The sequence below is a fragment of the Gorilla gorilla genome, chromosome 8 (genome assembly GCF_029281585.2).
Source record: "Gorilla gorilla gorilla isolate KB3781 chromosome 8, NHGRI_mGorGor1-v2.1_pri, whole genome shotgun sequence".
Taxonomy (NCBI): Eukaryota; Metazoa; Chordata; class Mammalia; order Primates; family Hominidae; genus Gorilla; species Gorilla gorilla.
In genome coordinates, this window is record NC_073232.2 from 68,096,079 (window position 1) to 68,167,348 (window position 71,270).

Below are 71,270 nucleotides of genomic sequence, written 5' to 3' on the forward strand. Positions count from 1 at the left end.
CAGGGTCTTCCTCCCATTGCCAGGCTGTGTGACACCCAAACACATTCCTTAACTGCTGTGTGTCTTAGTCCTCCTCATAAATGGAGATCACAATAGTCCACCCTCATGAGGATGAAGCTGTGTGGATGAAGCAAAGGGATTAACGTGGAGTGTTCAGAACAGCTCCTCCCACACCAGGCAAACCAGCACCCAACCCTGAGTCACAAGTGACAGTGCTGTCTCCCTTGCCATCGGCCTGACTTTCACCCCATCTTCATTGATGAGCACATGCTCTGTGCCGGGCAGTGCCAGGCGAGGGGATAACTGGGCTCAGTCCCTCACAGCTGTGAGAAGACCTGTAGTACAGGCCATGCTGCTGCTGTAGGTGCCTCAAGGTGCAGCCAAGGCACAATTGAGGGCACATGAGCTGGGAGTTGAAGGCTGAAGCAGCTTCTGCAAGGCTGAATTTGTCTTAAAGCTTCACCACCTCCTAGGATTTTGCCCCCCAAAAAACTGAAGCAGTGCAGTTGCAAAGGCAGGCCTCCCAAATGGTGGCATTTCAGGCTTTGGAAGACAGGCAGGGAGAGGCCCTGGGGTCAAGACTTCCTCCTGGCCCCACTTACACCACACCCTTCAGGGACTCGGACCTATATGGAGTTGACCCTGGGGCTGAGACCCTGGGACGGAGCCTCCTAGGTTCTTGCCAAAGTCTCACATCCTGCCTGTGTTTGGGAAGGGAGCTGGGCTGAGGCCCAGAACTCATCCACCCTGAATCCCTTCCCAAGTCCAGTCCCCAGGCCTAGGAGGCCCACAAGGGGATGTCAAAGGTCTCCCACTACCCACTGCCCACAGCTGCCTCTCCATGCACACGCACACACCCATGCACACACTATCCCATGCTTTTCTACCTCAGATGCACTTTCAGGGATATAACATTGAGCAGGCATCCCTGGGAATCCTGCAACTGTAGTGTCAGCCAGAGCATGCCTCAGGCAGACTAGGTGGTAAAGGAGGCTCTAGATCACCCAGCCTCCTCACTCCCTCCCCAGAAGGCAGGAATATGGTCCCCATTGAGGATGCAGCTCTCTGTGTTCTGGCCTAGTCATCACCTTCCTACTCTGAAGACTGACCTGGCCAGTGGGCTTGGTGACAGCTGCATGCCAGGTGCTGAAGCTGCATTGGCCCCAGTGCTGCCAGGCTGCCCCAGCTGGGTTCTCTGGACAGCAGAGGGTGAGACAGATTTAAGAGTGCAAATGGTGTCTTGGGAGTACCACACAGGAAGGAAAGGCAGGGAGTGGGACGGGGCAGGGAGTGGCCAGGCTGGGATGATGCAGCTGAGACAAGGTCTCTGCCAGGACCAGAGAGCTCTGCAGCAAGGATTTGCCATTAGGAGAGGCCCTGCTGGACAGGAACAGCTATGCCCTTGTACCACCACTCTGCTCAGTCAGTGCCTGGGGGCGGCCCCAGGAGGAGTGGCGTTGGCTAGGAAGCACCCAGATGTTAGCCCTCAGCTAACCACACCCTGCATCTGGGCAGCAGCAAGTACTTTCTTACAGGGATCCTAGGCAGTGAGTCTCTGTGCCTGCCATGTGGGTCTTACAGGAAAGGCAAGATGCGGTTACAATGATAGTGCCTAGTACCCAGGAGCTGGTGCATCAGGGTCCTATGGAGATGTGGGACACACCTGTCCCGGAAGGTCAGGGATAGGGCTTAACAGTGGATGAGAGGCACCCAGCAGTGGAGGAGGGTGCCCATGGCCAGGGATCTGCACAGGAAGGGTCAGGAGATGATGGCCAGTCATAGCAACACCCTGGACTGTGGCTGCAGGACTGAAGCCCAGACCCTGGCCCTTTCCAGATGCTGCCAGGAGCTTTCTTGTTCTGTAGTTTCTCTTGTCTGAAACCATAAGAGCCTGGTGCCATCCCAAGTTCACTTCCTCTCTATCCCCATCATCTCTATTTGGAATGTGGAACCAGAACACACTGGCCCCACAGAGGGGCTCTCGTTTCTTGAAACAGCCCAGGCCTTTTCTGCCCAGCCCAGGGGTGCTCATTATGGAGGCAGAGATGGTGACAGGCGAGTTACCAACTAAACCCAAACCACCCTGGTCATGTGCAGCAGGAGGAGTTGTTGTTTTTGGCCTCAGGAGCCAGCTCAAAACCAGGGGTGATTTTGGTCATATGCAGCTGTCGCAGGCCCATGTACTCCAGTTCTGCAGGCCCAGTTCAGTGAGCAAAGGGTTCGAGCTTCGGCCTGAGGGGCAGAGGGAGGCAGGGCTGGAAGGACAGGCCTCTCTGGGCCTATGCCGTACCCTGGACGGCACTACCCTTGGCTGCTTTAGGAAGGAGGAACCTGAAGGGGTGCACACAGCCCCTCAGAGAAAATCCTCATCTCCTTCTCCCAGAGTGGTGTTGGGTCCAGGCCCGGCCCCAGACTGAGGATGGGAACAGATCAGCCCTGAGATCCACCCGCGTCAGGCACAGCCAGGCTGCTTCGCTGCTACTGCTTCTCTCCCCTCTACTCTAATTCGATTCCCTTGGTAGCCCACAAAGTTGGAACAAGAGTTATTTTCAAATAAGAATCTTTTGCTTACCAAGTATAAGCTTCCATTCCATTAGAAAAAAATACAGGGCTCCTTCCATCAAATTTCCACTGGAAACCTGGCCTCTATTTTGAAGCAAAAGCATCTTAAGAAACTGAGTTCCCTGACTCTCTCTCAGCTCTGCCCCATCTCAGCAGGCTGACACTGGTCCCCAGCAGCCCCTCACATGCTGCTGTATGGGCACTACTCCTGGGGGCTTGTCAACACGTGCATTTGGTTCAGGAGCTTGGGGTGCCGAGACCCTGCAGATCTAACAAGCTCTCAGCCAGCAAGCCAAGACCAACAAGCTCTCGGTTAGATCTACCAATCTCTCAGTTAGATCAACAAGCCCTCGGGCAATGCCTACGATGCTGCTTCACAGGCTGCACAGTCACAGGGACCTCCCCAGAACTGCTGTGCAAAGGGTCAACTTCCCAGACCCCCAGAGGCCAATGTCTTCATGGTGCTCCTGGTGGAGCCACCAGCTGCTCCCAGCCCGGCTGCCACACAGAGAGTACGGCAGGTAGCACATGCTGGGAAGGGCCACCCACCTCCAGGCTTCACCAGACAATGGGAGACTCCAGGTTGGCAAAGTGAGCCAGGGAGAGGAGAGAGGAAGAGCAAGGACAGGGCCAGAGAAAACCCAACATCTAAACTACCAGCAGAGAAAAGGTGCCTGCAAAGGAAACAGAGAAGAAGCATGCTGGGAATGTAGGGAGCACCTGCAAGGGACGTGTCACTGTGGAAACCAAGGAGGAAGTGGTTCACACTCCAGTGTTGCAGAGAATCCCTGAGAGCTTAGTGCTGGAGGATGCTCCTTGGATTGAGTTCAGCCATAAGGGGCTCAATCACTGGGCTACAGTGGCTCACTGGGAGAATGGGGTAGAAGCCAGTGAGCAAAGGAAGGGGCTGGACATGATGGAATGGGGTAAATTTGGGCTTCCTCTTTCTTCAAGAAGGAAGAGCAAGGCAGGAACCAGCAACCAAAAAGGGGTAAATAAAGAGGATGACAGGAGCAAAACTGTGCCACCAAAGCCCCAGCAAGTAGTCCTTAAGGGCAAGGGCACAGGGAGCCATCTTGACGTTGACAGAAGGGTTGAAGAGAGAGTGTCTGCTGCTCCCACCATGGCTTTGGGCTGGAGGTGAGGCAATGCTGAGAGTGAAGGAGGAGCGTGAGTTCTGATGGTTCTGATTCCAGACACACACACGTGGTCTGATGTTCTTCAGCAGCACCAAACAGGCCAGGTATCAGTGCTGAGAAAGGGGTAGATGGATTAATTCATGGCTGGGGTGTTGCTGGGGCCTAAACCGAAGGAAAGTAAAGCAGGAGAGACCTGCAGGAGAGTGGCTGCAGTGGTGATCTATAGAGTCTAAGCAAGCGAGGAACAGATGAAGGCAGTGGGGATCCAAGAGGTGGGGAGAAGGCAGAGAGAGCCATGGTCTGGGAGATTCAAGCTGTGTGTCCCAAGTAACTGATTGAGACGGTTAGAAGGGAGGAAGTTCTGGAGTAAGAAAGAACTTTTTGTTCTGGTTGATGGCATAAGTGGGTAGCAGAGAAGCAAGCACAATCATTAGAAGTGATCAAGCAAGAGATCACTGAAGGGACTTAAGTCCCAGAGGGCAGAGCAATCACTCCCAAGGGTGGCCACCTAGGATAATGACTATTTAAGAACTGAGCTCAGTGGAGCTCATGACCCTGTTCCTGGGATGTGAACCCTTAAAAAAAAAAATCACATTCTCAGTTCAGCACTCTCCTGTATTGATGAATAGCCAGACATGTGGTGGTGACATCTGAGACTAGTCCTCCACTAATAGGGAGAGACCCAGGGCTGGTCCCCGCAGCCAGATGCAAGGCACTATGGCCCCTGGGAGATGCTCCAGGGTGGCAGCTTTGCCTTCCCAGGGCAGAAGCTGTCTCTGAGGGCTGGCCTTGTCTGCCCCAATGACCCAGCAACGAGGCAGATGCCACCGGCACACCCAGGGTGAATGTGGGCTGAGACGTCATGCAGGGCTTCAGAGCAAAACAGAAAATGCCACACAGATGAGTGCAGCCTCCATGAAGGGAAGGATTCCTGTACTTTTTTCTGCCAAAGATTCTAATCATTTATGTCTCCTAAATTCACCTTCGGCGGCACCATTAGGTCCTATTCAACTACATGAGTGTTACACACTCATGTGTTCAGCAACAATGCTGAACATGAAAAATGTGAACCAGCTTACATGTATCTCTATATGGACACCTTTGTTTATCTAACTAGTAAAAGACATCAGTTTATTGATTTATCCTTTCTCTAAACATGCCCATTCAAGTGGAACAACTTGATATCCACAAGCAAAGGTTCATTTGTACTCCTACCTCGTGGCATATTCAAAAATCAACTCAAAATCAGTCAACACCTAAATATAAGAGCTAAAACTATTAAACTCTTAGAAGAAAATATGAGAATATATAACAATCATAGTTTTGGCAAAGGATTCTTAGATATGACACCAAATAAATAAGCAACAAAAGAAAAATTAGATAAATTGGACTTTATCAAAACTTAAAACAGCTGTGCATCAAAGACCATTATCAAGGATATGAAAAGGCAAGCTATGGAATTGGAGCAAATACCTGCAAATAATATATCTGACAGAGGCCTAACATCCATAATTTATAAAGAATTCTTATAACTTAATAATAAAAAAATTAAAAATAGGCAAATTTCTAAATAGACATTCTCCAAGGAAGCTATATAAATGGCCAATAAGCAAATGAAAAGATGATTGACATTGTTAGTCACTGGGGAAACATAACTTAAAACTATGAGACACTGCTTCATACTCTCCTGGATGGCTTGAGTTGAAGAGACCAATAACAAGTGTTGGTGAAAAAGTGAAGAAGTTGAAACCCACTTATGCTGCTGGGGGAAATGTAAAATTGTGCAGCCATTTTGGAGAACAGTTCATCAATACCTCAAAAAGTTAAAAGTAGAGTTACCATATGATATAGCAATTCCACTCCTAGGCATATATCTAAGAGAAATGATAACATCCGTCCACACAAAATCTTGTATATAAATGTTTATAGCAGCATTATTCATGAATAACAACATAAAAATCCATCAAAGGATGAAAGCATGCACAATTTGGCTAATCCATAAGATGGAATCCTATTCAGCTATAAAAAAGGAAAAATTTTGAAAAGGTTCATGAGTGGACCAAGGAAACTAAGTGCTAAGTGCTATTATGCTAAGTGCTGTAAGATGACAGACACAAAAAGTCACATGTTGTGCCTATTTTTATATGATATATCTAGAATAAGTAGAACCACAGGGATGGGAAGCAGATTAGAGGTTACCAGTGCATGACAGGAAGTGGGATAGGGAATGATTACTTAGTTAATACAGGTGTTTTTGTAGGGTGAGGAAGAAGTTTTGAAACTAGACAGCTGGGGGTAGCACAGTGTTGAGAACGCATTAAATATTATCACTGAAATATGCACTTCAAAACAGTTGATTATAAGTTATGTGAATTTCATCTTAATTTTTTAAACAGAATTTTTAGGTTATGCTTAAAAGGGGAAGCAGGAACTTTTAATTACAGGATCACAGTTATCTCTGACACTCAGGATCCCTCAAATTGGGTGGCTACAAACTAATGCATGGTGTCTATGCCAACTGGAAAATTCCAGATCCCTCACAGGTATTTACTGAATACAATAACTAAATAAAGTGAGTGGTGGGGGGACCCACAGGGGAAAGAATGGGCAATCATAAGAGGCAAATCTCCTCTAGCTTAAGTTTAGTGATTCCTTGGAGGGCATGTAACACCGGAGAGCAAACACTCATGCCCTTTCCTATGAACTTGCGAATGGACCCAGGTGTACCTGAGCTCTCAGAGACTTTGACTGCTGGGTAGAGGGACACTGGGTACTCAGGAATTTGTTATGGCTCCAGCTCAGGGAGGGGTGGTAAGTGGCAGGTGGCCAGCGGTCTTCTGTCACCCCACCTAGGAACATACATATCTGGGCACACCCCTGCCCTCTGTGGCGTCTGGGACAGGGAAGAGGTCACCACTTATGCTTGTTCTGCATAGCTGCTGCTCAGCAGCCTTCATCCTGCTGGCTGAGGCCCATGCCCTCTCTCTCTAAGGACCTCTTGGCCCAGGTCTGCAGAGATCACTGCACAGTGGACAGGACTCTGCCATTCGGGTTCTCTCCATGCCTTCAGCATGAATGCCTCCAAGGAGGAAAGCATGATCACACAGCGGCCCAGAACAGCCAAGCAGAGGCAGTGGGCAGGGTGGAGAGGGGCTGCATGGGGATGAACAGCAGGAGAGAGGGGGAAAACGGCATCACAGCTTGCACCCCCACCTGGTCAATTACCAGCTGAGGGCAGGAGACTCTGGCTGCAAACAAAGAAGTTCAAGGCAGGCTCTGGTCATTTCTGCAGGGCAAAGAGGTGACTGAAGCCTCAAATCTGTGCCCCAGCAGGCTCTACCCAGCCCAGAGGTGACCCCATTCAGCTCTGATGGGGCCGTAGCCCCAAGGCCAGGGTTTAGAGGAGAGCGCCAAGGACAAGACAGCAAGGGGGCTCAGAGAATGGAAGGGGCTGGGACTGACATCTCATGTTCCCTTAAATTGAGTCCTTGTTGCCTCCTTGCCCGAATAAATCATTAATGTTCCTCATTAATGTTCAGTTCACTAAAGATGAAGCCCGTTAGAATATGCTATGGCTCCAGCTCAGGGAGGGGTGGCAGGTGGCACCCCAAATTCTAAAACCCTCAGCCTTTAGAACCAAAAGTCTCTGTAAGATCTCGTCTCACTCTTCATATGGGGAAAATGAGGCACAGAAGGAAGAAATGAGCTGACAACAAAAATCAGTTCAAAACTTTGTGTTTTGTCATCCAGGCCACTTCATATTTATAGACACACGTGTCATGGCCTCAAAGCCAGGAGAAACAAGGGATGCTGATTGGAAGGAGCGAGGTCTCAGGATGGTGGATGAGAGAGAAGCAATGTCAGGAGAATGCCTAAACTCCTACAAAAGGACATGATCCCTATGTCCATGCCCCCATGCCCCTCCCCACCATGTGTAATGATAGGGCTTGGGGTAGGAACTGGAGCAGTGCATGAAGAGGGACTCAGCACACCGAGTGCAGGCTCTTGGTCTGTGCATTGCCATAAGCATTGGTGCGATGAGATGCTGGACTTACGTAGGCCCTGAATCCAACTCCTCATCACCTGGGAAGAGGCGGGCCAGCAGTGTAGGGCCACAGGGAGGCATAAAAAGGGTGACATCAAAGGCTGTGCTGAGCCACTGTCGTCAACCAGCCTCACATTGCTGGTTACCCCAGAGGCTTGGAGCAGGGTTGGAGGGATGAAGCAGGCCTGGAATGCGTCCTTAGGAAGACAGAAGCCATCGTCGATATGGCCGTTCCCTTGTCCCCTCCCTCCTGCTCCTACAGCAAGCATACCAGGGCTGACTCCTCTCCACACCGCAGCATGGAGGTGTGGAACCACCCCACAGACACCCTACACCTCCCAGGTCTGGGCAGAGAGCAGCCAGCTGGCTGCCGAGGTGTTTTTCCATGTGGCTGGGGGCCCGCTGCGGCTGCTCTGGCCGGGTGGTGACTCACAGCTGGCAGGACTCTGGTCCGGCGATATTTTGAGATCCGACTCCATGATGGACTGATGTGACAGCTTTGTTCTCTAGGGCCCTTTTGATTTGTGAATCTCCCTTTGTGGTTTGCTAGGGATGCTCAGACCCTGCTGTTTCTGGGCTCCAGCGACCTCTCGCTCAGCTGGGCAGGCGGGGCCGGCTACAGCGGGGGTGGCAGACAGAGAGTGGGAGCAGCAGGGCTCAGTGAGGACTGAGCCACCACCGGCCTGGGCAGCTAGAGCTGCACTTCCAGGCTGCGTTGGACTGACTGGGTGGTCGTGGAAGAATGATAAGTGCCTGCTCAGAGCCAGCTATGCATGGCCAGATCGCAAACCACAGGGCTGCCCTGCTGGGCCTGGGCCTGGGCCCAGAGCTCTCTAGAGCATCTGGGGAGGTGTGGGGGTGGACCCGGAGGCTTCTGGAGACTTGCAAGGCAGCCAGCCCTTGGGAAAGAGCACTTGGGGCCTGGGACGGCCGGGCTAGCCGGAAGACTCAGAGCCAGTCAGACAGGGTCTGTGGGACCTCATTTGTGGCACCTGCATTGAAGGCAGGCAGGGATACAGAGGAGAAAGGGCTTCAGAGCCAAAGACAACTAACTGGGTTCAAATCCCAGCTCTGCTCTGGCTGGGGCTGGGGCTGTGGGCAGCTTATTTGACTTCTAATCCCTCACTGGGAAAATAGAATCATAATACCCATCTCTCCAAGCTTTGAAAGGTTTCATGTGAGCATTAACACACACAGATGTGCTCAGAATTCTATCTGCCCAGAAAATATAGTCCTCTACCCCCTCTAATACACACACACACACACACACACACACACACACACACCACATTCCTCCAGCTGTCTGCCTCCTTCTGTGGTCCCTGGGGTAGGAATGACTTGTTCTCAGTTTCTTTCTGGCCAGGTGTCCCTCCATACTCAGTTCCATGGATTCTTCCCAAGACTGATGTGTTCTCAGATAAAGGTGAGCCAGTTTCCAGCCACCTACCTGAGGGCAGCTGAATTCACACAGACACACACACACACAGACATACAGACACACACACACACACACACACTGCTGACTCCCAACACTAGCTCAGCAAATATTACTTAACAGGGCCTTTTTAGGTTGCTGAAAATTTCATGGTCACAGATGTTTCTTCCAGTTAAACAGTAAGCTGCTACTGGGCAAAGCTTCGTACAAAAGAGGGAAAATGCAGACCTCAAACCGAGTTTTGCTAAATGAAAGAAGGAGGAGATGGGAACTAAGGAGCTTTGCAGATCCAGCAAGATGTGACATGACCCAGGGTTTCAGGGTTTCAGCCCCAAGGCCACCACCACCTAGAGGACATAGCACTAGAGTCTGTCCTTATGATGCAAGATCTGGGTTGGAAGAGGCCTCATGTGTCACCCTTCCCTAGCATCATGTGATGCAGGACATCCCCAGCAGCAGCTAGAGACACTTGCCTCGGGACCCAACCAGGGACGCAAACGCACTCCCCTTTGGGCAGCTCTCAGTGTTAACAAGTCCTCTAACTGGTGAAAACCTGTAGCAACTGAACCTTATTCCGCTGCCTGGGCCATGCAATACAGATCTGCTTCCTGTTCCTCAAGACAAGATGAGGACCCTTTACAGATTGAATGAGTCTTCTCATTCCCAGAATAAACCACGAACCATCAGCCCACTTTTTCTGGCAGGGAACAGTCCCAAGGGTCCCACTCTCTTCTGCAGTAAAGGACAATGCATCACTTTACAACAGGATAAGACGGCTCTGGGGAGCCTCTGGGGAGCCCGTGCTGAAAACCCTCCCCTGGGCTACCCCACCTCAGCAGTTGGGGTGCTCTCTGTGGTCCTGCCAAGGGCCGGGGACTGGCCTGGTGTCTGGGAGCCTTGTCTTCACTGCCCAATCATGGCAGCTTTGATCCCATGACTCTCAGCTTTTCCATCAGAATTCAGAGGGCAATAATAATAACTGCTTGCTTGTAAAGTGCTTGGAGCTCAGAGGAGAAAAGGTGTCAGACAAGTGTAAAATGTTACTACTGGCACAGGCCAGAGGATGGAATGGAAAATCCCAGCAGAAAGTGGGAACTCAGAGGAAGCCATTTGTCAGCTCCTCTGAACAAATGGGTACAGGAAAAGAGACCTTCCTCTGGCAGCCAGGCACAGCCCAGGTCAGCCGGAGGGGCTGGAGGAGATGCAGGTGAACATGAAGTGTCCTGCCTTCTGACATCAACTACTGATTTAGCAGCCATGCCTTCCACCTCAAGACCAGCTGTCCATTGCACACTCTAGGCGGGGCTGCCAGCGGATGAGCCCAGGTACCCAGAGCTCCAAGCAGTCAGCTCAGCCCTCAGAAGCCTCCTGGAGAAGAGGACTGCAGGAACTAACCCACTGCAGCAGCCATCTGGAAGAACCAGCCCAGTTCTCAAACAGGGGTGCACCAGGCAGAAGAGCCAGTCAGCATGTGGCCGTGAAGACTGGGAAGGGGAGATGGAAGAGGCACCAAGCGCCTAGATGACACAATGAACTAAGGAAAACTTTTAAAGCACTCTAATTGCTGTTCTCAGAAATTCAGGAAACATGTACATTCATTAAAGAATCTTCTGGCAATACATCTTCTTAGATATTATAAGTGTGACCCACCAATTCCTGTCTTCAAAGTGATCATCAGTAAATGAACTGAAAGATAAAGTCAAGGAAATCTGTCAGAACGTAGGGTAAGAAGACAAGGAGAAAGAACTTCAGATTAAAGTGACTCATATATCTTGTTAGGATTAATGAAAACATAAAACCATATAACATTTTAAAACATGAAGAATAAAGAGAAAATCAGAAACATGAGACAGAAAACATCATCACCTACTAATAAGTAAGACTGGCATCTCATTAACGAAACTTACTGTGACTACATTGTTGAAATTTCAAAACCTAGAATTTGACAGTCTCACAATCACAGTGGGAGATTTTAGCACCTACTGTAACTTCATCAGACCTATGTGGTTCGACTTTTATGAAACCAAGTTGTGAGTTGTTTTCAGGTTACCATGGGCCCCCAGATTGAAGGTGATGTAATCTGAGCGTGCTCAGGCGAACCAAATGGACAGCCATAGGAGGAACCTCAGGGCTGGGACTGAGAAACTGGGACTGAACTGAGAAGCAGACACTGCCTGGCAGGAGCCAGGATCCAATCAGAGGAAGCTCTGGTATCACCCCATGGCAGGATCCAGTAAGATCATGCCTCCTGGCACCACCTCATTGCAAGATCCAATCAGATCACACCTCATTACCCTATGCTTATAAAGCCTGACCCAAACCCCTGCTGGAGGAGACAGGTTTGAGAGTTTTCTCTTGCCTTCTTGCCCATTAAGCAGCAATAAAGTTTTTCTTTTCTCAAAAGCTGGTGCCATGGCATTGGCCTCTATGTGAATTGGACACCAAGCCCATTGATCGCTTGGTAACAATACCATGTTCCTAGATGGGAGGACTTAATATTATTAGGATACCAATTCCCCGCAAATGAACACAAATATTAGATTTTTCTCCTTGACTCTTGACAGTGAAAGCTTGCGTATGAACAATTAAAGACTCCCACTGAGGATTTTGAATCTGAAACTCATACTGCAAAGAATCAGGGGATACTTTAGAATTCACTCTAGTTATGGTGATGGTGATGGTGGAGATGCCAGAGGAGGGGATGGAGGGGAAGTGGCGGGAGGTGCTGGTATTATGGGGGTGGTGGTGGAGGAGCAAGTGGTGGAGGTGATGGTGGGATGGCAGCACCCAGCACCCAGAGTCTAGTGTAGACAATAGCAGCAGAATCAGAACAGCCTCTTGGCAGCAAGCGTCCAGGGCAATGTCTCCAGTGGCACCATTTGGCTTGTTTTTGGCTCTCTGGCATCCCTCTATCCTGGCCTTTTGTCCAAGGGTTGCTTCTAAACACTACAGTCTCTTACTAAGACATCCATTATCCTTCTAATAAGTCTCTTTGCTGCCTATGTTTAATAAAGTAAGTTTCTATTGCTTACAACCAAGAACTCTGGGACAACGAGTCTTCCAATCTTGAGTAAAGGAAGTATTTTGTAAGCAAGGCAGGAAACCAGAAATATTGTTTTAAAAGCAAAAGACTGACTAATTTAACCACAAAACTTGAAACAACTCAATAGGAAAAGTGAAAGGGCCAAGTTCTTAAGGGTCACAGCACAGAAGAAAGAGGAAGGCTGGTAAACATAGAATAAGATGCTCATTCTCACAAATCTTCAGATGGAAAAAATGAAATTCCATTTTTCCCTTTAGGTTAGCACAAAAATACATAAATGATACATAATATCCAAGGTGTGACTGGGTGGGAAAATGGGGTCTCTTACAAAGCACTGGACAATGCAAAGAGGTGACATTTTCAGCTGAATTGAAGGGTATCTCCCAGCATTCGAGGTGAGAGTTTTCTCTACTCAAAAATGTTATTTCTCAGTATTTATCTTAATAGAAATACTTGCACAAAAGCATGAAAATATTAATAGCTGACTTATTTATAGCAGCCCCAAAGTGTAGGCAATCTAAATAGCATCAACAGGGGATAATATTTACTTCCAAAATAACCAAAATATGGAACAAAACAAAATATGGAAAACTGAGGAGGAAGTAAAAAGTGTTTAATGGAACTATATTTACTGATCTAAAAGGCTCCTTGGTTTGGTTTATTCTTTTTTTTTTTTTTTTTTTTTTTTGAGTTAGGATCTCACTCTATTGCCCAGGCTGGAGTGCAGTGCCATGATCTCGGCTCACTATAAACTCTGCCTCCTGGGCTCAAGTGATCCTCTCACCTCAGCCTCCCCAGTAGCTGGGACCACAGGCGTGTCCACCCACCCAAGCTAATTTTTGTAGAGATGGGGTCTTGCTATGTTACCCAGGCTGGTCTCAAACTCCTGGGCTCAAGCGATCCTCCCACCTTGGCCTCCCAAAATTCTGGGATTACAGGTATGCACCACCTCGCCCGGCTGGTTTATTCCTTAGTGAAAAGGTGATTGCAAAGCACTCTATATGGTATGATTCAATTTCTCTTTTAAATTTGTTTTAATTGCAAGAAGGTGGGTATGTTCAAGTTAGACTTTATACACCTCTGTAACAAGCAATATTGTAAAACCAGCATGTTTTGCTTTTCCAATTTCTAAGCAAAACTAAAAGTAAAAAGGAATTGGAGTCCACAGGATACACCTTTCATGGTAAATTAGTAGCAGTGTTTCTTGTTTGTCCTGAATCCTTGTGAACCTGCTGGGGGTCCTAGCTAGTCTTGGTGTAGGCTGGACCTTGGGCTGTGCCCTATGCCTTCCTGCTAGGGGAGTTGAAGGAGGACAGGAGGAGGCATGAAACATGCCTGGTTTCATCCCATGGCTTCAGGAAAATCACTCCAGAGCCTAGATCAAGTTAATAGGAGAAACACTGCAAAGAGTAATATAGCTACCTATATTACGGACAGATGAAAAGGTATTTATTTGACCCAGTAAGTACAATCTACCATGCCTGCGGCACATCCTGAAGGAATATTACTGGGGGGCTGACTGCATGACAGCTCTTTGATTTATGGAGCCAAAGTCAATGAAAGGCAGGGTCAATACAACTGCCTTTCGGCTCCACTTTCCATTCCCTTTCATAGAGAAGGTGAAAAGATATGCCTGCCTATAACAGGACTGGGTGAAACTCAGGAACCTCCAATGGAACATTTGCATGTCTGTGTCAGTGGGCATTTCTGTCGTCCAAGAGGGGACTTCCATCTGAGGTGGCTTTTGAGGCAGGAGCATAGCTCCGTCAGGAGGAGGCCTGAGCTAAATGCACATTGTCCATGCTGGGAGCTTTCAGGGCAGGGCTCAGGGGGACGGGTTGAGCTGGCTTGTCTAGGAGCTGGATTTCTGAAACATGATACATGGCTCCTGTTTCCAGTGGATCAGCCTGCCTTGCAGAACCTACAGGAGAATGTACTTTCAAGAAACAAGTGCTTTCCTGAGGGACTAACCTGCCTGCCCCCCACTTGAGTGCTGACACCAAGGCTGAAGGCAAATCCCGGCTGGAAGACTGGGATGTAGTGGGCTTGGGTGTGAGACAGCTTTGGGTTCAAACCATAACTTTGGGAAAGTCACTTCCCTGAACCTTGTTTTCTTCCTCTATAAAATGGGCACAATATTATCTTCTTCATGGAGCTGCTCTACAGATTCAGTGAAATAATGGATTTGTTTCCCAGGGTTGTTGTAAGACAGCACACAGCACCACAAACTGGGTGGCTTAGACAACAGACGTTTATTGTGGCACAATTGTGGGGGCTGGAAGTTTGAGATTAAGGTGCTGGTAAGTTTTGTTCCTCCTGAGGGCTGTGAGAGAGAATCTGTTCCAAGATTTTCTCTGAGTTTCTGGTGGTTGATTTCAATGTTTAGTATTCCTAGGCTTGTAGAAGCTTCACCTGGATCTCTGCCTTTATCTTCACGTGTTATTTTCCTTCTATGTTTGTCTGTGTCCAAATTTCCCCTTTTTATAAGGACTCCAGTCATATTGGATTATCAGCCTACCTTAATGACCTGTAATGACCCTATTTCCAAATAAGGTCCCATTCTGAGGTAGTTAGGGTTAGGACTTCAACATATGAGTGAGGGGAGGCACAGTTTAACCCAGAGCAAGTGGCACATGTAAAGTGACTGGTGTAACATAGCTCCTGAATGAATAGTAGCTCTCTTTGTCCACCAAGTCCCCGCTTGCCAGCATCTAGACGGAAAGAGGCAATGAAGGTGGAAGAGGGAAGCCACATATGTCTCAGTGGGTTCTTTAGGTTGGGAGTCACCCACCCCACACAGCTTCTGCCCAGTCTCTCCCACTCCATGAGCCTATCCATCAGTTCCTTTGGCCAGCAGGCAGCAGCATTTCCCCGGAGCCCCAGGAGCTTCTGTCTGCTGTCGTTTGCTGATAAGCCAATGCTTGCTGACGCGTGTCCTGATTTCAGAGTGTGTCTGCCTCTCTCCTCATCCAGTGGCCATGCTATGGTAGCTGAGAGCAGGGATCTGCCACTCCATCGCTGTGCACCTTTGACCCAGCTGGGGTCTCACAGAGATAGTCTCTAGTGAAGGTTTGAAGGATGTAGAAATGAAGGAACAGCAGCTTCAATAACAAGATTGTCATAAATTTGTTTAATATAATCTCTGCCTCAGCATCCATTTTTATGCCTGACATAAGCTGTTTGGAACTCAGTTGTACCCAGCCACCTTTAGACTCAGAGCTTCCTCTCCCCGTGTGGCTGTTCCTCATCCCACTGACCCAAAATCCAATACCTGACCATAATAACACCAAATGGTCATGCCAGAGTCGGGAAAATAAGTCCCCACTTCATGAGTGTTTTCTTTAAACCAGTCAGTCCACAACCCCAAAGGAAAGCCTAAGGATAATGCCCATGAGTCTTAATAAAAGCAGAGTCCCACAAGTGTTCTCTCTTCCTCACCCACTGGGTAAGCTGCCTGCCACCTCCTGACTTCCTGTAGGCCTCTAGCGTGCAACCATCTGCTGTGAGGCCTGTGAGTGAAATGTTTTCCCTGTTTCATGCATTCTGGTTTCACTTCTTCACTGTGTCTAACCTGACACACACACCTGAACCTAATTTCCCCCATCAGGGCTCCACTAGAGAGTGGCTATCTGGGCTCACGGCCACTCTCAAGAGACACCACAAGACCCAGTGGAAAGAAACTAGCAATACAAATCACAACAAAAGGGAGACCTGTTCAAATGCCTGCCTCCGCACCCAACCCCTGCTCCCGCCCCACCCCCACCCTGCCCCCCAGCCATCTCGCTCTAGAAATCCCCCCCCATGTGCAAAGAGATCCTGTCTCTCTGGGCATCAGCATAGAGGACCGCTGGCCAAGCCACCAAGCACTTGGCTCACATAATAAACAAAAACCTGTTAAAGCTCCGTGCTACTTGAAAAGGACAAAAAGACAAATGTATGTAGAACAGGGCCCAGGCTGACCTCAGTTCCCATGGGAGATAGCAACATGCCATCAGCAACTGTTCCCAAGCAAAGCAGCAGGCACTGGCCATAGGAGACAGCCTGGGCTCAGAAGGCTGTGGGGGAGGCCCTGGCTCCTGCTCTGTCTACCTTTGTGTCTTGGGTTCCAAATATATTCTGTAGAAATTCCAGATATCACTCAATCTCAGAACCTCCATGTCTGAGTCTTAAAAACTGGGTTAAAGACACCTCCTTTGATATAAGAATTGAGGAAAACATGACTGTAGATTTGTAAAGAGTAGGGTTTTCACGGAAATCTTTACTTTGCAGGGGCATACCTGCAACATGCCGGCCTCACAATACACACTAACGGAAGTTTCTACATTATCCTCAGAGGTTACCCCAGGACATTTTGCATCACTGAGCACTGTGAGAAATTTTCTTACCTTGTGTTTTATTCAGTGATGTTGTAAACTGAATGTTTGCGTCTCCCCCAAATTCCTATGTTGAAGCCCTAAATCCCTAGCCTGCAGTGGTGATTGTATTTGGAGGAGACTTGGGGAGGTAACTAGGGTTAGATGAAGTCTGAGTGAAGGCCCTCACGATGGGATTAGAGCTTTTATAAAAAGAGATACCACACCTTTCTCTCTCCACCACCTGAGGACCCAGTGAGAAGGCGGCTGTCTGCAAGCCAGGAAGAGAGCCTTCATCAAACCCAACCATGCTGGCACCTGATCTCACACTCCCACCCTCCAGAACTATGAGAAAATAAATTTCTGTTGCTTAAGCCACACAGTATGTAGGATTTTTGTTATGGCAGCCTGAGCAGAACAATTTGAGTAAAAATCTATTTTTATTCTTACTCATTAATAATTCATTGACTTTCTTATAACATTCAAATGCAATGAAAAACATTAAAAAATAATTCTCTTTAAAGAATATCTAGGAGAGAAAAACAAAGCAGCTATTTTTATATTTTATAGCTGAGCTGTCTAATATGGTAGCCAACTACCACATGTGGCTACTAAGCACTTGAAATGTGGCCAGTCCTAATTGAGATGTGCTGCACATGCAAATTACACAACGGGTTTCAGACTTACAACAAAAACAGAATATAAAAGTCATAATTTTTATATTGATTACATGTTAAAATACTAATGTTTTGGATCCATTAAGTTAAATAGCACATACGATTAAACTTAATGTTATCTGGTTTTCTCTTTTTCAATGTGGCTATGAGAAAATACGACGTGACACATTTGCTTCATATTTGTGGCTTGCCTTCTATTTCTATTGGACAGCACTGGTCTAAAGTCTGAAGCAGTAGACAAAGCATGGGCTTTTGAATCAAGAAGCTCTGCATTCCCATCCAAACTCTGTCATGACCAGCTTTGTCAACACAGGCAAATGACTTCACTTCTGTGACCCTCAGCTTTCCTGTAAATGAAATGGAGAAAAGAGAGTATTTCACAGTGTTACAGTGAAGACTACCAGTGGTGGTGGAATCAAGTATGTAGAATGCCTAGCAGGAGTTTGCTACCTAGTAAAAACTCAATCAATGTTTGCTTCCAACCCCATAGTTAGTAGGAAGAGAAAACCATGCTGTCAACGCTCTCCTAATCAGCACCAGCTGCAAGGCTAGTGGCTTTGTAAAGATGGAGCTCTGAGCAGCACAGACAGTGAGAAGAAGTCAAGGAACACCGAGAAAGTTGTCAATATTATTCTGTTTGAAAAGTTTACTTTTGGGGGAACATCTTTTCAATGTACCTGCTGGCATTTCTTTAAAGCTTCCTCTGCAACATGGTTTATGTCCTTAATCAGTAGGGAATTGTGATGGGTCAATATTGACGCAATGCTGTGTGTTTTGTAAACAAGTCCCAGCTGCACAGAGCTTGTTCCACTCCCATCCTCCCCATCTCTCACACATACCTTGGAAGCTCCATGTGGATCTTCACACCTCCCAGTTCACAAGCGTCACTATGCCTGGCAGCAACTCCAGGAACTACATTTTATGTTGTGATCATAGAGATTTGTTGGAGATGATTGGTCTCTTCAGTGCCAGTCTTCTAAGTACACTTGAGATAAAATACAATCAAGAAAACTTGAATATGGAGAGAAGACCAGTTTCTTGACGTAGTAGCCCAGATATTCATATTAAACACCTGGGGATACTCACTGAGTGCAAACTGGGTCTAAGAGCATGGTGGGCTGTGGCTGCCCACACTCCTCAAGGCTGGAGTGTGATGGAGTCTGGAGGCACAGGGTATCCAGAGCATGAGTACCAGTACTCCCCTGGGGTGCTGGGGGTTGGACTGAAGACTTGTGTAGTTTTCCACCCACATTCTATGAGCGAAAGGGACTCATCCTAGGAAGAGTGAGCAGGTAGGATCCAGGTCATGTGGAAACAAGTGAAGGAAGAGAAGTGTTTAATCCGGAAAGAAGACAGACACTTGGGACATCTAAACATTGGACTAATTGCATGCAAAGAAAGTTCTCACCTTGCTCTGCTGGCTCCTTTGGGTGGAAGAATGGACAGTGGGTGGACTCTCTGGGAGACAGATGCTTTGTTCCCATAAGAAAGAGGATAATTATTTACCTAACTCCTTCTTTATTCCTAAAAAGATTCGAAGTAAGTGAAAAGAACAAAGTGATCCACAAATGCAACAGATTGTTTTGCTAGGCTGTGGTCTGTGCCTCTAATGGTGGCCAAGTAGTTGTCACCTGTGCTCTAGCATGGAAGTCTTTGTTGAGAGTGGACCTCCAACCATGGGTATGGAAGTGCAGCCACAATTCTTGCATGACAACACTGGGACCTTCCTATGAAGCTCAGCTACACAGCCAAGTCTGTGAGGTTGCAAAGTTGGCTTGGAACCTTCCTTTCTCCTTATAAATGTGTCCTCCTCTAGTAAAGTTCACTTTCCCAGTCCTTGACCAAGCCCTGGTGACCACAGGCTCCTGGCCTCACCATCAGACATGGGGACTCCCAGACCAGCCCTCTCTCCAGTGCTCATATACAAAGGAAAATTAAAGCCAACAGTAGAATATGCAACAACTGAAGAGGAAGGACGAAGCCGGAGGCAGGTTGGAAGAAGAGTCTGATGCCCCAAGGGGGCCTCTGGGCTGGGGAGGAGGCATCCTTCCCAAAGCAGCATGTGCCCATCCCTGGTGGGGATGCTGTTGTTTTTGCCAGCTCTGCCTGGGCCCTGGACTAAGTAATCCCCCCAGGATGGGGTCTGTTTGGGCAGGGTAGGAGGTGTTTTCAGTGTTGTTCAGTTGCAGTTGCCTTTGGGGAATGGGAAAAAGTGAGTCAGACACCGTCCTTTGAACCTGGGGGCCCCTGCTGAACTTTGAAGAGACAGGAAGAAACCCTCATTAGTCACTCTGTTTCTGTGGGGCCACACTGGGGAACAAAGGCTGCTCACGTGTGTTGGCCTGACAGGCTTTCCACGGGCCAGGACCAGCATGCTCAGGGGCAATAGCTTCCAGTGGAATTGTTTAAGCCTAAGGAAGCACCCCCAGCCCAGAATGTTCTTCAGGTCCCCCACAGACCACTGCTGCCCACAGCCCTCACCAAGAAAGGAGCATAGAGGAGAAGCGGGGAGGGGAGGAGGAGGCTAGTAATATAGCTCATAGTCAGACTCAGACCAATCTGCTGGTCTTGGACAAGCAGTTTTGTGAGAGGAGAACTCATGCTGCTCTCCTTGGGCACATGGAAATTGGAATCCTAAGGTTGGCCTCTCCCTTAGGAAACCAAGAACTTAAACGTGTATGTACTCCACTCTGGGAATGACCCTAAAGAATTGATCCTGGGTTTTCAAAAAATACACAAAAATGGTGACTTCAGTATTATTCATAACAGCCGAAGCTTACAATAGACCAGTTAACCAAAAATAGAGGATTGGCCAATTAGTCTACTGTATGTCCTCAGCCACGATCTGTAGGAGAAATTTATAAGCACATGGGAATATGTTTATGCATCCAGTAAAAAATATAAAATCATGATATGAAAGAGTGCAATTCCATTCACAATAGCAAAGACATGAAATCAACCTAAATGCTCATCAACAGTGGACTAAATAGAGAAAATGTGGTACCCATGTACCATAAAATACTATGCAGCCGTAAAAAAGCATAAGATCATGTCCTTTACAGCAACATGGATGCAGCTGGAGGCCATTATCCTAAGTGAATTAACACAGGAACAGAAAACAATATACCACATGTTCTCGCTTATAAGTAGAAGCTAAACACTGAATACATGTGGACACAAAGTTGGAAACAACAGACACGGAGGCCTACTTGAGGGTGGAGGTTGGGAGAAGGGTGAGGGTCAAAAAACTGCTTATCAGGTACTATGCTCACTAGCTGGGTAATGAAATTATTTGTACAGCAAACTCCAGCAACACGTAATTTAACAAACCTGCACATATACTCCCTGAACCTGAAATAAAAGTTGAAAAAGAGAAAAAAAAGTGTGTAATTGCATCATCACAGCTGTGTAAAAGGACAAAAACATCCACAGGAAAAGTCAAGAATGGAACAGCATCAAAATGGGCGTTAACTTTGTGTGATGGGAATGAGAATTATGTTTTCCTTTCTATTTGACATTTCCCAAACTGTCGCTGATGAATGGATGTGTTTGATCACTATTTTTTTGCTTTACAAAATAACTTCAGGCTGAAACCAAGTCAACAGCCCTTCCAAGAGTATGTACTTGGCTCATGGGAGGTCACAGAAGAAGTCTCTCCCTGCAAAGTATCCCATGTTGATGGGACTCAATGGAATTTAAAGACTCATAATCCACAGAAAGTTGCCTGGGGGTGGAGGTGCTGGCTCCATGATGCAGCTGTTGGTCCAAGCTTCATCTTGCCCTGTCCACAGGAGTCCTCACAAAGCCCCAGAGAAATCTGGCCATTCTCCAGGGGACCGAGCATCCCCCATGGTGCTGCATGGGAGGTGATGTCTATCCTCAGGATGTCTCATGACAAAGCTCATGGATGGAGGACCCAGAGAGTTGACTGGCCATGTGTGTTCTCAGCCCCAGGTAGTCAGCATTGAAGGAGCATCACTGACCAGAAAAGGAGGTAGACGGTCACCTGATCAGGTCTCCCTCTGTCCTCTCACTCTCACCTCCATCTCTTCTCACATTGACCGTCACAGGATAAATGATTTCCTCACTCTTCCCAAGGGTCTGGCCCCATGACAGAGAGGCACAATTGCCACATGTGTCCCATTTACTGATCACGGAGACACTGGCAATCCTGTGTCAGGATGATGAGATGACTTGCACCTGGCAAGACTTGGCAAACATCTCTGTGTTTCTCCATCACCACTACTATTTTTCTGTTATCCCCACCAAAAGGATGTTTTTGACCGTGGGTACGCTTCCAGACCCCACAGACTTGTGCCACAACAGTGTCATGGTCCCAGAAAGAATATCTGTCTGTTAAGGGATTAAAAGCCATCAGCAAAATAATTACCTGCAGAATCTTCCACTGGGTCAACCTGAAGATGGATATATAAGCTCAGTGTTCCAAACACATCTGAAGATTTGGAAAGTACACCAGATATCACTGGAGCTGTGCACATGAGGAGTGCACTTGCTGTGTATTTGCCCTTCTTACAAATGAAAAAACTAAGCTCAGAGAGGGAGGAAGTGGCTGGCCCAAATTCCTGGCAGAACCAGGACAAGATCTAAGATGCATCACACCATTGGAACCCTTGTGACATAAGGCTCACATCTCACATGCAAGCAGCTAAGCAAAAAAATGACCCAGGGAACATGCATATTTGGAACCTCATGTATCACTTCTTCTGGATGTCAAGGTCTTTCTGGAATCTCTCAACTCTCAAGATTTCAAGGAACTCCTGTTCTCTGCCTAAAAGGTCTGTTATCAGTTGCCACCCAGTGGGCAACCCACCCCCACCCACCCCCACACCATGACACAAGAACGAAAGGGCTCCTTGCTGCCTCCCTCCTGCCCCCATGGTACTCAGACCTATGGGCTCCTGCTTGTGCATGGAAAAAAGCCCAGCTTTGCCGGAAATCTCCTGATGGCCCCCAGAGTTCAGATAGTGAGTCTGGAATCTGCTTCCACCCCTGAGCAACAGGGCAGAGGAGTGGGAGAGACTTTGCTTAGGAAAAATTCTCACTGGACTCTGCCCTGCTTCAGACACTCATTTGGATCCCATTGCCATAATTGCCACGTATAACAAATCTCTCCATGATAGTGTTGAGACTGCCGGTTTATGCATTCCCTTAGGGAAAGAAAAATAGCATAGAGCGAACACCTACTATATGCCTTGTGGAACTGGGTAGAAGCAGTATGAACACCTCCATTTTACTACTGAGGAAACTGAGGCTCACGAAGGGTGAGCAACTTGCTCAAACTCACCTAGGCAGTATGCAGTGGAGCCGGGAATCCAAACTAGGTACGTTTACCTTCTCATCTTGTCCTGTCTCCTCCACACCTGGCTGTGGTCCTGAGTTCATTTCACCATAGTGCCATTAACCCCCACATTAAGGAGGAGAAAATGGAGGCCCAGTAAAATAGCATGGTGTTGTCTTCAAGCAAACATAGCAGATAAAAGTGGCATTGTGTCCACTTATTTCCCAAAATTCCAGTAAAATGGCTAAATGGAATTAAAATCCATAAATCTATGAAGGAGAAAAGAAAAAGAGAGGTGGCAGCGGATAAGAGATGTCAAAATTTGGAGAAGTTAGAAAGGTGAAAGCTAAGCCTACAGCAAGGAAGACAGTAAGAAGCCTGCAATCTGGCTCAGTAACACCTTGTAAAGGCTCTGGAATTGGAGGTTCCAGGAACGATAAAGGTGAGAATGAGATGTGGAGCTAAAAACAGAGGTTTTGTGGAACTCTGAATAAGAAAAAATGCATCCTCCTATCCTCTCCATACCCAGCAGAGCCAGGTGAGTTTCTTCCCAGAGCCCTCGGATCACTCGCGGTATCCGTCCTGGGGAACCTGGAGAGAAGACGCTCCGGATTCAGGGACGTGAGTTACTGCTAAGGACTTGTGTAAGTGCCTTACTCCAAAAGGGATGAAGCGAACTTCCAGATGAGCCTTCGCATCCTCCGCCCTTTCCCTCCTCCACTCCCTTAAGCCTGGCAGCTACATCTGCCCCTCCCCCAAGAGGAGATGGAAGCTCCAGAGCTCTCCAAGAGAAAATGAACTGACATTTGGGGTCCCTCAATGGATGACCAGGTCCCTCCTAATCACGCTACTGGAAAGGCTCTCAATAGACCAGCCCCAGCCCTCACTCACACACATGCCTGGGACTCAGAGTGTCCAATCAGCTTTTTGTGCCTTGGTCTGAATTTTAGTTTTATATTTTGTTTTGTTTGGATTTCAAATAGATGCGTTTGAATTCATTAAACGTCTCAGCTCAGCGCACACTCTCACCATTGGCCCATGCAAGGTTCTCTATTGCTTTAGTCTGTTTCCCCTTTATCCTCAAGCCACAATCCTGTCTCCCCATAAGCAGTCATTATGATGTACTTAATATAATGTCTTAAAATATATATTGTATTGTACATGTGTGAATTTCTAATTTACATATATGGTATTGAGATATTTCATTCTGTTTCTTACCTTCTTCGCTCAATGCTACGTGCACTCTTTGTGGTGTACAGTTCTACGGACTTTGACAAAGGCATAGAGTCAAGTATCTATGACTCGAGTAGCATGCAGAACGTTCCATCCCCCTAAACACTCTCTATTGAGGCCCTCTTGTGGTCAAACTTCTCCCCTCCCCCAGCTCCTGGCAACTATTGATCCTTCCCATTCTGTAGTTTTGCTTTTTTTAGAATGTCACATCAGTGGCATCTTTTGGGTCTAACTTCTTTTACTTAGACACATGTATTTGAAATGTATCCTTATTGTTATTAAGTCAGTAGTTTATTCCTTTTTATTTCTGAGTTTTATTCCACTGTATGGCATACCACAGTTTGTTGATCCGTTTACCTGTTGAAGGATATCTTCATTATTCCCAGCTTTTGTTGATTATGAGTAACACCACGACAAGCAATTGCAAGTTTTTCTGTGGAAGGAAGTTTTCAGTTCACTTGAGTAAATACCTAGGTGTGGGAATGCTGGGTCATCAGGCAAGTGGAGTTTTATAAGAAACTACCAAAGTGTTTTCCAAAGTGTCTATACCGTTTTGCATTCCTATCGATTACTAATGAGAGTTCCTATTGCTCCACATCCTCACCAACATGTGATATTGTCAGTAATTTTTTTTTTCAATTTTAGACATTCTGATAGAGGAAGACTGCTGTCTCATTGTGATTTTAATTTGCATTTCCTTAATGACTAATTCTGTTGAGCATTTTTTTAATATGCTAATTGCCATCTCTATAACTTTATTGGTAAATCATCTGATCAGATCTTTTGCCAGTTTTTAATCAGGTTGATTTTTTTTATTGTTGACTTTTAAGAGTTTTTAATATTTTCTCAACACAAATTATGAGATACACAATTTACAAATATTGTCTCCCAATCTCTTATTTTCTGTCTCCTATTTTTCTTCTAGAAATTTTTTTCTAGAAAGTTTATACTTTTGGTTTTACTTGTAAGTCAATGATGCCTTTTAAGTTTATTTTTGTTACATGCATGACGAGAATGAGGTGTGAATCAAAGTTTTTTTGTGCATATGGATATACAATTGCTCCATCACCCTTTGCTCAAAATACTATCCTTTCTTCACTGAATTGTCTTAGTATCATTTTCAAAATCAGTTGGCTATGTATGTGTGAGTCCATTTCTGGGCTCTTTACTTTGTTCCATAGTCTATTTGTCTGTCTTGACACAAATACTACACTGATTTGATTACTGCAGTTCTATAAGTTTTGAAATTGGTAAATCTTAGTTTTCCAAACTTGTTCTTCTTTTTCAGGGTTTTGGTTATTCCAGGTCCTTTGAATTTCCATATGAATTTTAGAATTGTTTCTCAGTCTTACAAAAAATCCTTTTAGATTTTTATTAGCATAGCATTGAATCTGTAAATCAATTTGAGGAAAATTGACACCTTAATATTTAGTCTTCTGATCTGTGAATACAGTGTTTCTCACCATTTGTTTAGATCTTTAATTTCTCTCAACAATGACCTAGGATTGTCAGTATCCTAGTCTTTCTTTATCAGACGTATCCCTAGATGTTTCACATTTTTTGATCCTATTATAAATGGGGCTGTTTTCCAATTTTAATTTCTGATTTTTTGATTTGGTAGATACACAATTTTTTACATTAAGCTTGTATTGTATAACTTTGTTACACTCATTTGTCAGTTCTAGTGGATTTTAAATTTATTTTTAGTTGACAAATATTATATATATTTATGATGTACAACATGTTGCTTTGAAATATGTATACATTGTGGAATGGCTAAATGAGCTAATTAACACCCATTACTTCACATACTTATCTTTTTGTGATGAGACACTTAAAATCTACTCTGCGCAATTTTCAAGAATCAATGCATTGTTATTTACTATAATCATCATGTTGTACAGTAAGATCTCTTGACCTTATTCCTCCTATCTAACCCTACTGGCTTTTTAATAGATGCTCTTCTTTTTCAAAGTGTGTTAGTTATTCATACACTTTTATTCTTCCATATAATTTTATAACCATTTTGTTGAGTTCATTAAAAAAAAACCTTCCAGAATTCTAATTGGAATCGCATTGGATTTATAGATTAAATTTCAGAGGACTAAAATGAATACAATGCTAATTCTTTCCATGTATGAATCAGTTCTTATCTTAGACATTTTAATGAGACATTCGTGTTGTCACCAAGAAGGCTGTGATGGTTAACTTGATGTGTTAACTTGACTTGGCTAAGGGGTGTCCAGACAGCTGGTAAAGTATCATTGCTGAGTGTTTCTGTGAGGGTAATTCCAGAAAAGATCCACATTTGAATGGAGGAACTGAGTAAAGCAGATGGCCCTTCCCAGTGTGGGTGGGCATCATCCAATCCCTCGAGGTCCTGATTAGAATAAACAGGCAGAGGAAGGGAGAGCCATTCTCTCTGCTTGAGTTGGGACATCCATATTCTCCTGCCTTCAGACGTCGGTGGTCCTGGTTCTTGGCTTTTGGGCTCAATCTGGGACTTACATCATGAGCACCCTGAACTTCAAGCCTGATTTACACCAGTGTCTTTCCTGGGTGTCCAGCTTGTAGATGGCAGATCATGGGACTTTTTGGCCTCTATAAATGTGTGAGCCAATTCTCATAATAAATCTATTCTATTGTGTATATCTATATATAGCCTATTGGTTCAGTTCCTGTGGAGAACCCTGACTAATACAAAAGAATTTCTATTATTTGCTAGCATAATTCCTGGGTCCCTCATTGTGAGTGACATCTGATCTCCTACTATTTTTCTAGTTAGATATCATTTTTATAAGCTTTCTGACTTTTGGGAAATGTATCCAGCCACACTACTGAACTTTCTTGTGACTTCTTGTAGATTTTGCCTTGTTTGTTTTGTTTCATTCTTGGGTTCCTAGTGACTATCTCTTCAATTTGAATGAATGGCAAAGGATCCTCAGGCATTTGAGGAAAGTCTGCAGCATGAAAGACAGATGCCAAATAAAACAGAGGTGATGCAGGAAGCAAAAGAAGACCTCCAATAGACTTGCATTAAGATTCTCAGAGAGGCCAGAGGAAAAAAAATTGCATAAAAAAAGAACAAGAAGGTATAAGAATTAAACTGATAATAAAAAAGGATTATTAGAAATAAAAATACATAATAACTAAAATCTTTTAAACAACAAAGACATTTGGAAATAAAAGTTTAAAAAATTTGCCAGAAACTAGAACTGCAACAAAAAAAGATCGGCATTTTTTCATATATTTGCTGACTACATGTATGTCTTCTTTTGAGAAGTGTCTGTTCATATCGTTTGCCCATTTTTAAATGAGATTCTTTGTTTTTTGCTTATTGAATTGTTGAAGCTCCTTACAAATTCTGGATATTCAACCTTGTTGGATGTGTTGTTTGTGAATATTTTCTCCCCTTCTATAGGTTGTCTGCTTACTCTGTTGATCGTTTATTTTTCTGTGCAGAAGCTGTTCAGTTTAATTAGGTCCCACTTGTCAATTTTTGGTTTTGTTGCAATTTCTATTTTTTTCCTTTTTCTTTTTCTTTTTTTTTTTTTTTAGATGCAGTTTCACTCTTGTCACCCAGGCTGGAGTGCAGTGGTACCATCTCAGCTCATTGCAACCTTTGCCTCCAGGGTTCAAGTGATTCTCCTGCCTCAGCTTCCCGAGAAGCTGGGATTACAGGCACCTGCCATCACACCCAGCTAATTTTTTGTATTTTTAGTAGAGATAGGGTTTTGCCATGTTGGGCAGACTGGTCTCTAACTCCTGACCTCAGGTCATCTGCCAGCCTCGGCCTCCCAAAGTGCTGGGATTACAGGTGTGAGCCACCGTGCCCGGCCTTTTTGCAATTTCTTCTAGGGACTTAGTTATAAATTATTTGCCAAGGGCAATGTCCAGAATGGTATTTCCTAGATTTCCTTCTAGGATTCTTATCGTTTGGGATCTTACATTTACATCTTTAACCCATTTTGAGCTAATTTTTGTATACAGTGAAAGGCAGGGGTTCAGTTTTATTATTCTGCACATGGCTTAGGGAGTCCTTTCCCCATTGCTTGTTATTATCGAGTTCGTTGAAGATCAGATGGTTGTAGGTGTGCAGCTTTATTTCTTGGCTCTCTATTCTATTCCATTGGTTTATGTGTCTGCTTTTGTAGTAATACCATGCTGTTTTGATTACTATAGCCTTGTGATATAGTTTGAAGTTGGATAGTTTGATGCCTCTGTCTTTGTTCTTTTTGCTTAGGATTGCTTTGGCTATTTGGTCTCTTTTTTTGGTTCAATATGAATTTTAGAATAGTTTTTTTTCTAATTCTTTGAAACAATATTGGTACTTTGATAGGAATAATAATTAATCTGTAGATTGCTTCAGGCAGTGTAGCCATTTTAACAATATCAATTCTTCTGATCCATGAGCATGGGATATTTTTCCATTTGTTTGTATCATCTATGATTTCTTCCAGCAGTGTTTTGTAGTATGCCTTATAGAGATCTTTCACCTCCTTGGTTAAATGTATTCCTAGGATGTGTGTGTGTGTGTGTGTGTGTGTGTGTGTGTGTGTGTGTGTCTATTGTAAATAGGATTGCATTCTTCATTTGGCTCTCAACTTGAACATTATTGGTGTATAGAAATACTACTGATGTTTGTACATTGATTTTGCTTCCTGAGACTTTACCGAAGTGATTTATCAGACTAGGAGCCTTATGGCAGAGTCGTTAGGGTTTTCTAGGTATAGAATCACATCATCAGCAAAGAGAGATAATTTGATGTCTTATTTTCCTATTTGAATACCTTCTATTTCTTTCTCTTTCCTGATTGCTCTGGCTAGGACTCCCATTACTATGTTCAATAGGAGAAGTGAGAATGAGCATCCTTGTCTTGTTCTATTTTTTAAGTGCAAAGCTTCCAGCTTTTGCCCATTCAGTGTAATGTTGGCTGTGGGTCTGTCATAGGTGGCTTTTAATGTTTTGAGAAAGGTAAATAAAAACCACAATGAGATACCATCTCACCCCAGTCAGAATAGCTATTACTAAAAAGTCAATAAATAACATATATTGGATAGGTTGTAGAGAAAAGGGAATGCTTATACATTGTGGGTGGGGATTCAAACTAGTTCAGCTACTATGGAAATTAGTTTGGAGATTTCTCAAAGTACTTAAAACGGAACTACCATTTGACCCAGTAATCACATTACCAGGTGCATACCAAAAGGAAAATAAATTGTTCTACCAAAAAGCACATGCCCTTGTATGTTCATCACAGCACTATTCACAATAGCAAAGACATGGAATCAATCTATACACTGTGGAATACTATGCAATCATTAAAAATAATTTCCTCTGCAGCAACATGGATGCAGCTGGTGACCAATACCTTAAGCAAATTAACACAGGAACAGGAAATCAAATACCATACGTTCTCATTTATAAATGGGAGCTAAACATTGAGTACACGTGGACAAAAAGATTAAAACAATAGACTCTGGGAACTACAAGAAGCTGGAGAGTAAAAGGGGAGGCAGGGTGGGAAAACTACCTATCAGGTATGATGCTCACTACCTTGATAATGGGATCATTCATACCCCAAACCTCAGCAACACACAATTTACCCAAGTAACAAATCTTCACATGTACCCCTGGATGTAAAATAAATGTTGAACAACTAAATAAATATTTAAAGAGAGAGAGAGATTGGAAACGGGGGACAAGTGTAAGAAACCTAAGGGAGTAATTAGAAAATTTCTTAGATTGGAAGGACATGTGTTTCTACACAGAAAGAGTCTACACAGTGGCCAGCACAATGTAGAGCAGAAACACCCATGAGGGTGCATCAGCATGAAGATTGAGAACACAGGGAATCAAAAGAAGATCCTAAAACTTCCAGAGGGCAAAACTGGAGAAGAAAGGTTACACAGAAATAAATAGAAATAAAGGACATTGAACTTCTCAGTAGGCATTCTGGAAGCTAGGCTAGTACCAGAGTGTAACGGTGATCCATGCCTTGAGGGAAAAGCCCAAGAAGAAATGTATCAAACTGGGATGTTAAGGACGGTCAGAGAGGAGACAAGATTCCCAAAGCATAGCCAGGTGGGACAGCGACGGATGGAGTCCAGGCCTGCTTAAACGTTGCTAAGATGGAAATTACCTTTTGCAGGTGATGATTTGACTTGGGAGAATAGTACTGGATAAGATAAATGTGGACAATGGATGCACCCCAGAAGACTGGAACTTACTAAACTCCACATCTTTATTTAAGTGGGATTTCCCAGGACAAAAATCTACAGAAACATACTAGGAAAGGAAAAACAACAACAAAAGAATAGGAGAGAAGTTTTGCCGAACAGACCCAATAAACATCATTTACTTTCTTTCCTTCAGCTGTCACCAGATCTCTGCTTTAGATTTTGACAACAGTAACCTCAGTGTGGCTTTCACTAAATACAAAAAGCTGAGAGCATTGCTTTGCCTGGATTAACTGCCCTAGTAGCTGAGGATTTGCCTCTGTTTTCTAAATTCAATGGGTCCCAGAATGGTGCTATAATTAAAAGTCCAGAGTTTGGTAGAGCCTTGGGATTAGGTTGTACTGTTCCCTTCTGATTCATTTTAGAGTCTTCCATGGGGAGAAGCTAAATTGCTCGCCAGGGATGCTAGGTGCATGAATAAAGGGGCAGTGGTTGATCCTGGGGAGCAGTGGCCTCATGGCAGCAGCTGGACAGTCCTCTGGCTGCTGACTGACTCTTCCTCCAGGACGGCCTTGCCTCGGTTGACCACAGGCTAAACCATAAGGGATTCAGAGATGAAATGAACACCCAAGAGCTCTCATCCTTGCAAATGCATTGGAAAGAGCAGCTGTAGCCCCGTGTCTCTTCAGTCTCCCCAGGGAGCAGGAGGGCTCCCTGACTGGTGAATCTGGGATGGGCAGTGATGACAGAAACCAGCCTCTTCCTCTCTCTGGATGAGGTTGCCCTTGTGCCTTGTCACCTCCTCCTGCCCCACTGCCCTTCATGTGAGCAATCAGGATACAGGACCCTCATGAACAGTGGTGGCAAGTCCCCAAGCCTCAGCAGCTTCACTGTCATTGCAGGCTCACTATGTAAGTCAGACAGCCTTCCTCAAATGGGAAGTCAGGGATCCAGTAGCTTCCACTTTGTTCTTCTGCCATCTTAGAGAGCTCACGAGGTGGGAAATGTGGAGGACCTCACCCCCTACACACTGCCTTGGACAGGAAGTGATACTTGACTTTTGCTCACATTCTCATTGTCAAGAGCTAGCCACGTGGCCTCCACCAACTGCAAGGAAGGCTGGGAAATACAGAAGAAGGGTACAGACACCTGGCAGGAGAGTGTCAACCATCCCTGCCACCCTCTGACTGCACAAGATAAGCTCTGCTGTCCTCGCCTTGGGTTCTCCAGCTTTCCACGGCTTCCACCCAGAGCCCTATGCCCTACCTGGGCCCCACCCAGGATGCCCCTCCCACATCTGCTCCTCCTCGCTGAACCTGCCTCATTAGTTGTCCATATCCATCCTTCTCTACAACCCCATGATCCTGCTATAGGTCAGGTCCCTGACACTTCCTGCCTGGGACACTATGACAGCCTCCTTCCTCAACCCCTGCCTCGGCTCCTTGCTTCCCTGGTTCCCCTGCCTGAGTCCTCACCGAGTTCTCTCTAAACATAAGCCTGACTGTGTTCCTCTCAGACTTTGAACTCTCTTGTGACTCTCAACAACCCAAGGCTACAAGACTGAGTCCAAACTCCATGGAGTCTTCTCAAGCCCCACTCCTGCCTCTTTGGCAGCCCTCCCCTGACAGTCCAGGAGTTATCCCTACCGAGCTTTCAGCAATTCCCAACACATTTATGCATTTCCTAATTCCAGGACTTGGAATCCTCTTCCCTGCTGCCTCCTGGTGAACATCCTTTGCTTCCAGGAGGCAGGTCTTCCTCTGTGAGGGTGCCCATCGTGAAGCTGACCACATAATTAATCATCCAGATCAGGGCACTTCTGAGAACGACAGAGGTCACTAGGTGTGAGTGGGGATGGTCCCAGGCACTCCCTGTCCATGAGCGCCCAGGCAGAGCTGATCTCTCTAGGCTGTGTGCAGCCGACTGTGTCCCCACCTCGCCTAATGATTACCTGACTCACATGACTGTGAGCCCTGCAAGTGCCACAGTGCCAATCAAAGAGAAATGCAGATTCCTCACCAAAGACGAGAGTACCCAGGCCTGGCCCTGCCACCTCCTGCCTCTCCCTGGCTCTGGTCTGCAGCCTGCACCATGAGCACCCCAAACTCACTGCTAAGTGGTCCCCTTGCCTGCCCTTTGATGGTTGGTGACTAAGCTTCCTCATGTCTCAGCAGGCCTTTCCTCCCCAGGTGAGCCCAACCACCAGCCACTGTCACATCCTCCCAGTTGGCCCTGTATCCTGTCTTTCCTAGAGCCACCCTGCCAGAAACGATCCTGTGACTACTTTGTCTACTTATAGGTTTATTGTCACCTTGCCCACTGGAATACAAACTGCACAGAGAGAGGGGTAGTGGGGTGGCCGGTCCTGCAGCTTGTCCTCTGAGTTTCCAGGACCTGGAGCTGGCCCTGGGGGGATTGGAGGGGCACTCCCAGAGCTCCCCCAGGCCAGGAGGCCTCCCTGCCCCACTTCCTCCACCCCCTGGGCCTGGCTCAGCCTGGCCCTTTCATGAACAAATGGAAATGAGTATCTCAGGAGGGGCAAGGCTTAGCCAGTATGGCCTGGACCCCTGTTCTGTGGCTGAGCTTTGGCGCCCGGTCCCCAGGGTGACCCCGCCGGTCTCTGCTCTCAGGCAGGCCCGGCCAGGAACACAGACGCCACAGTCACATGCACGCCTTGTCAGACGCAGATCCTCCCAGCTGCACCATAAAACCCTAACTAGGCACATAAAAGCTGCCTGCCAGCCTGCCAGTTGCCTCTGTAGGCTCCAGAGAGGCGCTGACGGGCCCCCAAGGTGGCGAGGGTCCAGGACACGATGGCACCACAGCTGCACAGGGACCTGGACACCTGGCTCCTGGACATAAGAGGTGTCTCAGTGAGGCTGTGGGTGGTCCGCTTGAAAAACACCAGCCAGTTGCCCTCTCATTCTGAGAGTAGGATACCTGGCATCATGGAGGGTGATTTAAAGAATGATGTTTAAACCTCAAGATGAACTGTCAAGGCACATGTTACACAGACACTATGCTTGTGGAGTCAAAGGTCATTCAAGGTCATGCAGCCACAGCCGGCTCCTCCTCCACCCCTTGCTGTCTGGTCAGGACAGCCACTTTCCCTGCCTGCTGCCTTCCATGGACCTCCTCCAGGTCTGGAGAGAACCTCCTTCAGGTCTGTCCAAAGCCAGGTACCTCCCCCATGAGGAAAAAGGGCTGTCGTTTCCTGAATCCAGCTCCAGCTAGGGTGGCAGCTTGAGGAGGGGGATGATGACCGGACTCCAAGCTTTGTCTCATGCACCACCTTGTTCAGTGCCCAGCCTCAGCAAGGACCGATCCCTATGCCTCTGCCCATGACAGTCCCTGGGCCTCTGAGCTGCCTGCAAGACCACACTGCTCCAGCAGCCAGCAGACACTGCTGCCTCTTCCTTCTCTCCCAGGGTTCTGCTGCCATGGTCCTGCTGTCTGTGATTGTCTGAAGGCCTCCAAGTCCAGGGGTATCCTGAACTCCCACTTCACCCAGACACTTGCAGTTCCTGGGAAGTTCATGGCTGCTCCCCTCTCTTCTTCCTTCTCTTTGAGCCCTGCCTGCAAAGCCTGTCCTTCTTTGCCTATGCTGCTTCTTTCCCAGCTCAGTCACCACCTCCAGGAAGCCTTTTGGGCCTCTCCACTCAGGCCCAGCTAGGGTCCCCCAGTGAGAGCCCTGCCATCGCTGCCATCTCCCACCTGCCCCTCTGTCCTCACCTTGTGCCCTGACCTTACTCTCAGTCCCCAGAAGCTACCACTCCCCAACCAGCTTTGGACACCCCTGCTCTTATTTTCTGCATCCCCAGAACTACCTGCCCTAGTGCTGAGTTCATGGAAGTTCCTCAGGAAGCATCTTCACATGGATGTTGAAGAGAAAAAAATCTCCAGATCCCACGGGGTGCTGTGGGAGTCCAAAATCAGGACTCCAAAAGGCCTGTGAGCCTGGCTTGGGGAGGCAGGGCCAGCACCTCCCTAGCTTCACCCAAGGGGCATTCCAGCACCTGCCCCAGCCTTCTGTAATCAGCAGTTGACACAAAGCTCATCATTCCCGCCAGGCATGACCTGACAGAGTGGCTACTCAAGATGGGGGAACAGCCTGGCTGCTCAGCAGGCCTTGTGGAGTCCTGGGGTTAGGCCAGGGTTCTGGGGCGCAGAAATGACAGCAGGGCCACATGGGGGGAGGTTTCCTCTGCCACACCATGTAGGGGCCACCCGTTCACCCATTCCGTGGAGCCTCACAGCATCTCACATTTCCTAACACCCCAAACACCCCAAACAGAAGCCCTTGCAGCCATCAGAAAGAATGCATAGAAGCTGATGGGTTCAGAGAAGGAGCATAGCTGAGGAGCCCAGGTTATTCTTAATTTTCATGCCCCAGGTGAGTCAAGCCAGCCATTCGAGCCCATGTGCCTCACAGGGTGGGCCAAAAGAAATCCCACCCAGACCAAACAGGTAGCTGTAACAACATACAATAATAACAATTACATGCAGTAACATAAGCGATGCAGGAAGAAACTATAACTGAATATTTAATCTAGGAAGAGAGATGTCACAAGGCTTAGAATTATCAATGACATGAAGAAGAATTAGACTTGCTTTTGTAAAAGTGTAAAACTTGATACATAAAAAATAAGCTTAGTAATATCACTATTTTGGGGATAGCAGTTTTAAATATATACAAAAGCTCTGCAAATATTTGTATTCTTTGAGCAAATAATTTCACTTCTGCAATTCTGTTCTTTGGTACTATTTAGCAAATTATTTGCCAAAGCCAAAATAATTATAAATATGGAAAAAAAGGTATTTAGGCACAAAAATGTTCTTTTTGTTATTGTTTATAATATGGAAAAACTGGAATAAACAGCAAGGGAAGATTGGTTAACTGAACCATGGCAAAGCTAACCAATGAAATACACAGTCAATTGGCTGAACGTAGTGGCTCATGCCTGTAGTCCCAGCACTTTGGGAGGCTGAGACGGGCAGATCACTTGAGGCTAGGAGTTTGAGACCAGGTTGGCCAACATGGTGAAACTTTGTCGCTACTAAAAATAAAAAATAAAAAAAAAAGTTAGCGGGAGTGGTGGTGCATACCTCTGTAGTCCCAGCAAATTGGGAGGCTGAAGCACAAGCATTCTTTGAACCCAGAAGGTGGAGGTTTGCAGTGAACTGAGATTGCACCACTGCACTCCAGCCTGGGCAACAGAGCAAGACTCTGTCTCAAAAAAAAAAAAAGAAAAAAGAAAAAAAGAGAAAGAAACATACAGTCAGTTAAAATATGGGTTTTTTGTTTGTTTGTTTTTTGGGTTGTTTTGTTTTTTTTTTTTTTAAACGGAGTCTTGCTCTGTTGCCCAGGCTGGAGTGCAGTGGCATGATCTCGGCTCACTGCAAGCTCCGCCTCCCAGGTTCACACCATTCTCCTGCCTCAGCCTCCTGAGTAGCTGGGACCACAGGTGCCCGCCACCACGCCTGGCTAAGTTTTTGTACTTTTAGTGGAGATGGAGTTTCACCGTGTTAGCCAGGATGGTCTCAATCTCCTGACTTCGTGATCCACCCGCCTCAGCCTCCCAAAGTGCTGGGATTACAGCGTGAGCCACCGTGCCCTGCCTAAAATATGTTTTAATACAGATTTAGAAGGTACAAATCCAGTTTTGTTACATGGATAAATTGCATAGTCGGGGCTTTTACTATAACCATCACCCAAATAGTGTATACTATACCCTTTATGTAATTTCTCACCCCTCCCACTTTCCCACCCTTCCAAGTCTCTAATACCTATTATTCCACACTCTATGGTGTATGTTTTTGAAAGTTTGTTTGTGATATTAAACAAATGCTTATGTTCTAACACTTAGTGACAAAAAGAAAATCCACATCTGTTGACTACAAATGGATCAACTGTATGAAAAATAAGACATTCACAGAGAAAGGATGGAAGAGACTTGAACCACCTGGTAATGGTAAGTTTGGGTGGTACAAAAATAGAGAATTCTTTCTATCTGTGCTTTGGAGATGTTCTATATATTGTTCAATGAGTTGTATGTACATTTATAATAAGAAAGCATTTTTTCAGCCCCCTGCGAGTTGGTATTTCTGTCTGATGGCTCTGATGTGGGGCTGCAGGTGCTAATATAGCACCATGGGTGTGGCTTTTTTGGGGTCGCTGGTCACAGACGGCACCCCTGAAAGCAGGGACAGACACCAAAAGCTGTACTGTGCACCAAAATGGGCAGAAAGAAATAGCAAGCCCCGCAGAGGAATGCATATTGAGAAGCACTCTGTTTGATGAATTTTACCTAAAGTAGAAGTATGTAATAAACACTAGAGTGCTAGACTAGCTAACAACAAATGCTCACAAGGAAAAAAATCAGGGGACATCTAATAGAATTCCAACTACTTCGTACAGGGCTGAAACCATCTCACGCAATATGTTCATTTGGTTAATTTGAACCTGAAGCAAGGGCATCACTGGGCAAAGTGGCATTAGAAGAATCTACCCCGAGTCTAGCTGGCTTTGGAGGGAATTGGCTTTAACTCTGTCAGGTTGGCCCTGACAGCAGGAACAGTGCAGAAGCTCAGGGGTTCCTGTCCTGTGGAGCCAGTGGCAGCTGCAGTCTGACACGGGCACTGTGGACACAGGAGGAGAGGAGGTCTCCCCCACAAGTCCTTCACAGGAAGCAGAAGACCTAGGTGGCAGCCCCTCACTACCTCCCTCCTGGGGATCTCCCCAGCCCATCTTCCAAGCCCGTCCCAATGCAGCCCCCTTCCTGCTGACTGCCCTCCCAACAACTCCCATGTCCATAGAAGGCGCCGACCTGAAGCCTAGCCATCCAGTTTCCTTCGCAGTCTGTTTCACCCTGTGCTCAACATGTCCAGCCCACCATGCAGTTTACTCCTCCCCAAAAACAGCTAAATGTCAGAGAAGGGCATCAATGCATATTATCATGAAGAGAGGGAGTCCCAGGAGGCAGCACCTGGCATCGGAGGAGGGTGGAGGGGAGAGAGGGAGTCCCAGGAGGCAGCACCTGGCATCGGAGGAGGGTGGAGGGGTGTGGACAGAGCTTGGCCAGGCAGGGGGTTATCATATGCATGTGTACAGGGCCCAGTTGGCACAGCAGGAGGTGGAAGGGAGCAGAGGGGTGGCTGGAGGCTGGCGGTCCCACAACCCCGAGTGAGCAGCAGCATGAGCTTGGAGGAGTCGGGAGTCAGGTTTGGTGGGCAGCAGGGCACTGCCACAAACCTCCCCGCACCCCCACCACCCCCAAGAGGAGCTGGCTTCTCCTAGGATGGCCTGAGAGGGAAGGAACCAAGGCTGAGGCACACATAGGTGGAGGCCAGAGTGTGAGATTGATCTCTCAGTTCTTCACCCAGCAGGCCGAGGAGCTGTTCACATGATGGCCTTGAATCGTCTCCACGCTGGTAATGGAGGTGTGGGAGGACATCGTCCCTGAGCAGGCCATGGTGGGACTGGAAGAAACCAGCAATGCCAGCCCCAGTGGCACTTACTGTAGCTTTCCTTAGCCCAGGACTGAGGGTTTCCTGAAATGCCAGATGTTCATTGCTAAAACTGGGAGGATTCAGGGTAGATGAAGATGGTCACCCTAGCCCGGCGATGAGCCGAGAGCTGCATGTGCTTTCCGCAATCCTTTTGCTCTTCACAGCACCCCGAGGAACGTTCATCATTATCTGCATTTTTCAGCAGAGGAGAATGCCAAAGTCTTGTACCTGCAGCAAGAAGCCGGCCCCAAAGAGGCTGACCCCAGAGGTGATCTGGGCACAGCAGCCCCAGCAGCCAGGAAGGAGGCAGTCCTGAGGCAACGTGCAGGAACCCCAAGGTGTCCAAGGTGTGAGGGGCTCAGCCACCAGCCTGAATCCACAGCTCTGCTTGCTGGGTCCACCTGCACTGGGCGGGTTAGGTCCACAGGAGGGGATCAGGGCTCTACCCACAGAGGCAGAAGCACAAAGATCACAGCACTGCTTTAGCTATGATGGTATCCAGCTGGATGTGAGTCTGCCAGTGCCTCCCAGAGTCTGACCTACCGGAGGTAGGAGGTGGGGTGTGGAAAAGGGCCATGGAGACAGGGGAAATGTCAGCAAGAAACCAAGTAAGTCCCAGGAGGCCAATACTATGAGTCCTCTGGACTGAAGAATATCTGTTGGGAGATACTCTATAGCCTGGAGCGCATTCACAGAGGTGGGAAGTAGTCAGGAAATGCACCGAACTTCTGTGTAAACAATAAATGATGGGACAGAGTAAGTGAAAACAATCTACTTTTTAAGAAATCATGCCATAGTAATTAGTAAGACTGGTTTCATAACAGCTGAGCTCTGTTCAAGGGATATAAAATGTACTGGACATTCATCACTTTGCATGCCCCAAACAGCTCACCCTTCATCAAATAGCACATCCCTCCACCACCAAGAGCCACACACTTCCCTCCACAATTGATCCAGACTTGAGCACCTGCCTCATGCCAGGTCAATCAGTCCACCTCTGGCATCCCCAAGCTGGGCTGGCAGGGAGTCATGCCTTTCTTCCTTGGTCATAAACATGGTGGAGAGGGCCCAGAGATGCTGGACTCATGACCTCCATACATTCACCCCCTCCACTATTCTGTCATAGGAGAGAATGACGCTGATGCCTGAGGCCAGAAGAAAATGTTTATGGCAGTAGTTGGCAAACTATAGCCCACAGGCCAAATCCAGGCCATCATCTTTTTTTTTTGGCTGGTGGGGGGGCAGGGGGGCGGACAGAGTCTTGGTCTGTCACCAAGGCTGGAGTACAGTGGTGTGATCTTGGCTCACTGCAACCTCCACCTCCCGGGTTCAAGCAACTCTCTGCCTCAGCCTACAGAGTAGCTGGGATTACAGGCGCCCGCCACCATGCCTGGCTAATTTTTTGTATTTTTAGTAGAGACGGGGTTTCACCATCTTGGCCAGGCTGGTCTTGAACTCCTGACCTCGTGATCCACCCGCCTCGGCCTCCCAAAGTGCTGGGATTACAGGCGTGAGCCACCACACCCAGCCCATCTTTTTTGTATATAAAGTTTTATTGGCACACAGCCATGCCCATGCATTGACGTTTTGTCTGTGGTTGCATTCACAGGCAGAGTTAAAACCATATGGCCCACAGAGCCTGTAATATTGACTGTCCGGCCCCTAGAGCAAACATTCGCTGCCTGTGGGTCCACATGGCTGTCAGAATGTTGATAGGCCTACCTTACACATCACTCTCACTTTACAGTAGCCAAGCAGTAATTACATTGTCCATTAACACCAAAGCTGTTTTCATTCTGAAGAGGGAGAAAGGGGAGAAGAAAAGAAGGAAGGGAGGGAGAGAGGGAAGAGGAGGAAGGGAGGGAGGAAGAAGGAGGAGGAGGGAGGAAGAAGGAGGAGGAGGGAGGAAGGAAGGAGGAGGAGGGAAGGGGGTGGGAGGGAGAAAGGAGGAGGAGGGAAAGGGGTGGGAAGGAGGAAGGAGGAGGAGGGAAGGGTGTGGGAGGGAGGAAGGAGGAGGAGAGAAGGGGGCGGGAGGGAGGAAGGGAAGGAAGGAAGGGAAGGGAGGGAAGGGGAGGGAGGGCAGGGAGGGAGGCTGACAATGTGGAAGTCCCTACTTTGAGTTTTCCAGAAGGCTAGCTCATCCCTTCCTCTAAGCAGTTTCATTATCTCAGCCAATTAATCCTTCATTCTCGCTTGTTCAGTTTAGCTTTGGCTTCTATCGTCCATGATGTCTGAGTAAATCATGGAGGAGTAGCAAATCCTGCTAGAATCATAGGAAACTGACAACTGCTCAGAGCTGAGAGTTTCCGGCTGTGAACTTTTCTACCCTCCTGCCTCATGATCGGGGCTCAGAAGGGAGGCCAGAGGAAAGAAGGCAGTGGAGGGGCTTCATGCCATCAAGGGCATCACCCCCATGTGTCATGGTCCCCTTCCTCCCCTCCCATGGTCCTGGAGCAAATTCCCTAACTCTCCAGGCACCTTCCATGGGACAGACTCTCATCAGCCACTGTTCCCCCATGAGCCTGGGGCAGAAGACAGCCACCTGCAGGACAGCTCTGCACAGGGCTGTCTGGAGCAAGTCCCATTCCTAAGGGGAAGGAAAGGGCTGTGGAGGCAGGGGGGCTTCTGAGAGGGCTCCTGAGGGAGACAAACTTGATCCTGGGACTCCTGCAGGTGGAGAAGATCAAGGGTGGGTCAGGGGGATGACATGTCAGGCTGAGAGAACGGCTGAGGAGGCCTGTCCTTGGGAGGAAGGAGTATGTGGGCAGGAAATGAGAAGACACGCAGGTGCCTGAAAGAGAGGTGTGAAGGAGGGGCAGGGACCATGTGTTGGCGTCTGACACAGGCATCATGCCACGGAAAGGAGACAGGTGGGGTCCACAAGCAGGAGGGTGGCAGGGGCACGTCTGTCATGAGGAAGATTACCCTGTAGTCTTGAGGAAGGAGCCTGAAGGCAGTGGGCCTGGCATAGGGACCAGCAGCGAGAGAGCATCAAGACCTGGATGAGAAAGTGTCCGTGTGCAGAGCAGGCAGAGGGGGCTCCAGGAGATGAGCTTCACAGGACTGGCAGCTGGCTGGGGATGAGGGGAAAAGAGGGAGGAGCCAGCCATGAACCTTCAGCTCCATGGCACCATCACAGTAGGGGAGCAGGTGCAGAAGGAGAAGCAGAAGATCCCTGGAAGCAAGCTTGGTATCCCAGAACCACTGGGGAATGCCAGCCTGAGGTCTGAGTGGAGATGCCGGATTGGGAAGTGGATGGAGACGTTCTGAAAGAGAAGGCCCAGAATAAGCAGAGAATCCTGAGCTCAGAACTTAGCAAGAAATGGAGCTGTCAGCCCAAGAGTCCAGAACTGAACCCTGCCCATAGCCTCGAGGGCTTTGAAGCCGGTGCAAGATAAGGGAGATTTCAGCCTGCACCTTGACTGCAGCCTTGAGAAAGACCCTGAGCTCAACCACAGCTGAACCACTGACCTACAGAAGCTGTGAGATAGAACCTGTGTATTGTTTTGAGCCATAATAAGTTTGGGGATAATTTGTAACTAAAACACCTTCCCTCTTCTCTCATCTTCATCTCTCCTCCTCCTCTTCCTTCCCCTTTTTTTCTGTTTCTCCTCCTCTTCCTCTTTCTCTTCCCCTCCCTCCTCCTCCTCCTTCTCTTCTTCCTGCTTCTCCGCCTCTTTATCCTCTCCTCTGCTGCCTCAGTTCCCTTCAGTTAGACACAGGTGTCTCTGTGTTACAGGGACCTTGGCAGCACCAGCCAGGTCTGGCCACCTGACATTCCACCACAGCAAACTGAAGAGCGGGGCTCTCACCACCAAGTCTGCTTAGAAGAATCCTGTGGAACAATGACTAACCCAACTTAGGATTTCTCCTGGGATTCACTGTGGCTGGGGAAAGTGTTAGGACTGGCATACACCAACCCCCTGGCATGGCACTTAGGCAGCCTCTCAGACAGGCAGCTCCACTGAGCCTCATGAGTGGTTTGGGGGAAGCCTTCTTCCACAGAAAGGAGAGAGCTGTTTCAAAAAGAAGGCAGGAAGCCATGCAGGCAGACAAAACAGCTAGTGAAGGGTGGAGTAGCAGGGTGGAGGGTAGGGTAGAGGAGACTGGGGCGAGGGGCCAGGCCATCAGAGTGCCCAAGGCAGAGCTCCAGGATGAAGGGCTGCCTGGGGCAGAGGGGAGAGCTGCTATGTCCCAGAGCCAGAGGGTGGGTGAGAAGAGGGAGGGTACATTCCACCTGCCACTCAGACCCCATGGGGAGGCGGCAGGGTGGGGAGACCCACTGATAGCTGAAGTCACCAAAGAAAGAGGAGATTGTGATGCCTTCCAGGTCATGGAGTGGGCACTGCGCTGGCTGGCACCAAAAGCATGGCTGAGGAGGCCAGGCTCAGAGGGGTTCCCAGACGTGCTCCACTCTAAGTGACCTTGGGCAGTCCCCGGCCTGTTCATTGTCTGCACCATGTGAGGTAAGGGGCAACTCGAGGGCTGCAGCAGCTGCCAACCCTTCCCTGCACTGGCAGCCTCATCTCCCCAGGTGGAAAGTGCCTGTAAATCTCAGGAGCCAGTGGGCGGGGTGCCCTGCAGTCTTTCACACTCGCTCGGCCAATGTCTGCAGGCTGCCGTGCCAGTTTCCTAACGCTGCATAATACACGTCCACAAGTTTAGCAGCTTAAAACAGCACACATGTGTTATCTCACAACTTCCACGGGCCCGGAGTCTGGTCACAGCTTGGCTGGGCTCTCCAGTCGGGTTCCCAGATGGCTGCCATCCAGATATTCTCCAGGCTGCAGACCTTTCTGGAGCCCAAGTCCTCCCTCTCCCAAGCCCCTAGCAGCTGTAGTATGAGGGCCCCACTTTCCTCTGGGCTGTCATCAGGGATGGCTCCAGCTCCTAGAGGCCTATGACAGGACCCTCTGTCAGGACACGGCCAGCATGGGAGCCCTCTCTTCATAAAGGGCCCAGGCCACCATTCAAGGGCTGTCACCGGATTAAGGCAGGCCCACCCAGGATAATCTCCCTTTTCATTCCATCAGAATCAGCTGGTTTGGGGCCTTCAATTAGATACACACAAAATAGCATGACCTCTGCCATATAACACAAGCGAATCCCAGGAGCGACATGCGTCATATTCAAAGGCCCCACCCCAACTCAGGATGGAATTGCTATGGGCAAATGCACCAGGAGCAGAATTCTGGGGGCCACTTTAAAATCCTGCCCCCAAACCTCCCTGTGTCTCAGCCCACACTGGGTCCTGGAGCAATAACAGGGAGTAAGAAAGACATAGCGCTCAAGGCCCTTGCTGGCCTGATGCAGATGAGACGTGGAGACAGATTGTTCCACACAGTGGGACGTATCTTACAGGAAGACATGACTCTCTCTGAAACACAGGGGCCAGGACCTTTGCAAAGAATGGAGCCTTGGGGCTGGTTTTTGCAGGACGTTTATTCACCTGAGTCAGAGGGGCTCCCAGGCAGGAGAAATTGCTGGTGTAGGCATTGCCCAAGTCGCCATCCTTCAGTGAACCACCTTCACCGTGCCTGCCATCGCTATCATTTACTTAGCTGTTTTTTAAAAAACCCACTCACTCCGTTTTACTTAAATTTATTTTAAACAGAATCTTTAAATCTCAAGTATAAATGGAAAACCAGCATTCCTTGTTATAAATAGAAGTTAACCATAAAAATAAATAAAAGAAGCATGGGCTTATGAATTTCTTATGAACCTGCCAGCTGCTTTTCCTGTGAACAAGGGGAATCAGGAAGTGTGAGAGAGATGTTAGAGAAATACCAGAAGAAGAATGATATTTTTCAGAAAGGTGGAAAGGGAATAAGGAAGTAAGCAGTTGTCGTGTTGAGACACACGGCCACTCTAGGTGCCTGGGTCCTGCCATCTCATGTGCAGCACCCCAGAACCAGGCTCAGGGGTGGAAAAATGAGCGTGGCGGGTTTATGAGGCCAGAACCTAGGAACATCGCCACCCGGAAGGGGTGAGAGAGGCTGCTGGACAGAGGGGGAAGTTGACTGGAATGCGATTACAACGGGGGCTGTGGCTGTTCCCACAGGTAGCTCTGGAGTTGGGATGGCCCCTCAGTGTTGTCCCAAACTGAGACTAGGGAGCCCAGGCTTTTGTACAGCTGTGTGGTCCCAGCTGGGAGATGCAGCGGCCCTGGGGAAGAGCAGGCATGGCCACGGGCTGGGCAGCTCCTTTAGGCTACAAAGGGCAATTCCTGGGGAGGGTTTCAGCCAGGAGCCATCAGCAGGCACCACCCCTGAAAGCTGGGAAATGGGGGCCTCAACCCTGAAGGATAGAGCTGGGCAGCTCCACAGTGTCCTCTACAGGCCTCCCTCTCCACAGCTGCATCCACTTGTTTTGTATAATCCGGTCCTACCTGGGAACAGCTCCCCCAGGATGCTCCCTGGTCTCTTCCTGGGAAAGCTTACAAGAGGAAGAAGGTTAAAGGGGTGATCACAGTACCTGTGCTGCAGCTGGGCTCAGGACCATGGGTACTCACCACTTCCCTCCTCTGCCACCCATTCCAGGTTCTCTTCCACCTTGGCTAGTGCCTCTGCTTCTCTAGGGGCTCACCTGGTGGGTGGCGCAGACTCGCGCCCCAGAGAGTTGTCATGCCCTTCTCAAGCTGTGGCTCCTTCCCTTGTCCATTTGTCATCAGAATTGGGCAGGGAGGTACCAGGAAATGACCCAGTAGATCACCTGGAAGCTAAACACATCCTCCCTGCCCCAGTGTGTGACAGCACAGGTTTGATGACCTGTGCAGGATGGAGACTCCTCTCCTTCCCACCAGTCTCTAGACGTAGGAGCTGGTGGTGGTTGGCAGCACATGTCACTGAACATGAAAAGGGAATCTTGCCATGTCCCCTGGAGGAAGCATTCCTCCTCTGGGCACCAGGACCTTTAGACCCACTGTGCCGAGCATTCAGGGAGCACAGATTCCCCTGGTGGGCCACTAAGTGTGACGAGGAGCAATGCCACTCCTGTTGCTGTGCCTTGGTTCCTGGACCCGTGATTTCTACTGACTGAGACACAGCAACACATATTGACCATTGGTTTGGGGTGAGTATTGTGTTGTGGAGGATGGCCTCCCACCCTCTCAGAGCATCCTCTCCAGATGGTGCTTCAGCCGCACTTTCCAACGCTCTACCACGGAGATGCGCCGGAACTGGTAAATCCCATTGGCCTGTGTCCACTGTGGTGCCTCCTTTGCTGCGAGGTGAGTCCTTTGGTTCCATGCTCTGTCACACAGGACCCTGAAGGAGGATATCAAATGCTTTCTAAGTTTTGTGGTGCTGACTGAGGCTCTGCAGGCAAAAACAGCAAACCAAACCCAGAATATGCGTAGACTCAAGACCAGACGAATCACTGCTCTTTCCAGGGTGGAAAGAATCCAGTTAATCATCCTTCCACCAAGTAACTCGTGTGCTTAGCCAGGGGCAGGCCATATCACAGGCTTGGCATTGGTCTCCCTTGCTGGTTGGCTGCACACTGGGAAGTGGCAGAGCTAGATTGGCCCTGGTCAGTTGGCACTCATGCTGCCATGCTATCCACAGCTCCCATTCCTGCCGCAGCAGCTCCAGGCAGGCACTCATTCTGACCGATGGCAGAGGCTGCTGATGTCAACTGACAGAGCCAGTCTATATCCTTGGCTATTTAGTGCTTCTTCCACAGTGGGTGCTCTCTGGTGGACGCTGACATGCAGTATAAAGATCCTCTCACTCCCTGCCGACTCCTGTAGGCCTATTCATATGCCTTGTCCACAGGCCTCCGTAGCCCTGACATTTCAGATGTTTTCTTCCAGTCCCCAAATCAACTAATCAAGCCATTTCCCACTGCCTCAAAATCCCTCAGGTCACTTTTCTTTCCATATAAGGTGGATGACCAACTGTACCCCCAAAGCTCTGCCCATAAGGAGGATTTCCCTTCATTGCTGCTATCTTTCAGGGTCATCCCTGAGTTAGGATACAGTGCAACAAAAGTCCATTTTTACTTTATACCCATATACCAAGTCTACTTCTCCCTGCACCAAGCTCATACATTTTCCTTCTCCATCACCTTATCATAAGGGACCCCCACGTGGTCACAGGTATGAAATGAAAGAGAAGCACAGGTGCACAGTGGTAGATGGCATGGAGGTATGAGCCACCTACTAGTGCAGCCTCACTGCACCCCCTGACACTGCTCATGTGCATCCCAGATGGACCACTTCCATCTTTGATGAGTTACTGCTGGGCCCACCCAAGCTTATGGACCATGTAGACATGGTGGATCTACGAGAACACAGCTCATGACAGGCAGTTCTGGCTGCATGATCACCGATGGTGCATGATTAAGCTCTTCATCTCGAAAGAAGCCCAGTATCAGGAGGTGCTTTTCAAAGGGCATATAATTCTCTGCTGCAGATGGCTTGGACTCACTCCTATTGAACCTTGCCACAAATCCCACATGATATCTGTCTTCCACAGATACCTGTAATACCACAGGTCTGACAGCTCCTATGATCCAAGCAGCTGGGCTGCTTGCTCACAGCCTAGACAGGTTGCAGATTTCTTTCCTGCTCTGGGTCCACTCACAGCTGGCATCCTCCTGTGTCCCTCTGGGTCAGAGTAGCATTCACAACGATGGAACTTGTCATCTCCAGAGCCCAAAAAAATGCCAGGAATTGTTTATTCTTAGAGATGGGAAGTGCAAGATACAATGTGTTTTCTACTTTGGAGGGAATGTTCCAAGTTGCTCAGGCCACTCATCACCTCTATGCTTGGATGTTTTGTCTCCTCCAAATCTCATGTTGAAATGTGACCTCCAATGTTGGAGGTGGGCCTAGTGGGAGGCGTTTGGGTCATGGGAGCAAATCTCTCATGAATAGCTTGGTGCTGTCCTCGCATTAATGAGTTTGTTCTCACTCTATGGGTTCACATGAGATCTCGTTGTTTAAAAGGATCTGGCACCTCCTCCCTCTCTCTTTCATGTACCCCCCTCGCCATGTGATCCCTGCTCCCCCTTCGCCTTCCACCATGAGTGGAAGCTCCCTGAGGCCCTCACCAGGAGCAGATGCTAGGGCCATGCTTCTTGTACAGCCTGAAGAACCATGAGCCAAATAAACCTCTTTTCTTTATAAATTACGCAGTCTCAGGTATTCCTTATAGCAACACAAATGGACTAACACACCACCTCATAGTCTCAGTGATGAGGTTCATGGGGTTCATCTCCCACCCTCTGGAGCACAGGCATCTTACCAAGGTCTCTAAAGTATTCTTACTGATTACTGATTCCACTTCTTACTTATTCATTCTGGTTAACACAATGTCATTAATACAGAGGACCAATGTTATGCTCAGTGGAATATCCAAATGACCCATATCCATTTGATCCCTCATGACAGAGGTGGTACAGTTAACATGGCCCTAGGACAAGAAATACACATACTAGTAAATGCATACTGGGACCTGCCCCATGGGAATGAAAACTGCTTCTGTGTTCTTGAATGGGATGAAAAAGAATACATCCACCAGATCAGAGGTGGCATACCAGATTCCTGAGGCCATGTCAATCTGCTCTGCCAAGATCCCACATCTGGCACAGATGCTGAGGTAAGGGCTACTCACATATTGCTTGGTGAATTTGCAGTCATTCTCTAGCATACGTCTGGTTTTCTGTAGGGGACATACTGGTGAATTAAATGAGGACAGCGTGTAACCATAACAGCTGCATCCTTTAGGTTTTTAAGGATGGCACTAATCGCTACCATTTCCCTTGGGACACGACACTGATTTTGATTTATTAATCTGGCCAGGACAGGGATGAGGGAATGGTTTCAGACACTTCTCCTTGGACTTCTCTACTATGGTAACTCTTACCCCACAAGTTTCAACTTGCCTTCCCCACTCCTCTAACTCTTGCCCTGTAAGCCAAGGAACCAATGCAAAGTTCTGGCAGCTACCAAGGATGTTTGTTGCAATTCTATATTTGAGGTGGAAGGAAATTGCTGTAGATGAGTCTGCAAGCCCAGCGAGCTGGGCTGCGCCAGGATTCATTGATCATCTGGTTTCCACAAAATTCACTCTAGCAGGGGAGTTATAATGAGGCCTTGGGTCCTTCGTATCAATATCAACCTGGACCATGTGTCCATTTATTCTTGAAGTGTCTGGATGTTTCCCTTCCCTCAGGTTCAGTGGTTGCCTGAGTAAATGGTGATAGGTCCCTTTGGGGAAGGATTGGAAATCACCACCATCTATCCTTGCTGTGGTGTTGCAGGCGCCTTCCTCCTGAGGTCCCAGCCTCTCCCTCACTCAAAGTGTTCAGGTACAGAAGCTGGCTCAAGCCCATCAAAGAAGTGTGACCTTTTTTGGAGTGGTTGCCCTCAGCCTCATTTATCCATCTTTGATTTGTCTTAGTTTGTACAAATTGAATGGTGCTCTTGTGGGCTGCCCATCAGTATTACCCTCAGCGACTGCAGGTTTGATTAAATGTCTTCATAGCTCCCCATGAGTTGGGAACCCTGACTGAAATCTGACTGCAACTCTCATTTTGATAATTGCATCTACTTTGATTTGGACAACAAAATACTCCATTATTTTGGGATCCTTTCATCCTCACTTCTGCTAGGGAGCCCAGATCAGTAACAATACCCTCTACCCTCAGCCCCAGCCTACAGATAGAAGCCATCCCTCAGCTTTGCATGTTGCTGGTATCCCTCTTACCAGTGGATTCCTTATCACTTTGGTAAATGGAGAGTCCTCTGAGTCCTTCCATGGAACATATAGGCTGGTGGCTTTCCAGCCTGTGTACCATTTCTAATCCAGCATGTCTGCTCTCTGAGCCTTTAGTCCATTCTTCTATCACTTACCACAGCTATTTCAGCGTTGACACGTCACTTACTGCAGGCCATTGCTTTTTCCAAGTGTCCAACGGCCAACCCATAAGCATATCAGCCCCATACCCTAGGGCCCTTGCCATGGTGGAAAACCGGCATCATGGGACCGTGCTCCTAGACTGACAAACTCTCCCTTATCCACTTCCATATCCAGTCCCCCTTGATTCAGCACCCTTGGGACCCATCCCAATCATGCTCCCTCAGGTCCTGCTTATACACGTTGACTCTGCAGATCCTCCAGTCTACCATATTCTTCCCCTTGGTGGGCCCGGTGTGTCCAGAGTTGGTTCCCGCCAGTGGGTTTCTGGTCTGGCTGACTTAGGAATGAAGCCGTGGACCTTCACAGTGAGTGTTACAGCTCTTAAAGATGGCACGGACCCAAAGAGTGAGTAGTAGCAAGGTTTATTGTGAAGAGCAAAAGGACAAAACTTCCACAGCATGGAAGAGGACCCAAGTGCCGCTGCTGGCTGGGGCGGCCAGCTTTTATTCCCTTATTGGTCCCCTCCCATGTTCCATTTCTGTCCTATCAGAATGCCCTTTTTTCAATCCTCCCTGCAACTGCCTACTCTTAGGATCCTGCTGATTGGTGTGTTTTACAGAGCGCTGATTAGTGCCTTTTACAGAGCGCTGATTAGTGCATTTTACAAACCTCTTGTAAGACAGGAAAGTTCCTGATTGGTGCGTTTTACAATCCTTTTGTAAGACAGGAAAGTTCCCCAAGTCCCCCCTTGACCCAGGAAGTCCAGCTGGCCTCACCTCTCACCGGGACTTCCCTGGCTGGGCGAAGTGGTGACATAAGCCCAGGTTTCATCTGGCAGCCAGGGGACAGGTAAGGGTAGATTATGAGAGGGGCGCATGCTACATCTTTATCATCTTCAAGCAAGGTAGGCAGAGCCCACCTCCCCAGGTCCAAAGTGTTCAAGGAAGTGCAAGGTTTTAAGACTCTTGAGTACATCCATCAAGATGCCCCCACTCCAAGTCTCAGGGCCCCACCCCTGACTTTGGCATAACAGAAGTGCCGGGGTTAAGAATCAAACCATTTCTGGAGCTCTGCTATCTTAATACGTAAGTCCTGGGCCCAGTCCTCAGCAGGACTGGCTGTAGCAACTGAGGGTTTCTCTATATGGTGCCATGATCCTCCAATTCTCACACTCTGCCTTCAATTAGTGTTTCATCCTTCTCAATCTTTTATTGTCTATTTCTAATGCATCCATGGCACTTGACAATCCCACTGTCTTCAGAATTATTCCTTCCCCTGAACCTCTCTAACCCCTAAGAAAGTGACCCCTCCAACTCACCACCACAGCATCAGGCTATGGGGACTCCAGTTACAGCAGCCAGAGTCCTTGTTGCCACTGAATGTCAGATGATGAGGGCCTCAGATGCCACCTTAGAGCCCACTTCCTTAGATCACTCCTGGCATGAATTATCTCAGGTTGGATATCTCAGGGTAGGGACTCTGAGATCGAAATTTGAGTGCAGAAGTATATGGGAGAGTGCTAGGGGGACCACACCAATAACGGAGCTGAGGGACTAGGACAACCAGAGGGAGAAGCTAAATGACACAGTGGTATAGACAGCCTCGGAGCCAGGTGGCCCTACAGTGCTTTCCAGGCCCCTGCACCTAGTCACTGGCTTTGGCTGTCCCCGGAGTGTGAGATAACTTGAGTGAGGCCGCTCCTGTCGGCCTTCCTGAGGAAGGGCTCCACTGTGAGCCCCCAGCAGACAGAAGTCCTGGCAGCTGAGGCCATGAATGTCTGGGTGCTGGCAACAGGGGAATTAGCTACAGCCACCTTAAAGCCATGGGGAGGGGTCTGGGATGAGAACCCAAGGAATGAAGCTGCTCTAAATTCTGGGACAGGACAGGACGCATAGGAACAGAGGCTGGAGAAAGACTCCACCAGGACAGAGAGGCCAGATGGTTGGGGCTTAAATGCCAGGACAAGGACAGAAGGCTTTATCCATCCTGTGAAGGAGAATAATCAAAGGTTTTGAGCAAGATTATTTGGGGGTGATAAGGAGACTTCGAAGCCACAAAGGGGTCCTAATTTTCAAAGTGTCCCCTTGGCCGCCTCTCCCATAGACTCCTCTTAACTGGCTGGCTCCGGCCAACTCTCTCTCTCTCTCTCTCTCTCTCACACACACACACACACACATACACACACCACTGCCCTCCTCCCCCAAATCGGTTCCCTTCAAATTGTCACTCCCCACAGTGCTGCATTCATGCATCAGTTCTAAATAGCCCCACTGTTCAGCTTTAACGAGAAGTAATACCAATTCCCATGTTTGCTCAGAGAGCACCATATTTCATCAAACCAGAGCCCATGCCGGCTCAGATTACTGACCGAGACAATGTTCTGTAATCCTAGTTTATTCACATGTCACGGGTATTTTAGCAAAACAGAAATGAATGGCCCCCACCACCCTAGGAAGTAACGGGAGAGTTGGGTCCCCGCCCAGGGGAAGTCATGCTTTCGCTTGCCACGGTTCTCAGAGGAGCCGACTTTGATTTTCTGAGCTTTTCCCAACTTTAAGAAAGAGAATAGGGGCTGAGGAGGAGTCACAAAGTGGGTAGTTATTTCCCTATAAAATGTTAACTCCAGGGATGGATTTTGCCAGAGCAAAAATAAAATCTGTCATTGATTATAAAGTCCTTTGTGCTTGTTATTTCACAGATTTATTACGCTCTGGCCCCGCGGCCTGGGGAGGCCCTGGGGTTCCTGTCTCTAGCACCCCACAGCTCATGCCCCAACCGGAACAGGGACTCACTTGCATTTCTTTTGTCCTTAAGGGCCAGGAGCTTTGAAAATCTAGATGAAGAGCTGTGAATCTTCGCCCCAATCTTTGGACAAGAACCCACAGACACAGACAATAACAGCATAACAGCTCCTTGGTAGAGGTCTATGACTTCCTCATCATGGAAACATTCCCTTTCTCTTTCCTTTTTTTTTTTTTTTTAGTTGTTGGCACTGTGCACTAAGAAACGAATTTTCTCTGCAGAGTAAGGAACAGCCAGGCTTGAAACTCTCACCAAATCTGCCAGTCTGGGTCTACTTTAAATGTGCTACAACTTCTTTCAAACACACAATAAACGAAAAGACCAATCTGAATGATCAGTGCAATTTAGTTAGTATCATGTCACTTTAAAATCTGGCCAAGAATCCTCATACTATCCTGCTCTTGTCCCCATCTTAGAGTTGAAAAAACTGAGGTCCAGAGAAGGCAAGTAACTTGCTTAACATCACACAGCTAAGTAGCAGTGAAAATAGGGACATGAATCTAGTCCCAATTGACTCCACAGGGTCATGGGAGCACCCTCACTTCCAAGAACGTGTTGACATGGGGCCACAGAACCAGCGGGAGAGTACAGGAGCTACAGCAGAGCCTGGAGGCCAGACTTCTCACTTAAAGAAGAGGCTCCCAGGATTCCAGAGAGGCAATGGGGCTGCCCCAGGGTTACAGAGCTAGTTAAAATCACACACTAGCTCTGCTACAAATTAACTGGACGATATCATGAAACAATCGCTGGGGAACATTTATTTGGGGAGAAGTTCTTGATGAAACCAAATGAGCTTGCTTTTCAAAACTATCCAGGGTTTGTTTTACTTCCTTACTTGGGTGCAGAGCTTCATAACTATGGAGTCTCTTCACTCCTTGCTCATGACTTTCTGAGCTAAAGAAAACCCTGCTATCCCAGAGTGCACAGCAAGGAGGCCTAGAGGACTGAGGGCCCCCAAACTACTTCTCACCTGTCTGGAGAGAACACTGTTCACTCCAATCGGCAAGTTCAAGACCTCAGCACCTCTGGTAATTGCAGTGTACGGAACTCCCAGAACCATGATAATTTTGTAGGAAGCTGTCAGAAATCACAGATCTAAGGACTTGTCTCCACAATCTGCCATCTCAACTCTTATTCTGAGCTGCGGCCTGAGCTATTAAAAACAAAACATTCTCGTGGGCAAGCTCCACAATTAGCCTCATTTCCACACTAGAAAAACTGTTCTGCATGAGCTGAAATTGCACAGAGATTGTTTCTTGTCATAGTGATGCTGTTTCAAGGGCCGTGCTGAGAGCCAGCGAGGATGTGACCCAGTGGTAATCTGAATTGCTTCACCAAACACATTTTTATCCCATCATCTCGGCTACATGAAAGGGGGCCACAGTGCTCGTGTTCAAGGCTTTACAGTCCCGCTGTTCAGCAATAAAATGAGGCAAGAAATATTAGCCATCCCTGGCTGATGCCTTAATTCTTTCCCAACAATGTCAGAGAATCTGTACCCTACAGGTTTTAGTGCTGGCTAAAGCCTGACCCTCAAGCTGGCTTGAATGGAGCGGGAATGAGTTAAGGGGAGCCAGAAGGCTTTAATGGACACGGATTCCAAATAGCCCAGCTTGTGCGGGCCTCCTGTGGACTCACCCTCCTTTTCACAGGCCTCGATTGTGTATGGCCCCAACAGACACAAAACTACCCATGAGCAGAGGTTACCCCCAGCCGGTGCAGGTCAGAGGCATTCTGGGGGGGAAGGGGAGAGGGGGACAGAGGGGAAGTGAGGGGCACATGGAGAAGGAGGGAAGTGGGGGTGGGAGTGGGGGAAGGGACCACTGAAAGATGGTCTGGATCATTTATAAGGAGAGATTCACTAAGTCCCAGGCTGAGACCCGATCATCTCACTTCCAGGCAAACCATTTTTGAAAACTGGTTCAGAACAAATGGGAGCTATCCTAATGGGAAGTTGAACACACTGTGATCTAATTTTCAAAACAAATAAAATGCTTTTCTCTGGTTTTCCAAAAGCTACAAGTCTGAGGTTCAGAAGCTCTTAATAGGATGGCCTCTAATTTGACACTGCAAGATTTTAAAAAATTACAAATGGGTCATGTTTTACACACCAACAGAAGCCTTTTCCAGCAATTTTTCAATTATTGCATTGTGAGCCCTCCAAGAAAAGTAACTATTTTGGCTCACAGAGCCCAAAGTTACCAAGTAAAGGGAACAGCCTGTTCACAAGTTTGCAAATAGTCCTTTGAAATGTAGCATAGACTGTATCTGGGAGCTTTCTGGAAGAACATGGGCTTGACGTGGTCCTTTCCTTCCCTCTCAAGGGTCCTTAAACTTTTTAGGTGGGTCTTGGGCCCCTTTCTAAGTCTAGGGAAGCCAGTGGACCCCTTCTTAAAAGAATGTTTTTAAATGCATAAAATAAAATATGCAGAGTTACAAAGGAAGACAATTACGTTAGAATAGAGTTATCACAAATATTTAAAAACAATTCTGTAACATAGTAACTATGTTCCTTTTTGCTAACTAACTAACTAGCAGTAGGCCTAACTGAAGTGGTAATGAGCAAACATGATACTTTGATGAATCTGCAACCACTCTCATGTGATATGAAAATATCTGTGGATGGTGCCTATTGGTGACAAAGTCACTAATACCACTGTGGCTGGTTGCTTGCATTTATAACATCAGTTAATGCTAAGTTTCAGTTAGAGTTAATGAAAATAAAGATGTATTTTTTTCCCCATCAAGTTCATAAGAGCCCTTGAATTCTATCAATGGAGAAGAAATCCTGCTAGAGGCAAGACAAAGATCAGGACCTTCTGCCCCAGGGTTAAGCTGAGGGGCAGTGGGCCAGGGACTCACTACACCCTCACTTCACTGGGAATCCTTCTTAGGAAAGTCACTGCTTTCTCTCCTCCTGCTCTGATGCTTTGGAAATGTTTTTAAAGGCAAATTGAAAGCATGTCTTACTCCTGCAATCCTGAAGGCTACATGTCCAAAGATTAATAAGGACCTTTGATGTGTTTCTTCAACAACTGGAATTACTCTCGCCAAATAAAGGGCTGGTTAATCAGCTAATTCTGAGTTTTAATCACGATCTTGTTCCAGTTCCCTTGGGTGGCATGAGCTTTGGGGTGAGGGCTTTTCTTTACGGAGTCAGCCCAGAGAGGATCTCTGTTCCCCACACTCTCACATTTTGGACATACGCTGACTCCGAGGCAACTGGGCGCACACATATCCCCTCTCTGGTCCTCACAGGGGAGCTGTCATCTTGCAATCACATAGCCATCGCATGCCATTGCAGGGGCAACCCAGCAGGCAGGCCCCCCTCCAACTGCCGCCCAGCCCCCCTCGCAGCCAGGGCAGGCTGCGGCGCCGACACACAGGAGCCGGCTGCGGGGCTGGGTCTCGGGCTCTCGGCGGGGGAGCGGGGAGCGCGCTCGCCCACGCCCACGCCCCCCACACTCGCGGGCGCACACCCCGGCGCGCGCACGCTGCCACACACGGGCGCACGCACACGGCAGCCGGGCCAGGGACGACCCTGTCAGCTGCAGCCCCAGAGGTCCGGGGCGCGCAGCCGGGTCCCCTCGAGGGCGCAGCCGGCCGCCCCGCCCCGCCCCGCCCCTCGAAGCAGCCGGGCCGGGCGCGCAGTGGGCTACAAACTTTCGCGGCGCGAGTCCGCCAAGGCAGCGCGCCGACTCGGGCTCGGTTCGGCTCTGCGCTGCTCCGGACGGCTGTGACCGCTGGCCGGGGGCTCGGGCCGCCGGTACCCACGGACCGCGCGCCCGGGTGCCTGCTCCGCTAAGCCCCTTGCCCCGCGAGGACCCCGGTATCCAGCGCCCTGCTTCCCGGGCTCTCCCCGCGCGCCCTACTGCCGCGAGGTCAGTCCGCAGCCTCCGGTGCGCCAGCGCTCGCCTTCCTCCTCCTGGACTTCGGCCCTTTGCCGCCCTCACCACGCCATGGCTCATGTCCCCGCTCGGACCAGCCCGGGACCCGGGCCCCAGCTGCTGCTGCTGCTGCCGTTGTTTATGCTGTTGCTCCGGGACGTGGCCGGCAGCCACAGGGCCCCCGCCTGGTCCGCACTGCCCGCGGCCGCCGACGGCCTGCAGGGGGACAGGGATCCCCAGCGGCACCCTGGGGACGCGGCTGCCACGTTGGGCCCCAGCGCCCAGGACATGGTCGCTGTCCACATGCACAGGCTCTATGAGAAGTACAGCCGGCAGGGCGCGCGGCCGGGAGGGGGCAACACGGTCCGCAGCTTCAGGGCCAGGCTGGGTAAGTAGAGGGTGCCCCAGGACCCCTTCTCCTCATTCTCCACCTTCCTCACTTTTCTGTCTCCCCACCCGTGCACCTCTACTTTTCCTCTTCTAGCCAACGGGTGAGTGGTTCATTCATTCTTTCACTAATGATTCACTGATCTCTCCATGCCAGGCCCTGAACCTCCAGTGGGGCACCAAGAGTGGCAGCGGGTGGCACAGAGGTCCTGCCCCTGGGGTGCTCCCACATTGCTGGACGTACACAGACTACCCCATACACAAGGCTGTAAGCACAGAGAGTGGAAGAGGGGACATAGGCCAGGGGAGTATCCCTGCCATAGGGTCAATTATGTGGGCATTTTACAAATGAGAAGGGCACAGCCAGTGAACATAGGCAGCCCTGACAGAAGTTCCAGGCACTGGGCCCTGTCAGGAAGCAGGAGCCGCTAGCTGGTGTCAGCTATGGTTCCTGTGTCCAGGGAAGCAGAGTGGACTGAGAAGGGCCTTGGCTGCCCGGGATTGAGGACTTCCACGGACTGCCATGAAGCGTTCAGACCACAGGGGTTTAAGGAAAGGCCCAGGGGCTTAGGCAGTGGGAACACTCTGCCTATCTCCGGCCTCTGTCCCACCTTTCCACTTCCTCAGCCCCTTGGATGGAGCTGGGCAGAGGGCACTTGCAAAAGCCCATGCTGCCCTGTTCTGAGAGCGCTTCCAGGCTCCTGCCTCAGCAGCCTGCCCACCTTCGCAGGCCCTGGGTAGAGAGGAGGTGCAGCCAGGGCCACAGGGGTGGTGAGAAGACCCTGGTTGTCATGGTGATTACTCCTGGTTGCAGAATAATGTTCCAGAATATGTGGGTGGGGGTCTCCTGCAGCTCTGCAGAAGATGAGGCCATTCAACAGGAGAAAAATCTGCAGTCTACGGGCTCCTCTCCTGAGGGAGAGGGAAACAAGCCTAGAGCTTGTCTAGCTTGTGGAGCTAGACAGCCTGGGGTCAGATCTGTCACTGGCTGTGTGACTCAAGGTAACATCTGTGGCCTCTCATAACCATGGATTGGGGAGTGCCTGCCACAAAGAGGCCCCATGCCCTCCTCCTCCACTTAGCAGACTCACCAGGTCAGTGGCCTTGGGCTCCAGGCCAATTGGATCTAACTCCATCCTCACTCATAACTTTCTTGCACCATGTGGGGTCCCTTTCTTGAGGAACATTATTAAATTAAACCATTTAAGAATCATCTGGCATGAATATGACCTTGGGTAAATCACTAAAGCTATGTGGACTTGAGTGTATTCATCGATAAAATGGGCAAGGCTTGCCAATATCTCCCCTGTGCAGTTGAAGGGAAGATGAAATGAGGTCATATGTGCAAGCTCAGAGCCCAGCACTGGCCAGATTAAGTGCTGATGTATGGGATTCCCCTGGGAGCACAAATAATCGTGCTAAGTATTGTGTATTCCTGTGGGTTTAAACTTGACCTTTCTTCTCTATTAACTCAATCCTCAAAGCCTTGTAGTTGAGGAAGCAAGGCCTGCAGGGTCACTGCTGGGACACGGGTGAGCCTGCCCACTGAGCCCATCTACTTGCTGCAGCCAGGCATGGAGATGCCTGCTTGTGTCATTCTGTTTTCACAGAAAGGGGGTAGAACAAGTAGCAGTGGAGTTCAGGATATTAATCTCAAAAAGGACCTGAAGACAGTGTCTCAAATACAGCACTCCCACTTTAAAGATAAGGAAACTGAGACTCAGTGGTTGTTCACAGTGGCAGGGGTTGGCAACTCCCATCTGCCAGGTCATTGCTGTTCTCACTGTCACTCCCCACACCCTGTCATCTCCCTCAGAGCTATGATCAGGGTCTGGGAGGGGTAGGGTGAAACAGACAAGCCTGGGAAATCAGGATTCTGGTAGTCTGAAGTGTCTGACAAATCCCTCTTCTTTGGAAGCCTGAGGCACATTTGGGTGTGAATCCCAGCTGTACCAGCTACCAGGTGTGTGCAGTGGCACAGGTTAGTTTACCTCTCTGAGCATCAGTTTCCTTGTAGTACAGTGAAGAAGTGAGGATTAAATGGGCTAAGCAGGTTTTGTGCTTTGCATACAGTGGGGGCCCAGGCAGGTTGCTTGATCCTCTCCTCCCTTGATTCATCTAAGTGTTTCATGCCAAGCCTCTTGCCTGCCCTCAGATGTGCCTGCTTCCTGATCCAGTGACCTGTCTGAGGAGGTATGAGTTTGGGCAGGGACCCTTCTCTCATGGATGACGCCACCCATGTGGGAGGCTTCAGCTCTGGTCCGAGAACATGCCAGTCTCGGCCTGCTCCCCAGTAGTGGGTTTCTGCTGCCTCAGTGGGGCAGCACCTCTTCCTGAACAACAAATGCCTCCATCCCCACAGCCTGCGGTACGTAACTATACCTCCCCCGCCACCGGGCAGTGCAGCTCAGCTGCCAAGTGCTGGCTGTGAGCTGGCATCGTGGGGTCCAAATCCCAATTCTGCGATCTGGGCAAGGGACTGAACTTGTCCATGACTCAGTTTTTTTCACTTCTAAAATGGAGCTAATAATGCTCCCCTCCTTATAGGATTTTTTTTAATGGAAACTGAGATATGTCAAGTGCTTACACCATTCCTGACACAGGTAAGTGTCAATGGTGTATTAGCTCTTGCTGTTGATATACCAGCCACCCCTTCCTTCCCTCCCTCATTGCTCCCTGAAGTGAATTTCGTTCCTTATTAAATCTGCATTGGTGGAGAAAGCCTATCAACCTGACCCTAAGGGTTAAGGTTAGACCACCCCTAATTCCCACTGAATGACGTGTGTTTAAATGTAAGCTTTGTCACCTACCAATGTGATACTGAGTTGGTTTTCTTCATCTCTAAATTGAGAATAATAGTACGTACTCACCTGTCAAAAATGCCAAAATTCAAGTTGATTTCAGTTCCCCAAGTATTTCCTAAGCACTTGGTTTGGTAGCAGATGCTGTAAGCTCAGGGAACACACAGATGCCCAGAAAAGCTCATAAACTAGCAGGGCAGATCAAAGTAAGCAGCAGAATAGGGCAGCAGGCCTGGGGGGTGCCATATAAGAAGGAGGGCAGGGGTGCTGCGGGAGCCCAAAGGTGCACTGACCTGGCAGGGGCAGGGCCTCTGGGTGGGGCCAGGAAAGCCTTCCCAGAGCAGGCCAGGCCCCAGCCACTTTGAAGGGCAGGTGGGGCTTAGCCAGGTGCGGAAGTGAAGCTGTCCACTGTGTTCAGAGACTGCCAGGAGTTTGGTTTTAATGATAACACAAGGAGAGAAAGGCAGGAGATGGAGACGGACAAATAGGTTGCAAGCGGGCCATGGAGAGCCATGAGTATTATGAATTTGTTCCCCCATAGGCAATGGGGCAATATACAATGTGCATGCGTAAGGGACAGAAGAAAGGAAGGAGGGAGAGAGAGAAGAATAGAGGGGAGAGAGAGAAAGGAGAGAGGGAGAGAGAGGGAGGAAGAGGAGAGACTGCAGGGAAAAAGAGGGATAAAGGAGAGAGAGAGATTATACATAAATGCATGCTTATTGGGGAAAACCTGGAAATTATAGAAGATCACAGTAAAGAACATAAGTCATCCCTAATCACATAGCCAGATATAACCGGAATTGTTAGTATGATATTTTGGTAGAATCATTCCAGCCATATCTATCTATCTATCTATCTATGTCTCCACTATCTATATCTCCATTGTTTTACCCTTATATGTAAGATATATATGGATATATGGATATATTTGAGAGATATATATGTGAGATATATGTGGATACATCTTTTATGGATTATATTTTCAGCATGCAGGTAAAACTTGCAGGTATTTCCATTTGAAATTACTTTTTTTCATCACTGGTCATCTTGAACTTTTCCCCATGCCTGCTGGCTATTTGCAATTTTTCCTGTGGAAACTGCCTCCTTGTATGGGAGTCCCTCCTTTGTCCTACTGATATGCAAAGGTTCTTTACATAGTAAGGATCTTAACCTTTCACTTCTAATAGACAATTTGCTTTTGAGACATGAGTGCGATGTAAGAGGTAACAAAGTTCTGGGACCACTGTTGTGGTTGAGTCTGGAGCCCTGAGCGCAGGGTGGAAAGATGCTGTGTTCAGGACGGTTGTGTAGAAACAGGAAACAGAGCAAACAGGGCCTGGAGATTGGTTAAAAGCAGGAATGGGAGAGGCAAAAGAGTTCTCAGGCTCCTGCTGGAAGGGCTGGAGGAGAAGTAAGGCCTCCCACTGGGCAGGAGGTCAGGGAGCAAGGGTGTGGTGTCCTGAGGGTGGCAATAGTTCCTGAGGCCATAACTGTTCTGAGCCCTTGCTGGGTGCCAGGCACAGTGCTGCTAGTGTGCTCTGCAGAGCTGATCTCACAATAACTTTTGGAGGTGCAAATACTCTATCCAGTTTATGAATGAGGAAACTGAGGCACAAAGTGGTTCCATGACTTGCCTGAGGCCCCACAGCTAGTAAGGGATGCAAGCAGGAGTTGAACCTCAACCCTAGAGCCTGCATGGAAACGGGCACTAAGTACTAAATCTGTTAGTTCCCTGCTCTTCTCTGCAGCACCGTCTGGCCCACCGCCCCTTCCTCCAGCTTCTGTTGGTGCATGCATCTAAGCCCAGCGTTCTCACTGATTGCCCTAGTGGCTGTCTGAGGGGCAGTAGGTGAAGGGACAGATCTCCAAACTGTCTTGGAATCTTTTTATATAGGGCAGAGCATCTAAGGGGCTGCTCTTGGCCTGAGAGTTGACCAGCAGTGGGGCTGGACAGGCCTTTGGATGAGGAAGTCCCTTCCCCCAGTACCATCCCCACTGCCCTCAGGAAGGAGGCTGAGTGCCCAGCAAAGTGGACCTGGTCACAGTTCTGAGAATTCCCAAGAGCCACTGAGATCAGCTTGTCTAAATAAAGTCAGTCTTTCTCTTCTTAGGGAGTCAGAACTCAAAAATATCAAAATAATGACCTCTGTTTGCAAAACATGCTGCAGTTCACAGCACGTGATCTTTGTCCATTAGCTCTTAGGCAGATCATGAACATATCCAGAACACATGGAGAAGCAAAAGGCATGGGCTTGGGGTCAGACAGAGCTGGGTACAAGCCCCGACTCCACCCCTTGCCAGCTGTGTGACTTTAGGCAAATTGCACACCCTCTCTGAAGCTTCAGCTCTTTGTCCACAGAATGAATGACCGCTCCCTACTCTCCTCATGGTGAAAATGATGAATCAAGCATGCAGAACACTCAGCATAGGACCAAGCACATACACTTGGAGCTCAGAATGTCATAATTAATAAACAATTTTCTTCCAATTTAAAGATGAGAACACTGAGGCTCAAGGGGAAGTCTGGCTAAACACCTGGGTGCCCACTGCCTCCATTTGGATTTGCATCATCAGCTGCATCTTTGTAAAGAATGAGGATTTCTTGACTTCTTAAGGCTGTGGTTACTGCACTCTAGGGAAGCATGCCAGGAACCCCCAGTGTTAACTGAAGTAACAGACCACACTTCTCTTGTGCCCACTTGGGCAGGATTTGCACAGACAATCTCATTCAACATGCATCTCTGAGCTCCAACTGTCACCTAAGCCTTATGGTGAGGTCTAGCGGTGCAGTAGTGAATAAAACTGGCAGTGTCCCTGTCCCGTTAGAGTTTATGTTTTAGGAAGATAAGAGCAATAAATCAGTATACAGCAGGATGTCAGGAAGTGCTCTGAAGGCCAATGAAGCAGGGGCAGACAGAGCGATGAGGCTGTTCTCCAGCCACAGGAGCCCAGGGGACCCACTGTGGGAGGTTCCATTTGAGCAGATACCTGAAGAGGTTGAGTGGTACTGGATGGGGAACCATGAAGGTGGAAGGCAGCGTGAGGCACAGTCCTGAGAATAAAGCCACATGTTGGAAGGAGAAGAACGCCAGTGTGACGGGGGCAGAGGGGTGGGGTTGGGCTGTGGATAGGAGATAAAGTTGCAGAGGTAGGCAGGCCAGATCAAGTAAGGCCTTGGTAAGGGGTTGAGTTTTATTTGGGACAATGGAGGGCTCCGAGCTTGGGGGGTGACCTGTGATGGAATGCACCCAGCACACAGGGGGCCTCGCTTGGACAGTGCTCTTTAAAACTGTGACATGAGGAGACACTGAAGACGGGCGTCATTGCCGTTACCAGTCTGTCTCCCCTCTAGGCTGAACTCCTCCTGGGCAACTTTGTTATGACCCTGGTCAGCCCAACTTAGCCTGGAGTAGGAGTTTTGCAAATCTTTATCAGGAAAACAAAGAGAAGAAGAGGAAGAAAGAAAGGAAAAGAGGGTGGATAGAAAAGGGGAAAGAGGGGAAGAAAAGAGAGGAGGGAGGAAGGCAGAGAAGAAAGAAGAGAGAAAAGACGTGAATCACAGAGCACCAGCACGCATCAGAGGAAATCATGGCGTTCTCTTCAGTGCTTCTCTGTTATGGCCTGGGCTCGGCTAAACTGAGAGATTTCAGGTTGAGGTCCCTTCTCTGAGCCACAGCCTGGAGCCCCCTGCACTGCGTACATGCAGAAACATCCAGAGAGAGGACCAGCCTGTGGTCCCTCATGCACTGGGGCTGGGGGTGACCCATCTTGTCCCCAGCAGTCCCCAGCAGGGAGGGTCTTCCCAGAGCAGGCTGCCCAGTGAGGGCTGAGCTCCCTCTGGCAGGAGGCATTCAAGCCACATGGAGGTAGGACTTATACCCTTTTGCACAACCTCAAAGGTTCCTCCTCACTCTGAATCTGTTAGCAGAACAATGGAGGAGTTGAGACTTGAACTGGATCAAAGAAAAACAATGTGCTGTGTTGGCTGGGTTGCAGCTCAGATATTTGGATCAGTGAATGCAAGGTACCCCAGTTGATGGAGGGGAGCTTGCTCTGCCAGCCTTGGTCCTTTAGATTCAAGTGGCAGAAAGCACATTTGGGCACCTCCTTTGTACCTGGCACTTCACTAGGCTGTTTCTGTGATCTTCCAGACAATCCTCTGTGTGAGATAGAGGCTGTTGTCCCTGTGAGGCAGATGGGGAAAGCAAGGTTCAGGGCGTGGCCCCACTGAGTCCTGGGAGCTTGGTTCGTAGGGCATTTTCTAGCTTGGGGATGGGGGGTGCAACATTATTGGTGAACTTTCATCCCATCCATAGGTCAACCCCAGACGCTGCAGATACACCACCGCTACCACCGGAGTGAGCTATCAGCTGCCACTGACTTCCCAAACTTCCCTGATGGCCAGAGTCCCCTGGAGTGCTGATTAAAATGTGGAAGTCATTGTTATGCAGTCAAGGCCACATGCTTGGGGAAGCCAGGTTCAAATGTGCATTGAGACCCTGGGCTGCTGCTTATGTGTGGAGCATGTTGAGGGGCTGTGACACTGTCCTGGCAGGTTTGTTGTGAGGATTAAATAAGGTAATGGCTTCAGTGTCACCTGAGCCTTTACTGGCATTTATTTATCAGGCCTTCCATAGATGTGCTTCTCTGTTTCTTCCCGCTCATAGTCCCTTAAGAGTATGTGAACAATCCCAGTTGAATTATGCCTTCTTCCCAACAGAAACAAAGAAGAGAAAGTGGAATATTTCTGTTAAAAAAAAAAAATCCCTGCAGATGCTGTAGGTACAGGGGTCAGAGAGGTGTGGCCCTGACCTATGCGCCTAGAGAGCCCAGTGTCCCACACACACACTTCCCGGCCTTGGGAGCCCTGCTCCTCTCCAGACGTTCCCCAGCAGAAGGACACTTGGTTGTCAGGAATTGAAGCAGTGGAAAGGAGAAAGCCAGCCTGGCCTCTCTGGTGTCCTGTTAGTGTGCAGCATCCTAGGGAGGCACCAGGAAAGACTCCTCACTCCTCAGAAGCCTAGAGCGGACTTGGCCATTTGAGAACGCTCACTGATATATAATAATGTTTAGGCGATTCAAACCTGACACAATACTCATGCTGCTGCCAAGGTTGGGGCAGCTTCCTGGGACTGCTGACATGGCTATGCTGCCCTGGTGCCCTGGGGAACGCCTGCTTCCACCAGGCAAATAGGAAGGAGTGGCCAGCAGCCCCAGGGAAGCCAGAGCTGGAGCATTCTTGAACCAAGTTGCAGATGTAATGGTTGAGACGTCCCGGTCTTTACCTGGACCTTGGAGATTTAGTCAAGTTGCCTTGTGTAATCCTGATACTGCTCTTTTCTTGTTAAAACGATCTTAAAAATCCTCAGGCAGAACAAAGAGCAGATGCCTAAATGGCTGTACTTTTGATCCTGGTTTCCCTTAGGAGGTGCTCAAAAAGCATGAGCGTTTATTTATTTCATCTCTTTTGGAAGAATGTTTGGGTTTAATGTGAAGTGTATTTAATGATTGCATTTAAAAACTGATTGCATAAATAGAGGGCTGTGCAAATACAGGAGGGGCTGCTTTGATGCAGGGCTTGGACCCAACCCAAGCCATCCTGAGCACTTAATGAAGGTGTCAGTGACATTTGTTCATTTGTGCATGCAGAGGCAGTAGAGGGCAGGGGGAGCAAACAGGAGCTTTGGAGTCCAGCAGGCCTGAATGCCTCCCTGTCTGCCCCTATTTTTTTGCTGTTGCTTTTTGTTGTTGTTGTTGTTTGCTACGGGATATTGACAATCTCAACCTTAATTCCTCACCTGTGCACTGAGGATTGCAAAGGGCGCCCTCATCAGTTTAATGTGAGGATTACACGAAAGGAGGGAAGCAAAGCGGGGGAGGAGGATGGTCCTGAAAGTGTGGATCGGTGGGCGTTTGCTCCTCCAGCCCTGGGTGGGAGACCCTCAGGAGCACGAGCGAGAACTTCACAGCCTGTGGTCTCTCCTTCCCTCACAGAAGTGGTCGACCAGAAGGCCGTGTATTTCTTCAACCTGACTTCCATGCAAGACTCGGAAATGATCCTTACGGCCACTTTCCACTTCTACTCAGAGCCGCCTCGGTGGCCTCGAGCGCTCGAGGTGCTATGCAAGCCGCGAGCCAAGAACGCTTCAGGCCGCCCGCTGCCCCTGGGCCCGCCCACACGCCAGCACCTGCTCTTCCGCAGCCTCTCGCAGAACACGGCCACACAGGGGCTACTTCGCGGGGCCATGGCCCTGGCGCCCCCACCGCGCGGCCTGTGGCAGGCCAAGGACATCTCCCCCATCGTCAAGGCGGCCCGCCGGGATGGCGAGCTGCTCCTCTCCGCCCAGCTGGATTCTGAGGAGAGGGACCCGGCGGTGCCCCGGCCCAGCCCCTATGCGCCCTACATCCTAGTCTATGCCAACGATCTGGCCATCTCGGAGCCCAACAGCGTGGCGGTGACGCTGCAGAGATACGACCCCTTCCCTGCCGGAGACCCCGAGCCCCGCGCAGCCCCCAACAACTCAGCGGACCCCCGCGTGCGCCGAGCCGCGCAGGCCACTGGGCCTCTCCAGGACAACGAGCTGCCGGGGCTGGATGAGAGGCCGCCGCGCGCCCACGCACAGCACTTCCACAAGCACCAGCTGTGGCCCAGCCCCTTCCGGGCGCTGAAACCCCGGCCAGGGCGCAAAGACCGCAGGAAGAAGGGCCAGGAGGTGTTCATGGCCGCCTCGCAGGTGCTGGACTTTGACGAGAAGACGATGCAGAAAGCCCGGAGGAAGCAGTGGGATGAGCCGAGGGTGTGCTCCCGGAGGTACCTGAAGGTGGACTTCGCAGACATCGGCTGGAATGAGTGGATAATCTCACCGAAATCTTTTGATGCCTACTACTGCGCGGGAGCATGTGAGTTCCCCATGCCTAAGGTAGGGTTTCTTCCGCCTTTTGCCAAATTCTAAGGCTCAGCTCTGCCGCTACCGTCAAGTTCCTCAGCCTGCAGGACTTCTGTTTCCCCATCTGCAAAATGGGAATAACAGTACCTCCTATCTATTCCAGGCAGGACATAGGTAGACATAGGTCACCAAGTGGCAGCCCGTAGGGTAGTTGCCGCCCACATATGTGTGAGTTTGGCTGTGTTTTATGAAGTTTGGCTTGGTTGAATTGGGACTTTAAAATGAGAACATTCTTTTGAAAAGCAGGAGAATCCATGTCTTTAGAAACGCATCCCCACATAGCAACTATCTGCAGAGGTTGAGTAGATGCTGCTTCCTGTACACACGGCAGGTCCCAGAAGCTCCTTCCTGACCAAGGCTCTCATTTCTGTTCCCAGCCTGGACCCCAGAGTGTGGCAATCTATGACTAGCACAGTGCTAGCCTCAGCAGCTCTCCCACTGTAGATTCCCTCCTCCTTGCAGCTCAGGGCAGGAATCCACAGGGAATAGGCCTTCACTGTGCACAGGGTCTGCAGGACACACAGCACTGGGCTGTTCTGTCTGTTGCACCAGCCTAAGGATTTCCAGTTCTCACCTTCGCTCCAGACTGGGCTGTGGCTGAGTCCATCCCTCTCCCTGCAGCCTGCTCTGCAGGCTGCTTGGCTGCCTGTGATGTCAGCCCTCGGCACTCAGCACACAGTTTCTTCCTGCTTAGTTACTCTGCCCAGGGCAGGTCATGCCTTTCCCTCCAAGAAAAGAAAGTCAGTGCATAAATCCAATTTGAACTTAAATAATCAGCCTGCTGGGGAAGTCCAGACCCAGACATGGGGCAGCAGTAACGTGTTTGGGAATTAAATGGCTTCTCCTCAAAACTTCTCCTCAAAACCGTGCATGTGCAAGAGAGAGGGAGGTGCCTGACGGAGAGACAGGGCCTGCTAAAAGGGCCTAGCAAAGACCCAGGCAGATGCAAGCCCGGAACCCTGAAGGCTTGCAGCTGGTTGGCCATGCGGTTAGCTTATCACCCTGGCTTGCTGCCTCCCCACCTTCCGGGACACCAGCCAGAACGCTGCAAATGCAGGTGTCCCTGCCCTGCTCCCCTCCCACCACACCAACACAAGAGGGCTTCCTCCTCAACAGCATTACATACAAAAGTCTCTGTTTGGCTGGTGATGCGCTGAAGTGGATGACCCGGTTGGTTCATCTTGTCAGAGGTGGGCATAGTTTTCCAAGCCAGGTCACTTTCTAACTAGGGGTCTTGGTCAAGTTACTCAGTCATTTTAAGCCTCAGTGTCTTCCCAGTAAAGTCTAGGTAATACCCACCCCATAAAATTGCTAAGCTGACAAAAAAAAGGGGGTGATGCAGGGAGAGCAGCCCCTAGGAAATGTCAGTGTCCAGCCTGTCACACTGCCACGCACATGCCAGGCCTTCCCTTCAGTGACAAGAGCACAACCTCGTGAGAAGCATGCCTGTCCTCCTCAGACTGCCAGATCAGGGCTGTGCTGGCATCTCGCTGGGTTTTCCCTCTGGGCAGCTTCTGTCTGCTTCCTGGTGCTCCGCGGGGATGTGTGACACTCAGGCGCCCCCATGTGGCCCTGCCGTGTTGGGGACACAGCATGCCTCAGGGAAGCCAAGGGGCAGGAAGGCCTGGGGGCTCTTGGAGATCTCAGCCCAGAACTCAGCATATGTCTGATTTTAGAGGAACCGTGTGCCCCGCCTTGGGATCTCGTCCATTCCTCTAGGTGGATGCCTATTCTGTGGCCTCAGCCGGGGAGCAACAGCAGAGCAGTATGGCCTGGGACTGTGAGGACGGCATGGGTGCGTGGGTGGGTGAAGGCGGAGCTGAGGTAACCCTACACCTTTTCTGCCTTGCAGATCGTTCGTCCATCCAACCATGCCACCATCCAGAGCATTGTCAGGGCTGTGGGCATCATCCCTGGCATCCCAGAGCCCTGCTGTGTTCCCGATAAGATGAACTCCCTTGGGGTCCTCTTCCTGGATGAGAATCGGAATGTGGTTCTGAAGGTGTACCCCAACATGTCCGTGGACACCTGTGCCTGCCGGTGAGACCACTCCAGGGTGGAAAGAAGCCACGCCCAGCGGAGCCGCCTTCTCGGAGCCTTCTGCAACCAGGATTTGTGGTGCAGCTGCAGACACAGAGCACAGCTCATGGGCAACATCACTGGGGCCCAGAGAGAGCTGTCCGCCAGTGCATCATTAGGGGGTCTTTCATTGCTAGTGACTAGCCCCTTAAATGCCAGCCTGAGTACCTGAAGGAATCTGGGAATTAGCCCTGGCCTGGAAGTGGCCCATCATTCATACCCACTGTTCTGAAGGCTTGAAAACAAAACATATCCACAACATTGGCTTGATGTGATCATCATCTCATAACTGAGCAAGAAGACTATGCAAATCTTAGGGTGCTCGCTCCCTGCACACGGAAAGAACTCTGTTTAAATGCTCAGTTCAGAACACTTTGGGCCACATAGTGATTTTGGAAAACAGGATAATCGTGGTGTAAATGGGTGTTTCCTTTCAAAGTCCACTGCAGAGCTTTTATCCATATGGTATGCACATGTAACCAATATTGGTTTCTTTTTCTTAATATATATATATTTTATTTTAAAACAACAAAAAAGGAGGGCGTTGACACCATTCCCCACAGAGATAGTCATGCTGATGTGGGTTGTTTAAACATGCATATTGAAATAACACATATAGTAACATGTGGGAATACTAAAAAATAACCAAGATTTTATATTTTTGTAAATTATACTTTCTATACTGTAGATTGTGTATGTTATGTGTTTTTATGGAAAGCTAATAAATTAAAGGTACAGTGGTATCTTGAAAAACTGAATGTCACCCATTTCAAAATCTCACTGGCTCCCCATCTGTAAGTACACCATCTGGTGGTTGTTGGGGACTCAGCCTCTTTTAGGGTCGCTGGAGTCCCCTAAGCCATCTCCATACTCTCCAGTGTCTGTCCCAGGCTCCAGAAACCCAGGCTTTCCCATGCCTTCCAGGGGCCTGCCCCACTACTGGTTCCTGCAAACCCAAGCTAGGCTGATGTTGAGAATGGACATGGCTCCAGACAGGGACAGTGGCCTCTCGGGGTTTCTCCTCATCCCCTAGCCTCAGGGACATGGATTGATTGGGAGGTGCCTGGGGTGTTTAAAAAAACATCTATGGTTGCCTGGTCAGAGATCTTTTACTTCTGGTAATTCATGGAGCAAGAGATTCAACATAAGTAGGGGTCTCTCCTGAGGTCCAAGGACTCATGAGGAAGTGGATGGGCCATGTGGTCTCCTGCACCTGCTTCTCTTTTGCTTGTGTGTAGAAGGATCACCCAAGCCACCCCAAATTGTTCCCTTATGCCCTTCGTTTACATTGCCTTATGATGGAGTGCCTGAAGCTGCTTAACCAGCATTTCTGAAAGAGAATCTGGATCCAATTTGAGACAGGTGTATATATAGCAGTCCCATCAGCTGGGACCTACAGATGACGTGGCCCCAAGTCTTAGAGGAAACTGCAAAGCCATAGTGGTTTTCTAAGAGGGGATGTCCAAGGAGAGAAGCAGCTCTGGTGTCTGTCTTGGGCCTTAGGCTGGGCTCTGGAGACCAGGATTCCTGTGCAAGGGATATATGGGGAAGTGCTCTCAGGAGACATGGGCAAGGGTGGGGTGAAGCAGAAAAGCAGGCTAGGAGCAATCCTGTGGGGAGCTTTGGAGCTCAGTTACTCCTCAGGGCAGTGTGGCCTCGAGCAAGGGAGCTGGGTGTTCAGGGCCTCTTGGCTTCTGGCCGCCCTGGGAAGGGCGATGTAAAGTCCCAGTTCCCTGGCCTTCTGCCCAGGCAGCCACAGTGATTCCAGGAGCCTAGGTAGCATCCGAAGAGTGGCAACTCCTGGAGGCGAAGCCATTGAAACTGGAAAATGATTAGCCAGAACTGGTAGGTGAGGGGGATGCAAGGGTGCCAGGGTGAAACCCCGCAGCTTCTGCTCAGCATCTCCTATGAGGTGCTCCAAGTGACCCTAGGACACATGCGTGAGCAGCTGCCGTGGGGACCCCTACCTGCTGGGCACATGGCCCTGCCTGCTGTCAGAGGTCAGGGGAGCGGTGGGATGGTCCTCCACACTCACCACCTTATTCCCTTACTCCCACAGGAACTGGATATGGGGCCAAATTGTTCTCTTCAAGCTGCTATAGGTTGCTGGGCTGGCGCAAACTGGCCTGCACTTTAGTGCTTGGTTTGCCATGTGTAATTCTCTTTGGAACATGACAGGATATAAGTTAATAGCAAAATAAGTAAAAATATTGGGGCTTAATAAAACTCCAAGTCCCTTTCTTCTGAATATTCCATCCCTCATTTTCTTCTCATTCAACTGCCCCCTTTCTATTTTTGCTAAACATGGGCTGTCCGATAGTAGTTTTATCTTATTCTTTCTAGCACTTGCAGTTTCTGGGAGGCCTTCTGGATTCCCCCCAAATACCTGGAATGCCTCTGAGTCCTCATGTCTGGCTTACTGGGGTTGGGGAGGGCAGGCTGGGACACTCTCCCTGGGTCCAGCTGTGGGCATGGCCTCCAGGCCTGTGCCTGGATGGAAGGTGCTCAGTTGTTGCCATCTTTCCTGGGCATGCCCTGAAGACCTTGGAATGTGAAATGGGGCAGGTCCCAACTGGGGACATGACATGTCTCAACTCTGCAGTAGGAGGAGCTGGTATCACTAGTGATCCCTCCAATGTATAGAAGACCACGCAGTTACAGGATCTTGCTTAGCCTCACAGCAGCCTTGCAACTTACTGCCCAATTGGAGCTGCAGAAAAACTAGCTCAAGAAGGGTAAGTAATATGTCCATTGATGTCTTGCCAAGACCACAGGGAACATTAAGTTTGATGCTCAAGGCTGCCTGATTTAAGGCCTACATGACTGGCACTGACCCTGAACTTCCTGGCCAGTGATCCCCAGTCTGCTAGGGTTGTCCCAACAACACTGAGGTTGGGACACAGTAAAGTGAGGTTAAAAAGAAATATGTTTATGAAATAACTTGTTTTTCCCTTAAAACAAAAAATGTCAACATTACATTGTCATAAGAGCCCAAAAGATTCCATCATACGGTCTGGACACGGTTTGCTGATGTCACTCAACTGGGCCTGTTTCATTCTGGAGGGAGCAGGGTGGTGGCCTGCAGCTGGGCCCCATCTCTGAATTTACACATCCTCTAGAAGGGCAGGGCCTCTTATAGATTAGTTCATGTGACAAACATAAACAGTACCATTGAGAGCTAAAAACTTGATGGCTGGGAGAAAACTTCAGAAGGCTTCCAGTACAACCTTTCTACTTGAGAAATGGGAAGACTTGAGTCCTGGTACTACCAGGTGTTTTGCCTGGGGTGTCCCAATAGGTGCCTCTCTATGACTTCATAAAATGTCATCAGAGCAGAAGCTTATAACTCATGCTTCTTCTGTGGCCAGGATGGAGACAAAGCTGTGACTGAGGAACTTATGCATGTCTGAGGTGGGACGGGGAGGGTAAGAGGAGGAGACTCTGGAGGAGGAGGAATGCAGACGACTCCACAAAGAGGCTGACTTTGAGACCAAGCAGGACGAAAGAGCTGGGCTTGGCTGGTGGAATAAGGACATCACAAAGAGCGTCTGCAGCAGCGCATGCCAGGGAGGGCTGGAAGGTAGTGTCAGTGAGAAACCAGGAGGGCTGGCCAGCTGGCCAGCTCTGGCTGTGACTTGTGCACCAAAACACCAACATTAGAGTTCAAAACTATTTCCCTTTACCAAAACCTGGAAACATAAGATCCTTCACAGGTGCTTCTGGGATTTCCATTCCCCTTCTCTCTGCTCCCTGAGATAGTAATGTCCATGAATCCTCTATCTACCCTGCCTCCAGTCCGCTCACTCACGCTCAGCCCAACCCCAAGCCATGCTCCTCCAGCATCTCCCAGCAGGCTTGTTTGTATGGGTCGGGGATAGGTGGGTGGGATGGAGAAGACATATGTTTATTTATCCAATTATGTAGCATTCACTATGTGCCAAATACCATGCTAGGCAATGTATTCATATGTTTTCTCTTGGAAGGCTCTTATGAGTTCCCTCTTTTGTCAAAACCACTGTGCAAAATGCC

The 71,270-nt window shown here is 48.8% G+C and overlaps 1 protein-coding gene and 1 long non-coding RNA gene across 2 annotated transcripts; one reads left to right on the forward strand and one right to left on the reverse strand.

The window, feature by feature from the left end:
• Positions 1-17,415: 17,415 nt before the first annotated feature.
• Positions 17,416-23,877, reverse strand: LOC129525001 (uncharacterized). The gene is made up of 6 exons (XR_008669028.2): positions 23,771-23,877; positions 22,559-22,821; positions 18,662-18,777; positions 18,340-18,528; positions 18,093-18,238; positions 17,416-17,600 (listed from the first exon to the last, which is right to left on the reverse strand). It is a non-coding gene; the product is annotated as an uncharacterized lncRNA (long non-coding RNA).
• A 30,762-nt stretch (positions 23,878-54,639) lies between these two features.
• Positions 54,640-67,981, forward strand: GDF10 (growth differentiation factor 10). The gene is made up of 3 exons (XM_004049372.5): positions 54,640-55,415; positions 64,210-65,135; positions 67,015-67,981. The coding sequence occupies exons 1-3, from the start codon at positions 55,100-55,102 to the stop codon at positions 67,204-67,206; spliced, it is 1,434 nt and encodes a 477-aa protein (XP_004049420.1). The 5' UTR covers positions 54,640-55,099; the 3' UTR covers positions 67,207-67,981.
• The last annotated feature ends 3,289 nt before the right edge of the window (positions 67,982-71,270 follow it).

What these genes read in the sequence shown, in the direction of transcription:
- GDF10 (XM_004049372.5), top strand. Translation starts at nt 55,100, where the DNA reads ATGGCTCATGTCCCCGCTCGGACCAGCCCGGGACCCGGGCCCCAGCTG. An exon ending in CAGCTTCAGGGCCAGGCTGG is followed by an intron (nt 55,416 to 64,209) that starts GTAAGTAGAGGG and finishes CTTCCCTCACAG; the next exon opens with AAGTGGTCGACCAGAAGGCC. An exon ending in GTGAGTTCCCCATGCCTAAG is followed by an intron (nt 65,136 to 67,014) that starts GTAGGGTTTCTT and finishes TCTGCCTTGCAG; the next exon opens with ATCGTTCGTCCATCCAACCA.